We start from the raw sequence: 72,089 nt of genomic DNA, 5'->3' as shown, positions 1-72,089 counted from the left end.
ATTATTTATGACCCATTTAGGTAATATTTCATCAAAAATTAAATTGACATGTGCTTAATTCATCACTTAAGTTGTGCAAAACATCTCTACAAGCATATTTTAATTCAAAATATGTCAGTGCATTTAAAAGGTGAGATTTTGAATGAAAATGCATGTAAGTGCATAAAAAAGATGCAAATGCATATTGCTAAAACATACAATCACACCTAAAACATGAATATGCGTATTCCAAAAATATGCAAAGACACCAAGCATTTTGCTTAACAAACATGCATATGCATCTTGGAAACTCATTCTTGACCAAAATGCATATTTTTAAAGCATGTCAATGCACCCAAAGGTGTGTTTGGGTAAAAAGAAGCTCAATACATGTTTTTACAATATGTATAGGCATCTTTAAAGTGCATTTTTCTCATAACACGTGCATTTGCATTCCAAAAACCCATTTTTGAATATTCAAGGGCAAAGAACTTGATGTTTTCTTTCTCCAACAACATGTTTATCATAAAAAATGCTTAGATCTGCCCATATAATGGCTTGAAATCCATCGCAAGTGGGGCATTTTTGTTTTTTAATGCATATATGTGCATTTGGGGGTCATGATTTTGCATATCCAAGGTAAAAATGACTCTTTTTTTGCATTTTTGAGCCACATTTTTGTTAAAAACACCCAGATTGGGGCAGTTTTTATCACTTTTTGGCTCAACTAGAAGTTGTTTTGAGGTTTTCATCCATATTATACTATTAAAGAACACCTTTTTGCCATTAGATGTCAAAAAATCTTCATTTCATGTCTTTTATAAATCACGTTATTGTTAAAAATGCCTAGAAAATTGGGTTTTTGATTCGCTTTTATGCATTTTGTAGCCACATTTTTGCATTTGGATCCATGTATTAGCATTTCGAGAAGTCATTTTTGCATTCACGAGTAAAAAATGATCAATTTATATGCATTTGTGAGCCACGTTTTTGTAAAAGAGGCCCATATTTTTGCATGAAAAGGGCACGTTTTTGTTCAAAAAACTAAAAAAATGGCATTTCCAGCCAATACCTTTGCATCAATAGGGGTTTTTTTTGAGTTTTATTGCATGCCATTGCCATTGGAGACCACGCTTTTGGCATTCTCATTTCAAATTCGACCATTCATTGCTCATTAATATTTGTTCAATGCAAGTATGGAAGAAGTCAAAAAGTTGTTTGAAAATCCTGATTGGAGGGAGAATTGGTCTTTAAAATCTATAAATCTTGCTATTTTGGCTCATAACCTCTAAGTAAGAGGACATTTTCAAACTTGCTCATCAATTTATGCTTATTCTATTTTCATGCATATTTTAGCTTGAAGTTGCACACTTGTCCATAGATATGCCATGAAAAGTGCATTTTTCCTTTAAATATGATGGAGACTCTCGTCTTCATACTTTTGGATTTTCCCAAACTCCAAATTCGAATTTGCACACAAAAGCAACTTGCTTCTTGACATGTTTGAATCTAAAACTAAAAGCATGTGTTTGTTTTGTGCATGTTTTTGTTGTTTGGTTGCTTGCTTTTTCATTTTTCTTCTTTTGGAAGAAGTTGCAAGTTCTTTCCCAAGAACTTAAGTGCATTTCACTTCACTCCACCTTCTGCCATTTTACGCAAGTGCATTGATTCATTCCACATCCATCATTACATGCCATAGCACATATAATCTCATTCTTCGTCTACAATTACATGTAATATCATTCTCCATCTGCAATTACATGTAATCTCATTTTCCAAACTTGCTTACATGTAATCTCATTCTTTGAACTAATTACATGTTTTTATCAAGTCATGATTACATGTAAATCACTTTACATGTGATTGCATCTTGAGAACCTGATTTTGGTAAAGGTCACTCTTTTAAACACCAAAACCACCATTTGCACACATCCATATACATCCCAACTTGTATTCTTGGCCATACCCACGAAAGCCCATCATTGCCCATATGCAATCCATCTTTCCAAGTCTGACTTTGTCCCTTTCCATCCAAATACATACACTGTCCAGTTCATTTCCAACCATCATATGTGTTCCATAAGTGTGTAATCCATATTATCATTGCCCACCCCTCATGGGTTCCTCATTGTAACTAAAATCCCAAAGTTCTCAAAGATTCAATCTCATTGGAAGATGTTATCATCTTCATGTTGTGGCACACTCTTTAAGATATGTCAACACTTCTTCCAAGAACAAAGATATCCTATCAAGAAGACATGCAAGAAGTGCTTTGATTCTCAAGAAGCAGTAATTCATTTGATCTTCATTTTCCTAATGGTTGTCAGAGAACTCGTTCGTGTGGGAATGTGCCAAACACTTTGTTTCAAAAAAAAGAAAGTTAAAAGGTTCTGATGGAAAGTTGTTTCGAGTTTACATCCGAACACCATCAAGAAGTTCTTCAAAGTGTTGAAGACTTTAGAACGTGCCAATCTACAAAGGAGAATTCATGACAACTTGAACGAGAAAAAACTTGATCACATTAAGATTTCAAACGACAATGGACAATTCATCAAAGAGAGTTAGAGTTTATCAAAAGACATAACACCATGATTATCAAGGTGAATGCAGTGGCACAAAATATAGAAACTCCCTATCCTGTTATCATCTGAGATTGCATTTCCAAGTACAAGGCCCTTCAGAACAATCCCTAGGATTGTTTCAATTCTTTTCCATCTTTCTTTTTCTTCTTCTTCTTCTTTCAGGTTTGTAATTGAAGATGATGTATTGCATGAAAATGTGTAATTACATTGTTAGCTATATTGTGAGTTGCTATATTTTAAACTTTTCCTAAATTGCCCATCCGGTTATTGAAGCTTCCTATCATCACTTCGTGTTCTCTCGATCATCGAAAATATTGTACAAAGCCTTCCGAAGCTTCCCATCATTCCTTGTGTTTGTCTCAACCTCCTTGAACCACTTTGAACCTTAGTTCCAAGTAGTTCAGAGCAGTTCAATCAAAGGGTTCTGTGCTGACCATTTTTCCTATAGGTAATTCATGCAAGACTACAGAGTGTTCTTTTGAACTACTTCGAACCCCTTTGAATCTTGGTTTGAAGCAATTCGAAGTGGTTCTACCGCTAAGGTTCCTTGGCAGAAATTGATTGTGGGTTGTTAAAAGTTGCTGTTTTCCAATGACATTAATTATCACATCAGGAGGTAATAATTTAAAGGAGTGCCTTAATATCAAACATGGGAAATTGTCATCATGATTTAAAGTGGGAGGTCTTTTGTCGAAAAAGAAGGATTGGGTGTCAGACGAAGTTAATCATTGTTAGTACAGCTGTAGAGGGAAGTAATTAATAAAAATGTCATGTCAAAAGATTTCGAACATTTGAACCTAGTCGTAGTTGATTTGTTATGAATGCCTCATTATGAGGTTGTACTTTTGCATGTATGTTCTCTTTCCCTTAAAAAGGGCATAGATTTTCCTTTTTGTTTATCATGCGAAAAAAGGATTTGAAGGAGCTACTAAGGGACAAGAAAAGAGGTCATTTTTCTTAGCAAGTCGTAGGTGAGAACACAAAAAAACCTTCTTTTTGTTCTACCATCTGTGTGCATTTCAAGATAGAATAAGTTTGAGCCTTGCTTTCTTTGTTTAAGATGAAATCTATGTTACATTTCTTTGGGAATGCTTCGAGTTTGGAATGCAAGGGACCTATTATTTGTGATACCAATTTAGAAGGTGTCAGATTGGAAAAGTTGTAGTCAAATTTCCTTGAGCGAGTTGATGAATTGAATGGTTGTATGGAAATTTTGACTAGTGGTTTGATTGAAGCTGCAGCTTTCCCTCCTACCCTGTTAAGCCCTGAATTGCCCCAACTCTGTATTGATCATTATGATGTGAGGAGTAAAAGTATCCTAAACAAAGATGGGGAATTTGTGCTTTCAATCTCCAGGGAAACTATTGCCTCGGTGTTATGTCTACCAAAATGCACATTCGCTGCATTTTCTCCCATCCAATCCCTAGCTAAGTACCAAGAAACCCCAAGATAATACCATAACATCCTAGCCTAGAAGTGGACAGAAACTAATCTTGACAGAGGTTCAAGGCTACCTAAGATAGTCACAAAAGATCATCTAAAACCTCATATTCATGATCTTGTAGTATTGTTACATCGAGTTAAGGGTTCAGTCGATGTCTTCCTTTTTAAAGAATGGATGTTTCGTTATGTAGAGATCATTTTAAAGGGGGAACAATGGATGGATTGGGCTGAAATAATTGCATCTATCTCTAAAAAAGGCACCCATGCCAAAATTATCCTCAAAAGCCCATAAACTGATTCAAAACTATGGAAGCTATTACATACAGTTCCCTAAGTTCACCTATTTGAGAGTAGGTGGGTTCGAGGATGACCCAATGAAGTTACCACGTTATGCACTTGATTTTTTTGTTTTAGCTAAAGTCTATAGGCAGTTATTCAGTGTCATTAAAGATAATCTACCTCAAGAGAATTGGGAGTCAGTGTTTCCTATCAAACTCGGTTCTTTGACTTGTAGCAGCATGATCAATGCCTCAATCATAGGAAGTAATTTGCTTGGTTTTGGTTTTGGGTCTTACCAAGAAAGAAGAGATTTTGATAGTAAAGATTTGCGGCTCAAGTTCTTGGTCTGAAGGGTCATTCATCCACAATTCCACATTGGAAGACTTATGGAAGGATTGTAAAGATGAAGAAGTGTTAAAAAGAGACTACTCAAGATTAACACTTCAACAAATTAATTCCCTCAAATTGAAATTTCAACTAGGAGTAGTTGAAGATGGTTAGACCTTGTTGAACCAGGGTGGGAGGAGGCTAGTGAGTCAAGGAAAATGGAAGTGGATTGGAATTAGGAAGAAGAAGATGACATAAATCTAAGAACTAGATCCATTCTCACCCATACAAACAATTGGCTAAGGAGGCAGAGCATGAAAGTAGTTAATGAACCGTCTCCAAAGATGGTTTCTTTTTTTCAACCACTGACCTCTGACATCCAAGTTTTGTCTCTTGTTGCAGGTAGAATGCCGACTCTTGGTAAGCAGAAAATGATGCCAACTCATACACAAAACACGACTGCTTGAACCAGATCTAAAACCAAGTCTAAAGCTCTCATGCAACAAGAAGTTCAGAAGGAAAAGATGCTGACCCAAGGATAGGATTTAGGCAATGGTCTTGGTTTCTAAGACAATCCTGATGGTGGCATGCAACTCATTGAAGCTCCTAGACCAGATCAACCTAAATTCATGACTCCTACCTGGGATACTCAAACAATCTCTGCTAATCCCATTGTTCCATCCTGGTTATCTAACTCAGTCAATAAGAAAAGGAATTTGCAGCTAGTCTGTACACCTCTGAAAGATATTGTAACTAAATATGTAGCTCGTGGTTCCAAGGTTAAAAAGCTAAAAACTAATGCTCATTTGGTTAAAGATCCAGTAACTAGGAAAATCATAGCGAAATCGGCCACGTATAAACAAAAATTGAATATGGAGAAATTGACAGCGAAGGCTTCAAAGTTACTTGAGTTGAACTTGGGACCATCAATAGAAATACAGGTAATAACTTCTTCAAGTTTTCTATTGATCATTTGTTGATCCAGTCGAAGAAACATAGCAGAGAGAAGAAGGAACTCAAAGGCTTAGTGGTGACCATGGCTACTTATATAGATTCACTGATGAATCTCGGGGCTCTACCAGTTGTTCAAGCTCCTCAATCTTTCGATCCTAATTCTATAGACAACCAACAACTGGTTAAACATATGCAAAAGGGGAAGTTGCTTTCGAATGCAATGCAGGATTGGGTGAATTCCATCATCAAAGAAGTAAAAAGTTCATCCTAGATTTTACCACTGTGTATGTTGAAGGGGAAACACTCTTGGGTGAAATTCAAACCCTTATTCCAGGTGGGAAACGAAACAAAGTCGGTGTCAGGCTATTGTGTTCCAGGTGACTGAAGTTGAAAAGTATGGAGTTCTCAAATTCCTAAGTGAGAACCCTATGAAAACTATAGATTCTTGTATATTGTTCATTATGAAGAATAATATGGGCTGGAAAGAATCAATCTACAAAGAAGCTATTAAAGAAATGCAATCCACTAAAAACAAGATTTTTGGGATGCATGAGGAGCTTCTTAAGGGTATGAACATAGTGAATTCTACAGGAATTCTACAGTTTGATGATGACAACATGGATTCTGAAGCATTAACAAAAACCTTCAATGATGCTATTGCAAAGATTAAAGACAACAAATCGCCTACCGCTAGTGATTTCACCACACTAGAAAATATCGAATCCATGCTATGTTTAAACAAGAACCTCATGCCACGACAGTCTGAAGATCAAAGAATTCAAATGGCAAAAAGATGCCTGTAGGGCTAAGCTACTGAGTTTGGAAAACCCCCATTCTCATGCAATGCAGGAATTTATGAACACCTTCAGGAGTTGGTGAAACAAACTGTGGGCGAGGGGGAAAAGGCCGACGATGAAGTTTGGTCAAGATAGTTACTTTCGGTTGTGTCTTTTGCAACTGTTTTTACTTTACAATAACTATTTCAACCAAAATGGCTGGGTTTTAATGGAGGCCTTTCAGATATGTAAAAAAACTATAAATGATGGGGCATTGAATTGATTAAGGGTGAGAATTAGAAAGCTAAAAAATACTCTGATAAAATAGGCATTGAACATATTTTCCTTTTGAATGTGTGCAGGAAAGAAGTTTCTATATATATATATACATACATATAGATATATTTATATATATATGTATGTATGTATGTATGTATGTATGCATGTATATGTGTATATATATATATATATATATATATATCATCTTTGATCATGCTTTAAAACTTGGTGTTTGAAGTGATTAAATCATTGTTACTTTGTGAACATTTGATTTATTGTTCGAGCTATCTATTTCTATTTTTGCTGTAATTTATATTGATCTTGAATGGTTATTATGAAGTCGTTGTAGCATTCAATTTCTTTTGAATAAGTGTTTATCGTGAAAAGATTGTGAGCTTTTTATCCTTATTGTACGAATGAATTATCACCTCACTACCTAGGAGTATGTGAGAGTACCTTATGCACTTTCTGGAAAAGGTGTGAAATTGGTTTTTAATTCATTAACAAATCTCATAAAGGAAGCTGTACCTATAAATACAGAGAGAAAAAAAATAAAATGAAGTTTTCTCAACTATTGTGAACATTTTTGTGCTTTCCAAGTCTTGGGCATAGAGTAAATTATCATTGTATAATTAGAAAGAAAATATGTGCACTAACATACATATAATACGAATTGCATGTGTAATGACATGTAATCCAATAATTTCTCTTTTAGTTAGACTCGGTCAAAGTTGGTCGAGTTGCTTCCACTTTTTCATCCATATTTTTCTCAACACCTTTGCCTATATAAAGGAGTGCTCCCTCATTGTAAAAATCATCTTTTTTTGTATGCCAAAAAGCTTTGCCACATTTGTGCAAGCATAATTTTGATTATGTAGTACCAATTTGGGAGAAAAATGAATAAAAGAAGGAATTGGATTCGAAGCTTTGACTGGAAGAAATTTTGATAGAGAAAATTGGATACTTTTATTGCAATTTGTGCTTATTGTCTTTGATTCATGTTATTATTGTGTGTTCAATAATAGAGCATAGTGTGTTAAGAAGCAATCGGATCTGAAGCTTTGACTGTGAGCGGTTGTGGTAATACATAGACTAGAAGCTTTGTCTGTAGCTTGTGTTACCATCTCAAATTTATGAAAAATAGTTAGAATTTTCCTACTTTTGGAAGTTTTTGTGCCCAATGATAGAGGTTTTTCTTATAGAATAGAGATCATCTACTTCTAGAAGTCATTGTGCCCCAATGGTAGAGGTTATTCTTATAGAATAGGTTAAAACAAGACTTAGAGCCAAAGTGGTACGCTTTCACCTAGCCTTTGAGTTAGTGTTGGTTTATCGGTATCATCGTTTACAACTTTAGATAGAAGTGTAATTTGAGGTTTCATCTTGCCCATTATTTGCTCTGCAAGTAAATGGATTCTTTCTTGAAAGCTTAGAGGTACAAATATTTGTAACACCCCTTACAAAATCTCTCAACTTCTTTCTTACCTTGAGTTGATCCAAAGAACGGTGAGAAGGGGGTGCTTTCCCTTAAAGGTAGGAGAAACTCTATCTCACATGTTGTGGTTGGTCATCCTATTTTGCAACTGGATTTTACCCAAAATTGTTGGTTGCAAAATATCCACCCAATAAGATCGCCAAATCTGGTTTAGATGCCATTGTCACGTGTGATGTTCTTCCATCTTGCAAAATTTTCTACAAATGTCAAGGACTAATGGATTACAAGGAGACACTAAGAAAGCTCGTAACAAAGTTGCAGGCCAGTTTAGAAGATTGTCAGGCAATAGAAGTTGGGATCATGTGTGACTTGGAAAAAATGGAATGCCAAATTCTTGACGAACATAGTAATTTGGTTGCAGTTGAAGGGAAAACTTCAGATTATACAATCAGGATAAATGCTGATTTAGATTCTAAAGATTTTAGTTCTTATACAATGAACAAGTCTACTTTGTTTAAATATTTAGCAAAGCACTTTCAAGATTCTCTGGCTACAAATTCCAAGGTTTTGAAATCAGCATATGTCGATGCAGTTAGAATGGAAGCTATATCAAAGAAAATGGAGATTTTTGATCTTCCTATAGTGCATGATGTTATCATCAAATTCAAGGCACTAAAGAACAATCTTTAAGATTTTTATTTTGTTTGTAGATCAAAGAGGATGTATTGCATGCAATTATGTAATTATGTGTAATACAAATTCCATGTGTAATGACATGTAATCCAATAATCTCTTTCAGTTAGACTTGGTCAAAGTTTGTTGAAGTGCTCCACTTTTTCCTCCATCTTTTTCAGAACTCCTTTACCTATATAAAGGAGTGTTCTCTTACTGTAAAATCTATCTTTTATTCTATGCAAGAGAGCTCTAGAGAAATTTTGAAAGCATAACTTTGATTATGTAGCGCCATTTTGAAAGAAAAGTGAATACAAAGTCTCAATTGAGACTTAACTTTGATTGAGTGAAATTGTTACTTGTGCAAGTTAGAAGCTCTGATTGTGATTTGCATTTGTTATCTTTGATTCACATGTTGTTTTGCATTCTTGATAATTGAGTATAAAAGGAATTAAGAAGCAATTGGAGCCAAAGCTTTGACTGGGAGCGGTTGTAGAGATATATAGACTAGAAGTGTTATGTCCCAATTTTTAGTAGGTTCCTGCAGTTGGCTTGGTCAGTTCACCATTGCAACCCTTGTGAGCTGATAGTGGGATTTGAGGGTCTCAATTGTGGGGTTATAGGCTTTTCAGTAGCTTGTGTTGTGTTTTGGCTCCAATTGAGGGACTTACTATCTATAGTAAGTCAAATTGTTGGTTTTGATGAGCTTAGTTAAGTTAGAGGAGTTGGGTGATGCTCTCAGTTTTTATTTCAGGCTTCTGGTTTGGTCTCCAAGAATCTTGGAGGGAGCATCTATTTATAGTAAGTCACCCCATCAGGTTCATTCATCATCTTTCATCATGAAGATCACTTTGGTGTTGTCAGATTTTGGTATCATAGCTCGTTGGAACTAGGACAAAAAGTTTTAAATTGTGGGAACAAGAAACAATGGCCTTGCATGTCAGAATATTAAGTTATGGTGGAAAAGGTCATTTTTGGAGCCAAAAGCAATTAATAAATTATTTTTATGACACTTTATCATATTTTAATGTTGTGTAGAGAAAGCTTCTTAAGTGGAGTTCTTTTGGGAAATTAGTGCCATTTGGAGATTATAAATATGAGGAAATTTGATGAGAAAAACATTCGATTGAATATTATTTTTCTCTTGTTGTCTTTGTGACACTTCTGAAGTTCTAAAATTTTGTGTCATTGCTGAAGTATAAGGGTTTGGTATCTATAGTTGAAGTATTGTAGATTCAATTCTGAGTTTTCATTGTGAGGATTGCATTGGCAATTGTACCGAGGTTTATAATTACCTTTTTCTCCTACTGTATTAACTGTTGCTAAGGAGAAGTTTAATTTTTCTTGGTGCTGGAGATTGTTTAGAAATTTGTGAAGGCATTCGTTGGAATTGTTATATCAAATTGTGTGTTGGTTAATTTGGGGCTGGTTGGGTACCGTTAATATCTGTTGTTAGACATTATTTTCTATCTGCATTTTGGGAGCAACATATCTACAGTTGTATTTGTTTGTTGGAGAATTTTTTTGCTGCTGCTACTAGTCTTCATTTCAGAGGGTTTTCAAAGCATGTCTACATGTAAGTTCATGGATTGTAATTTCTAAATTTTTTGGGTATTGTTGATTTAAATAATAGACAATATTTTATCAATTGGGTTGATATTTTGTGAAAATTCTCAGTATCTAAATTGGTATTAAAATCTGAAAATTTTAGCTGTATATTCCCTATGCAATTTCCAAATATTTAAGTTCAAATTATTATCGCAATATCTTCTATTTTTCTGCTATATTGTTGTATCTTAAATTGCAAAACATCAAAAACAAAAAAAGAAATCAATTCTTCATCACAAACTTTTTGAGAGCCAGCAAGTCTCATTACAGTGGTATCAAAACTTGTTTGCAAAGTGTTTGGCGAAATGCCAAACAATTGAATTATAAAAGAATTTGGTGTTTTATGAAATTATAACTAGTTGGGGTTATTACAATGGTATCAGAGCAGTTTCTTGCCATCCTATGACCAACACTCTAGTTTTTCCAGTTATGGATAGATACAAGAGTTATAGTAGTTCTAGAAGCTGGCAGAATAGTGAGGAAGATAGTGAGAAATTAAATTCCTTGAGAGAGAGTATAGAGAAACTTAAGCTTCATCAATAGAGGATGGCAGAGAGCTCGTTGAAGTGAGAGACAATTGAGAGGGCAGCAAGGTATATGGTTTCTGCCTTTAGAAGGTCGGGGAGGAGGAGGCTTGAGTTTTCCCCGATAGGTGTCCATGATGCAGATGTACCTATATTTAGTGCGACAGCTGCCAGTCCTATCTGTAGTATTGATGGACTTATTTCATAGGGACATGTGGTTGTGTCAATGGTAGCATAGGATAGTGGCACTGAGCTTCAGCAAGTTGAGGCTCCCAGAGCTATTGCTACACTTAGCGTATAGATAGTTGATGCAGTTGTTACTATTGATAGTTTACCCTCTCTCCCAAGGAGGGGATCATTATTGGAGATTTGTATGTGAATTTTCATAGTGTTTCTCCAGTGTAGGAGGCAGTTGCTTCCTCAGTTGGGACCGATGCATGTATGGTGTCACCCAGCTATGATGTTGGTGATTTGGGTGATACAACAGAGTCAGTAGATGTGGGCTCATGCTACAACATTATTGATTCATAGGTTGACATTGATTCATGTGTGCAGAGTTGGGTGTCAACAGCTGAGGCTTTATTAGGAGATGTGGATGCAGATAGTATGGACACATCTAATGATACATTTGATGATGCTATGAGATGCACCAGGTATGATATCCCTTACTAGCTATCAATTGATGATTTCGAGGAGGTTTTGGATGGGTCCTAGGATAAGTGTTTACAAGATCTATCTTTTGATGTGGAAGTTGAGACATGCAGGAATATTGATATTTTGAGGGCTTCCATTTCTTCAGATGAGGCATTGATTGAGGTACATAGTAGTTGTATCTCATATTTAGAGTTGTCTAAGGTTGATAGCACACATGCAGTGGGTGATCTTGTGGTGGGTAGTTCTAATTCAGTTTTTTATCACAGTACAATTAGTGAGACAGAGAGCTTGTATAGGAGAAAAGGGTTACAAAGGCATCATGTGATCAGTCAGTTGAAGGTGAGTGAATGTGACATCTCTTCAACTTTTGAGTATTATGATGCGATCTGTCAGATGTTGGTTACATCTGGGTGGCATGCTCCTAAGTCTAATGAGCATGGTGATAGTACTCTTTCTGTAGCAGAGGTTCATGCACTTCGAGAGGCTGTCAGGATTTTGAAGCATAACTATTTGCAGCTAGTTACTGATAGGGATTACCTTTGGTAGTGGGATAGCACCTATTATGAGACATTGTTAGAGAAAGAGGAGGTGGTTGAGCTCTCCTAGGAGGTTGAGGTGACTATGGACTCTCTTTAGTGTACTTAGTTGGCTCTTTAGGAGTCACAGTCATAGTTGGATAGGTTTATTGTAGAGTTAGAGTGGGTACAGTCAACACCTATCGTAGACCTTGTATAGTTGCATATTGTGGTTTGGGGCAAGTTTGCTTCCACGGTTGGTGATGAGGGACATGATGATGTGGTTGAGACATCTATCTAGGATGAGTGCAGTAGGTACATATGAGGTAAGAGTCAGTTGAGTCGAGCTCTTATGTTGATTTGCTTCCTTCTGTTGGAAGTGAATCTATTTCTTGACCCTCTAACATTCGAGGTATCCTGCCACATATTGTAAGATTTCTTTCTTCATCCCTTTCCAAAAGTACAAAGATTTTACATCTGCCAGCATTTTGGTCACCTTTGGGTGTTCAGAATAAGTAGTTTAGATTTCTCCTAGGATCATCCTTAGAATTTCTAGATTCTTGGGTATATATATCCTACCCTTGTATCTCAAGAGTCCATCCTTTTCTAGGTGCTATCCTTCATATATGGAATCTTGAGGATCCCTTTGAACTGCTTGATTGACCTTGTTATAGAAGTTTTCCCTAGGTAGGCACTCTAGTACTTGCTCCTTGAGCCGAATATTTATTGCTACCATAGCTAATATATGCCTTCATTGGCTCATTGCTTTTGCTATCTTATTTTCTTTACCCTTGATATAGCTGATCTCAAATTCATAATCTGCTAGAAACTCTATCTCCTTTTTTGAGCATTGAGGTAAGGCTAGGTAAATATGTATTTCAGCCTATGATGATCTAACCGAAGTTTGAAAGCCTTCCCAATTAGATAGTGCCTCCACATTTGTGGAGCGTGAACAATGGTTTCTGATTCCAAGTCATGCGGTGCATAATTTTGTTTGTAATTTTTCAATTTCCTAGATTCATAGGCATTACCTTGGTCTTCTTGCATTAATACGCCTTCTAACCCTTCCCTTGATGCATTCGTTATAACTACAAATTGACCTTCTAGATTGGTTACTTTGAGTATGGGAGTGGTAGTGAACATTTCCTTTAGGTAATCAAAGGTTGTTTGACATTTTTTAGTCCATATACACTTCTTCCCTTTCCTCTCAAGTGAAGAACAAAAATTAAAATCAGATCAACTGTCCATAAAACCAACGGTCTGCAAATGTCCATAAGTAAAATCAAACTAATCCATCGCTCAAAAAAACCAAACCAAGCTAATATTCACAAGGGACCAAACAATAGCCCATCAGTGATAAAAGAATAATATGAACTCTCAAACAAGCAACCGAAATTCTCAATTTTCAAATAATTCAATACATCTCTTGGTTTACTCTTTACAAAAAAGTGCACAACATTTTCTATGTTTATATTTGTTTTATCAGCTTTCACCTTACAGGTTGTAAACAATAAACCTTACTAATCATAGATGTCATAGATGTTACTCCATCCATGTCTGTAATGATGTCATGGTCTCATTGAATCATTTTGCATGAAAATTGTTATGCATTTTTTCCTTTATGCTTTTACTTTATATATCCATAACCATGTTCTTTTTGAAACTTCTTAGTGTTAATACATATGTATTTTATCCTTGCTAATCCTCTATGCACCTGATAGTGAGATTTTTGACCAAACCAAAATCTTGTTCTTGTTTGTGTGTTTAGCCTTCCCAGTAGATTTTGTATTGGGAAAACCTTGTGATGGTTATATTGTACTATTTTACTTCAAAATTGTAGATTAATTCTTTTTCTATTTATTTGACAAAATTTTGATTTTTCTTTATGCAACAGTTATCTTTTTCTAAGCTAAGATTGGATATTCCTATTTGCAAATATGTGATTTTATATTTTTATTGAAATTTTGGAGAAGTCTTTGAAAAGCTTCTTGTAAAATCTGGCCAAGCCCATAAAGCTACCAACTTTCGACATATTTTTAGGCACTGGCCAATCTTTGATTGCCCTAATCTTGGCAGGATCTATGACTATTCCTTGAGCTGATATAATGTGCCTCAGATACTACATTTCTTTCTGGTAAAAGAGCACTTGGATAGTTTCCCATAAAACTTATCTTTTGAAGGACTATCTCTAGATGCCTTTGGCGTTCCTCATTTTGGGAGTAGATGAGAACATCATCAATAAAAAATAATACAAATTTGTCCCAACAATCTTGGAATATACTATTCATGTGGTTCATGAAGACTGCTAGAGCGTTTATTAGCCCAAAAGGTAATACTGAAAACTCGTAGTGACCATAGTGGGTTTTGAAGGCAGTTTTGTGAATGTCCTCTTTGATCCCAAGTTGATGATAGCCCAATTTTGGAAAACACCGTTGCTCCCCTCATTTGATCAAATGGATCATCAATCTTAGAAAGTGGGTACCTATTGTTGATGGTGACCTTATTAAGCATCCTATAATCTATGCACAGTCTCATAGTTCCATCCTTCTTGAAAAATAGTAGTGAGGCTTCCTAAGGTGAAACACTAGCTTGAATGAGTTTCTTGTCCAATAGGTTTTGCAATTGTAGTTGTGATTCCATCAATTCAGTAGTGGTCATTCTATAGGGCGCTCTTGATATGGGTTCTACCTCGGGCACCAAATCTATAGTGAAATCAAATACTTTAAGTGGAGGTAGGCTAGGGGGTTCTTCTGGAAATACGTCCTAAAAGTTTTTAAGGTAATGGATACTTTTCTTCAAAAGATTCCTTCAGTTTTTCTTTGATTTCCCCGTCGTCAAAGATGTAGTCATCTTGATAAGCACTTTCTAGGAGTTCTCTTAAGTCTTCTATCTTTATAATGAAGATTTCACACCCCTTTGTTCTACATCTTTTAAGCTGCATGAATGAGATTTGGCGAGGTTTCACCTCATGCATTATCTGTTGAATGCTTACAGGGTTTCCTTGGTCATCCAGACACTTGACTGTCTTGGCACGACAATCTACTTTAGCTTTGTGCTCACTGAGATAATTCATTCCCATGATGATATCATAAGACCCTAAAGTAGGTACATACAAATTTACCTCAGTACAGAAGTTCAAAAAATCTACTTAGGCCTCAAACAGACACTGCTTTGCCCTAGTCCCTTGTCTTGTTTGCATACTCAATAGTCCAAGGTTTTGCTATAAATCCAATTTTCTTAGGAAACCTACTCAATAATTTTGGGGAAATAAAACATTTTTTGGTTCATGTACTAATCAATATAGAGAAGGGATTATCATAAATCTTACCTGGAGTTTCTATAGGGCCCAATTGATGTTCAGCTTGGAGGTTATCCAATGTTGCATGAATCCTTTGCTAATAAATAGTTTGCTGAGGAGTAGTGGGGGTTGTGACTGTTGGTTGGTGATGAACTTGTTGGGACATTGATTGGCATAGTGGTCCCTGTCACATGTAAAATATCCTTTGCGTGGCCCCTTTTTCATTCCCTTTATTGCCGCCATTTTCACTGGGGTTTTCTTTAACCCCCTTTCCAATGTTTCCCTTGAATCCTAGTTTGTTGGGCTTGAAGTTCTTAAAACTCCTTTTATGGGTTCGTGAATCTAAATTATTAGTGTTCCAGCTGGTCTTCCTCTTATTATCTCATATGTAGTCATCCTTTTTGATTTTGTGCTCTTGTCCAATGACTCTCTCAAGAGCTTCCTCCATAATTCGTGGAGAGAGGACATCTACAGCTCCCTCAATTCTATTGTTTAAACCCATAATAAACTTCCTAACTTTCAAGTTTTTGTCTTGCTGATAAGGGGGAACGTATTTTAATAAACGAGTGAACTTCTCCTAGTAGTTATAAAATGTCAAATCTCCCTTCTTGAGATTCAGGAAGTCTAATTGTTTCTAATTGTAGAAGGTTTGGGAAAGCCATCGGTTTTTGAAAATGGAGACAAACCTCTCCCATGTGATCTCAGTGGTCTTGATGTTGAGCTCTATTTTGGTGTTTCCCCACTAAGTAGCCGCTTCTCTAGAGAGATGGTATATTCCTCATACTGCTTTAGATTTTTTAGAAAAGCTCTTAATTTCAAATTATTTCTCCATCTTAGTTAACCATGCCTCGGCATCTTCTCTAGACTCGAAGCTTGAAAACCTAGGAGGTTTGATCTTCTTAATATCGGTGGACAAGTCACTAACTATTTCCTGTTTCTCTTATTTTTCATATTGGGTTAATACAGGTTGTTTTTATTTTTCCTTGTGGCCAGAGTTATTAGGTTTTGTCTCTAGAGGAAGCAAGGAAGGGGTCTCCTCTTGACCTTGCCCAATTTGGGCTACTATTTCATTCATTATCTTTTTCATATTCTCTAGTTTTGTTTGCATATCTTGCAAAATCTAGATCAATGGATCTGAGGAGTTTTGGGGATTGGTCTTGCTAGTTAACTCGCTCTCTATAGTGTTTCTATTGTTGGCCATGTTTTGAAAGTTGAGTTTTCTTGAGATATACAGTTTCTTTCTTTAACCAATATCATGCTTGCATTTGTTTACAACATGTATATGATTGCTTAAAGAGATTAAATACAACACAAGAGAAAAAAATGCCAATTGCTCATTTCACTTTTTTAACTGAATTGGATTCTTGCAACTACAACTACATTATCTACAAAAGTTTCCTCTCCCGAGGAAAAATAAAAAAGAATAACTTAATAATAAATTGGACAACTTATTCTTGGCTATTTTTTCAATTTTCATCTCTAGGCTTGTCCTACCCCTTACATGGTTTATGATAAATCATAAGAGGATTAGTTTGCTTGGCATTCCATGCCTCAATAAGTTTTTTTCTCATTATCGCCTTCTTGGCCAGAGTCCACCTAACTCTTTCTTGATTTTCTGCAATGCTTGCGCTAATGTTTCATTATCCTTGGGCATGGAATAGTAGGAATAGTCATGTTTTGTCATGTCCCTAATCATATATAAAAGTATGGGATGTCGAGGTTTCTTGTGTAATATCCCTTGCAATTCTGATTTTAATTTTCTGAGTTCTTAACCTAAAAATTTTGTCTTACACTTTGCACACAAGGAATATATCAGTGATCTAAATTTTGTTTTTTGTCTAAATGCCAAATTTGAATTGATATGCTTGCAAAACTCCAAACAACCGACAATAAAGATGCAAGTATATTTTTGTATTATTTTTGAAATATATAAGCATTGACTACAAATTAGAAAATATGCATCTACAAGCAATAAGACATTAAGTCAACGCCTTCTATGATGTTCAATGATATCCTAATCCCTTATAACAAATCCTGATATAAATCAGATTACAATACCTCAATTGATTTCTAAATTCTTATACATGCCCTAAGATATTCAAATCTATCGTCCATGTAATGCAAAATGACATGGATAGGAACCTGTAAATTGCTCAAGAAATCTAGAATTTTCTATAGCGAGTCATTGTAGTAGCGGTGGTCCTGTAGAAAATCATTGTAGCAATATTCAACTTATTCCTTCAATCGTACTCCACAATCTAACCCTTGGCCACAAATTTGGCACAATGAAAAGACTGATTTGTCTTCTCTAATAGCTGTAATCCTTCGGAGGATCTTTCACCTATATGCTCGAATAGAACACCTATATGATGTCCTCCCAATGCCAAATTCACTAGGTATATTACCAGCTCAAATGGAGGCACACAATAGAACTTTGTTCTGTAGTGGCAAATGCTGAAACCCTTGCGTAGAGCTCAAAGAAATCAATAATCAACTAAGCAAAAAGTTGATGCCTAGAAATGAAGCTTTTGCCTCTATTTATTATTTTCCTTCACCCTTCCAAAAGGAAATAAAATATTATTTAATTGCACCCTATAGAAGCTTCCCCCTTTCCAATACAATAATTAGTTGTGCTTCTAGAAAATTTAATAAATTAAATATAAAGTTAGCTTTAGAGTTATTTATTTATTTATTGACTTTAATTTAATTTATTTCTCCTTATTTCTCCACTTAGTCTTTAGAGAATGAAAGGCTAAGAACTCCATTGAGGGCTTAAAAGATGGGGGACATTACATCTTGCGAGCTGTCATATGGGATACATCCTGTTTAACATTCAAATCTTCATTTTCAATTTTTTTTCTTCTGATTTGTCTTAAAAGTGTGATGAGCCCAAGGTTTGGAGTTGAACATGGCGCTCTGATACCATATGTAACATGCTAAAAATTTAAAATCCAATTAATTGATTAAATAAAAGAAAAAGTATCAAAATCTTAACGGAATGAAAGAGATACAGTTATATCAATTATTCTATTCTTTCACATGGAGGGAGAATACAAATTAACTATAAATTACATTTCCAATTAACTAGAAACTAACAACCATTTCAATTACTAGATTCACTTGACATTCATAAAATAACTACCATTCCACTTTCATTTCATAAACTAAAATATTGAACTACATGATAGCAATATACTCATCAAACAAAATACAAGAATCATGAAATAGATACCAGAGGATAAGCAGATGATGTCCTTGCATTGTGCAAGCCTTGGCATCTGAAAGATAGGAGAAGAATTGGCATGGGCTTAACCTCCCAACCACTGACCTTAAGTATCCCCACACAATCTCCTTTGAGAAAGGCCCTCCCTACCTTGGGAGTTGGCTTGGGACACCCTTGTCTAGCGACTGAGTGTCCTAGTGTTAGAGTTTCAACTAGTTAGCTGACGAGGCTATGGGCACTTTCCAATCAACCTATCTTACAATTGCTAGCACTCTGACCTTTGGTGACCACAATGAAAATCATGCCATCAATTACCTTGGCCAAGGATATCAGATGGGCAACTTAGAGGCCCAATCACCCACTGCTCAACTTGACAACAATAATTTATACAAAGGATTTCCATGAGCTAACTTGGTTAGTGATTTGAATGTTATTACTGATTATATTTACCTTTCAATGTAGAACTATTTCCACTCTCTCCCTTCAACTCAACCATGCCAGTAATCATGAATGATTACTAGGGAGTTTCCTTAAATGATATCTAGTTCACAGAATACTTATACATTTTCCTTCATTCATGCTAGTTTTGGCCTATGACATCATAAGTGAGTTAAGCCTTCTTTTTGATTATTATTTTATCATATGGAGCAACACTCTATAGATATATTGACCATATCTTTGTATGGGTTAGCACTCCTTGAAAAGAAACATATGTTGTTTCAAATTCAAAATATTATCACAGGTAAAGCCTCTTGGCTATCAGATACTTCCTTACTTAAAATCAGTTTTCTTTGATAGAAGAACTCTAAATAAATCATTACAAATCTGGACTTTCAAAGGAAAAATAAAGAGGCCTTCTCTAAGAGGCAAGCGACAAGTTTAGATTTCATGAAGTAAGCATGTTGATTAGTATATAAATATAATGCATGACTTGATTCAGTAGACACAATTTGAGAGGTATGAATGGAGATAGCCTCAAGTAGATGCCACTTGCCTATGCTATCAAGCTTTTAATTCCATCCATAAAAGAATGGTGGAATATCTCACGAGATCGGCATAATTAGAGACAATCACCAATTATATTCACCATCTTCTTGGGAATGAATAGAAAAAAAAAAAGAACAAAGAAGAAATTTTGAGGTAGTCAAATGTATGAATAAGTTGGTCAAGAGGGTGAGAGAAATATGAATAAAATGCATATATCGAGAGTGGCAAGATAAGCAATGGTCACCTACATGCATGCTCAGTTACGCAAAAGATTGAGGTGACAAAAATAAAACGTTCGCACAACCTTCCAATTTTGTATTTGAATAAAGGAGAAGACTATAGCCCAATGTCATAAAGGCGAAAAGAAATAAAGGGTGGCCACTCAAGGTAATTAAATAAATAACAAAAAATCCTAGCCAAGGTTCAAAATAAAAGAATAAGGGGTGGCAACAACAGCTTCATTAACGCCTTAGTATATTAATGAACTGCCCCTTTATATTCATGCTTGTTTGAGTAGCCTTTCCATTAATACACACACACACACACACACGCGCGCGCGCGTATGTATATATGTATATACATATATATAGATATATACGCTAAATTTTGAGATTCACATACATATATGTGTGTGTGTATAGATAAGTACACATTTTATACCCAATCAAGTATGAGTGTAAACATGATATTATTATACCGAGACATGATAACATTTGCAAGGTATACTAAGATTCATCCATATAATGAAGGTAATATTTCTTAGTTGAGATTTTATAATGTTTTTATTTTAATTGGTTAGCTCATGGGCATCCTTTGTACTTTCTTGCTTGTCTAGTCGTTTCATCCTTGATCCAGGTGGTTAGATTTCATTTCTAACAGTTTGACAGTGGATTTGGGCGTCCCATTCCTAACTTCTATTTTGGCAACACTCGCCCCCTTCATTGTGCTGCTGCAAAAAGGAAAGGGTTTTGGGTAGTAACATATTTCAACAATTTGAAATAATAATGAAATATCACATATATTAATGTCGCCCCTTTATATTCATGCTTGTTTGAGTAGTCTTACCATTTATATATATACGCTAAATTTTGAGATTCACATACATATATATGTGTGTGTGTGTGTGTGTTTGTATACATACATACAAATTTTATACCCACTCAAGTATGAGTATAGACACGATATTATTATACTAAGATATGAGAGCATTTGCAAGATATACTGAGATTTATCCATATAATAAAGATAATATTTCTTATTTGAGTTTTAAAAGTATTTTTAATTAACTGGTTAGCTCATGGGCATCCTTTGTACTTTCTTGCTTGTTTTGTTGTTTCATCCTTGATCCAAGTGGTTAGATTTCATAACAGATGGTTTGATAGTGGATTTGGGTGTCCCATTCCTAACTCCCATTTTGGCAACACTCCCCCCCTCCATCGTGCTCTTGCAAAAAGGAAAGGGTTTCAGGTAATAACATATTTCCATAATTTGAATAATAATGAAATAATACATGATCATTTTCAATTTCTAAGATATTCATTTCTCAATTCCCATTGCAACAGCTAACTAACATGTCACATGAAAAAATAACTAATAACAGAAATTCCATTTTACAAGTATCAAATATCTCAACAACTTTACTGATAGATCAACTTCACACAAATTAATTATTTTCAACAAATTTACCGAACAACTAATTTCACATGAATTTCCAACGGCTAGAAAATTGTTTTTTTAGATGTAGCAAAATTTGGGATGTAACATATGTAACATGTTATTCATTTATTCTTTTTCCTGTTAATTCTCCATGCCGTTATTATACTACTTTTCCTTTATACGGGTTTCGAGTATGTTTAATCGTTTTCTATAGACATCTCTCTTGTTGAGGTTTTTACATCTTCTTTTGTAAAAACGACATTGGAATCTAATGCTTCGGTTTGAACATGAGAAATTTCTCCACTTTGCTGACCCATGTAAGAACACAGACTTCTTTCAAATTTCTTTATCAGCTCTTGGTAGAAAGTATTTGCAGAGAAAAAGGGTTGTAAATCTACCCTTTGTTGTTGATGTTTTTTTATCTTATTGTTTTGATATTTGATTTGATTTTTCCTTTTCCTTCCTTGCTCTTCAGAAATCCGTCCTCTCCGAGGCTTTTCACATGAATACTTCACAGGAACTCATTTTGGGTGCAATATATGCTCTTTCCCTTGCATATTCATTGACATAGCATTTTCCCTTGTAACAATGATGTTGACTTTCCAAACAGGCTGGAAGGTATATCTTGTAGCTAACATTCTTTTAGAAAAAGTCTGAATCACTGCTGTGCATATCTGAATCTGTCCTCTCCTTGTGACTCAACCCTCTTCTCACAGGTTAAATCCACAGCTCCAATAGCATTTTTGAGTGCAGCTGGTAGGCTTTTGGTTAATGAAGTAAGCTTTTATTTGAGATCTTTTCATGACATCAACAATATTTCTCTTAAAGGGTTAATTTTGTTCATCATTTTTTTAAATAACTACTTCCCACTGCTATAGTTAAAACATAAATTCTGACTTGCACTTAACAGTGATAGACGTCTGCTTTCTTAGAGAATATTTGATGCAAATCTTGAGGTTCTTTTGTATCTTGCTGTTACTTCATGCTTAATTTGGACAGGTAACTGTATATTCACACAAGGAGTCACTTCATAGATTGGCTGGCAGATTTAACTCACTTTACTGCTAATGAATTAGAAAGCGTTAAGTGTTAAATGTATATGTACTATTTCTTGCATAGAGCATGTCTCCACATAGTATCAAACTTGTTGATAGATTATCATTTGTCCCATAGCACTAAAAATGCTACATAAATTGTTCATGGCAATATAGTTTGTAACTGCTTCATTGATGAATATTGATGTTCTTCATTCTTGTTATTATGTTGTGCAATAAAATGATAGATCATTGGCATAGGATACCTTTCTGTTGTCGCCTTAATAATTGTCCTTTCCCTAGTTACACTTCTGCACTGTTGCAACTTTGATTATTGTTCAACTGGAAGGTTTCAAATTAATAATAATTTGTCCCTTAAATAGTTAGCGGATTTATTTTCATCATAATCTGCAATATGAATAATAAAAGGTTTCATGCATAATAACATGTCCCTTTGATATTATATGCTTCTTTCTTGCTTTCATCTAGTATCTTTTGATTAATGACATGCTAGGCTCGAACCCTTGTGGGAGCCACATATTATGTAGACGTGTCATTAATTCATTTGCTGCGCATGACACAAATAGGTAGAACATATATTAGGGCTTAGGATTTTGGATATGAATGCATGTGTGGGACATGGGGGTGAGTTAGTTGGCCATTGCTTAGATCATTTTGATCTAATTATTTTCTGTTTTCACTTGCAGGATATGGCGAGGGACCATGGAAAAGTGGGACAATGGGAGCAAGTGTGCAAGCAATCGGCAGTAGGCCAGTCATTCCAGGCAATGGCTGGCACCTATGAATCCCTTTACTTTCATGTTTTCTTTTTTTGCATTTGTATTTATGTTCATAGATCAGACTGTAGTTTATTTTCTTTGGTTAGTTTTACGGCCTGTCTGAAATGTAATGAGAACTTGATAAATAAAGTTTACATTTTTCAGAAAAAGATAGATGATATCTGTTTTTGCTGTGTGATGGCTTTACCTTTTTGTCAGAAATGTAACCTATATGTATGGAGAAACAAGTATTTGCATTACCAAATGCACTGAACATAAACATTTAAATCAGCAACCATTCTAGTAATCATGGCTTTGCCTATTTGGGCCAGTAGGTGAAAATGGGTAACACTCCTTAACAAAATATAACCTTACAAATACCTCAAACCTACTACATTTGGTTGGTTTGCTTCCGAATATCATGTGGTCAACATTGAAGTTGTCAATGTGACAACTTACATTGCTTTTACATTTTATCATTTATGGATTGCCTTCTTACATTAAAATGGTCTTTCATAGACCTTATAAATTCAACATAAACAAAACCTTTAATCTACCCTTAACCCTAATATTAGCTCTTTTAGGCCATATTTGCCCTTCTTGGCAACACTAGATAATTTGATTGCAAAGAATCATTACATAAGCATTAATGGCTTTAATGCCTTAGTTACATATCCAAATGGTCATTATTGACCTCACAACACTTAATATCTCCTTGATCTTTACCGTGGCCTAAAGAAGGTCATCCTTGCCTTGGGTGTTCATGCACCAGACTTGACTGAGACAAGTCTTCAAAGCAGGTCCAACATGTTTTCTTCGTTCTTGTGTGTGCAATATTTTGTAGAAATAGAGAGGAGTTCTTGGGATCTTCTACCACCTTTGGTTGTGACTTTTCCCTATCCTTTATTTATATTCTCCATTTTGATAGTATAATCATCCTTGTTGTTATATTTTATTAGCTTACGCTTGTTTCAATCCATCTAGCATTTTTGCATTATTTTTTGTACTTTGTCAGTACGGGAGGAAAGCGCATCACATAGATGTCTCTCAACTGTGCTGACATTCTTGACTTGTCCTCAACTATTGCCTAGCATTCAAGCTGTTAGTACTCATATAGATTCTAGTAATTAAATTTTCTGTTCAGAGTCTTGAACCTCTTTGAGTTAAGTTTGAAGAGGTTCGAAGTGGTTCAATTTGGTCATGCAAGTTCAATGGCTTATTCTGATTCATCTTGGTTCAACAATTCAGAATTCAAGTCACAGTTTATTATTTCAAAGGAACACTTCAAATTGGGTTCGAAATGGCTTGATAAACTCCTCCCAAGTTCAAATTAGTTTGGATATTTGCATTGAAGTTAATAATGGTTCCCGATGGATTTAGAACAATTTAGATGGTTTGAACCGGTCCATAATAATTTACCTTGATTCAGAACGCTCTTGCTAGTTTCAGCATGGTTCCCAGAGGTTCAAACCGATTCAAAGAGTAGGTTCACTAATTCAAAAGTTAGGGCCCTTTTTAAAGGATCACGTTCAAAAGCTCAAATTTCCTTGTTATCTATATAATCTATAATTCATCTAAAGATCAAGTAATGCTAAGAACTATCAGTGATAATAACATTGCCAATATTAGTTTTGAGGGAAGTCTTCAAAGTTTTGATTCGGGTTCAAAGTAGTTGTAATGGTTCAGATAAACCAGGCAGATGCTTCTAGGTGGACATAGGTTCACCTATCAAATTCTGCGGCCACTTAATCTCTATCATACCCACAAGACTACTGCATTCAAAGCGAAACTGAGTCTAAAGGATCGCCACTTCATTGGTCAAATTCATAATGAATTTGGATATAAATACATTGTGAGTATTAAAAAAGAAATGACATGGGTCGACTGCTTCATAGAATGCTTCAAGGGAGGGAACCCAATTTATTCTGCAAAGAAACCAAGAGACACAAAATTGATTCACCTTTCGATGGTATCTTGACTTGTCATAAAGGCAATTTTTGACTCAACTGCAAGCAATCGAGCTTATATACTTGAAAGCCAACATGTAGCCATGACGAGTGTCTCCAGCATAATAACTTGTTCATTCATATAATATACACTGTTTGAGGTAAATGAGAAGAGATCAATGGGTATAATGGGAATAGTTACAAGGTCTCAAAGAGTAGAAACAGTGAGTATCACAAAAGTTGAACCAGTAATTAGAATATAGATAGAGCATCGAATTTGAGTGTTTGGCTCGCAGTTCAGAGTTCGAGAGACAAGGACATCTACGGGACCCGATTCATCTCAATGTTCACAAATCGCGTTTGATAGAGTAATATGGATTGTCATCTGGGTCGAAGGAAATGTTGCATAAGGAAATTTGGGGTACGAAGGTGATCATCTGACCATGTGGATATAGGTGCTAGCTGCAGCATATGTCAGCTCGAACACTCTTCTTATCAGATATGAAGAGAAAACTTAGTTGCGATGCCAGTCTATCAAGGAAATCGTTGATCATGATCCAAGGAAAAATGGGTGATCATAGGTGCTTGAAGTTGATGGTAGCGCAGTCAGGTCTTTAGATCGAGTGTCGATTATCTGATGAAGCATTGAGTCTTGTATGTGGATGATATGTTATTTATTCAGAATGGTAAAAGAATGATTTCAGATTTGAAGTTTTAGTTAGCAGCACCATTTGAAATGAAATATCTAGTTGCAGTTAGATATATTCTTGGGATTGAGATCATTAGAGATAGCGATAGTAGAAAGCTTTGGATGAGCTAGAGGAAGTATGTTAACTCTATATTGGAGAAATTTAGTATGACAACTTGCAGGTAGTTAGTTGTTCCAATGTTACGTGGAACAAAGCTTTCTAAGGAGGATTTTTAAAAATCTCCTATTGAGATGAAGGATATGTTAGAGTACCCTATGCAAGTTTTGTTAGCAGCTTGGTATATGCTATGGTTTGTATAAGGCCAAACATTGCCCAATTAGTGGGAGTCCTTAGTATATGACTAATCTTGGAAGGGTGCACTAAGATGCAGTTAAGAGAGTTTTCAGATATTTGAGGGTCACATCTAAGTATTTTCTTATGTGTTCATGGTAATCCTACTGTACCTCAACATTTTGTCCATATTCATGGATATGTGGATTTAGATTGGGCAGGTGATGTTGACAACAGAAGGTCCACCAGTGATATGTTTTCATAATGTTTGGCCGTGCACTTAATTGGATGAGTAAGTGATAGGTCGTAGTTGCTTTGTCCACTACAAAAGAAAAATACATGGCAGCAACTCATACTTTTAAAGAGGCAATTTGTCTTTAGATATTGTGTTTTGCTATTAATTTTGATCCAAGACAGATTACTATTTGTGTGGCAGCCAAAGTGCTATCCGTTTAGCAAAAAATGCTACTTTCCATGCCATAAAAAGCATATTGATGTACAATATCATTTTGTTCAGTGGAAATGGTTGCTACTTTGGAGAATGTTGCAGTTGCATTGACAAAGCCAGTGAGGACTGAGAATTTTAGATGGTGTGTTGGTTGTATGGGCCTTGGGGCATATGTTGTGATACAATATCTCTTGTAAGGTCTTCATCAAGTGATAGATTTTTGTGATAAGGTAACTCAACCTTATCATGTTTTATTGGTTTTATTTATGCATTTTTTGGAAAGATGGTAAATGAAGACAAAATCTTCCACAAGGATAGACTTGAAGCAAAAAAGAAAATGCCGATCCTTTTGTTGATTTATTTCCTTTGCTTTTTTTTTTATACAAGAGTTGTACACAAAGGAGGTTTCTAAAATAAGTTGTAAATGGATTGAATGAAGACACTTTAGAAATTGTTTCCTTTTGCAATGAAACTCTATAAATATAAGATATTGTAGAGAATTATGTGACAAATAGAAGTGTTTGAAAAGCGTTGTTATGTAGATGGTATTATCGTGGATTTAGATGTCACAACTGATCACTCTTGAAGAGCTTTGGCTCTAGAGATTGTATTGTAACTATTGTTGCTGATAATACAGTTGGGTTTGGCTTTGGAGTGGTTGGTCTTTTCTCATTAGGGTTTTCCCATGTATATCTGGTGTTATGTGTTTAATCTATTTTTTTGTGTTTATTTAGTTTGCAATAGCTTAGTTGTTTGTGAGAAATTTCAGCACTGTCTCTCCTATTAGATTTAACATTTGGAAGCATTTCTGCACTTTGGCTTCCTTTCATGGACTTTTTAGGAGTTATCTAGAGGAGATCCCATCAGGCTTATTAAATTTATATGACCCATACCCCAAAGGTTTCTACATTTGTGTGGAATTCACTCATTCCTTGTCAATAAATACAAAACAAACAACATAACTAATGATTACAATGGGTTTTTTATCCCAAGATTTCAACTAAATTCTAAGAGAAGCAACAAAACTATACAAATTGGTTCTTGGGAGTGTGAACACAAATAAATGATGGAAAAGGTGGTGAAGAGTTGGTGGAGAAAGAGCTGGGGCACATTGAATAATCATGGAGGACAATGTGACCACTTTTCTATGAGAGCTGCAAACAATTTAGTCTCTAGATGATGTTCCATCATTGGCAAATAGGTGTTGACAATTGATAATAGTGCCCACTTCACTAGTTCGGTCATCAACAATTGCTTGCTTGTAAGTTTCTAGAGCCTTTTTATCAAATTTCCTTTCTACAAGATTTCTTAATCATGAAGCTCAATGAATTTACATCTCTTTGAGGCCTTATGTCAAACAATTTATGCCCATTATTTATAATTTTGCATTTCTTTTACCTGTGTTACCAACTATAATATATGACAGAAAGTCTCCCTACCTGCAATGCCTTGCCAAGGGATCCAAAAGAATTAACCTAAAGTTTACTCAACATTAAAAATAAAAATAAAAAAATAAGAAAGATAAATCATTCACATTAATCACAAAGTAGCGAAAGCAATAACATATAATCAACTGAAAACATACATAATAGGTTACATTCCTTAAGGATCCCAAGACGTTGAGTCACATTTAAATTTAATTAATTCTAAGTCTAACAACTATCACATCCACATGAAAGAATAATTATAAAGTTCAAAGTCCTTTTAATATACATTTGTTTCCGAATGTCCTTGGCAAATTAATTTAGAATGCTCATTCATCCACTATACATGTCATAGGGTATGAAAGGCTTAAAAGAATATACATATGTAAAAATAGATATACATCATCCTCTTCGGATCCATGATACACGTGCAATAAAATAAATGAAATCATCCACCATACATGATACATCCATACATCAATAAGGATATAATTTACATCATAAAGTATATCCATCCATCAATGATACATAGAAATAATGAAAGTAAATGCGGATAAGGAATGCTCCAGCCACGGTGACTACAGACGGATCTCAATGGTAAGAGTGAAAAGCACTACCACCTGACCACGTGGAACCTAAATGGCCCACTCCCACCGTGCTAAGGAGATAGTCTCAAGTCCCAAATCACATAAGACAAATACTCTCTAAGTCCAGGAAATCCTAAAAGTATACTAACTCAAAGGTTCCAACACATAGATCGACATCTAGATCTAGAGGCACACAAAGACACGTAGGAATCTACTATATAAGCGGGCAACTATCATCGAATGAATCATGTTCGGAGTTACCCGAAAAATCCCTTAGGAATCTCGGGTCCCTAGTGATCCCTGCGGCCATTAGTATCCTCTCATACTGACGAGGCATACTACGGAATGCAAGGTCGTAACCAAGCTTTCTCTCTACCCCATCCTAGTCTATACTAGCACTCAAGGCATGGGAGAGAACATACAATTATCTTATTAGGTTCATTTTTCTCTCATTTAGTGTAAATATTTTCACTTATTAAAACAATTTACAATGAGTTACCCTGGCAACCTCTTAGGGCCCCGACCCCCATTGCAAACTACTTCCTGACACTGCATATAGATAACCTACCCTAAACTCATGAAATCACAAATCATAGAAAAATCACCTCAGTCCTATACAAGTGACTGTAAAGCATCATAAGTATAATCCACAATAATCACATCAGTTCTCCATGAGCAACTGAATAGCATCAAATGATAAATCACAATATCCATTGGTTCTCCAAAGAGCAACCAAAAAGTATCCCAAAATAAATCACAATATCCATGGGTTCTCAACGAGCAACCATAAAGTATTCCCAAAATAATACTGATCAAAGACTCCAAAATGGTCAAGTCAAACATGTCACAACAGAACATCATCAAAAACAAATCAAACACTTCAGTCCCATCAAGGCAGCTGGAAGTAAGCCAAGTATAACTGATCGATGACTCAAAAATGGTTAAGTCAGATAACCCATAACATAAATCTCGCCATCCTGCAAGACACTAAAAAACAATAATCAACAATATAAACATACTCAACATAGAGCATACCATCACATACCGTGGTTAAGTAAAAGTAATCAAGATCAGTTCAGCATAATACCACATTCACAAAGCTCTCCAAGCCTTTGGTAGACGTCCTAAAAGTGGTCAACAATTTAGTCAACCCCAAACCCCAAACACAGATAGCATATAGAAGCAAGGTGTAAGTTTCATGTTCTGGTTTGATTTTGAAAACACATGATTGAGTTAAAAGTAGGGTTTTAGTTTTCATTTTAGTGTATGTTTTAAGTAACGAAGATTCTCTGATTACCCTATAGTTTAACTCATTCTTTTAATCATTTTAAATATAGAATTACCCCATTTTATTTTAAGTCAATTACCTAAAATATTCTAAGGATAGTTATATATATTTTTAAAAGAATCATTTAAAATATTTTACATCGAATTTTTCAATATTTGACATAAACTAAATACACCTCTAACCTTATAACTTATTTTCCATTATTAAATAATCAAATATAATTTAATTTAATTAAACTAAAATATCATTTAATTAATTATTAAAAAACTTAATTGGTTAATAAATTTTATTAATAAATTATAATATTAAAAATTATAATTAAATAATAATTAAACTTTTTAAATAAATTAATTTTAATAGATAATTTAAAAAATAAAAAATGTTTTAAGCCCACTGGCTATAATCAAAGGCCCGTGGCCTACCACAGTACCTTGTTGTCTCAGGCCCTATGGCGACAGTGGGTACAATGTACCCCTATCATCGCAGTACCTGCAATGGCAAGTACCCTATGTGCGGCCGACGACAGGGGGTGGGGTACGGGGTAATTCCCTCCCCCCTCCCCTTTTTATTAATATATATATATTTTTTATAAAATGTTTTCCATTTTAAAAAAGGTATTATTTTATTTTATTTTAATTTTGTAATTAACAAAATTTTAATAAAACAAATTTATTTAAACGTATATATTTTTTAAAAATTAAAACCAAGAATTAATTTGATGGTCAATTTGTTACGAACCCCCCCATTAAAATATAAATATTTTCTTTCTTTTAATAAGAAAAATTTTCGTATTCATTCAAACCCTTCCTAATTAGTTTGTTATTTCTTTAATCTACCAAAGAGGGTTATACAGATCATTTGGTTTTCCAATAAACAAAAGATTTAATATTCATAACAGGAATGCATATTACTAAAACATTCATCACAACAACTCTTCAGAAAAACATTCAATAGACACGATGAAGACAGGAAAGAAAAGAGTATATTTAATATATACAAAAATCACGAGCGTCTACTTGGGCATTGACGCTAAATCACAAACACCCAAAAAGATTTGTGAGAGAAATTTCTTCTCTCAAAACCTTCTCTCTTCAGAAATTCCTTCTCCAAAATTCGCAATCCCTTTCCAAAACTTTTGTCCCTTGAAAATGAACCTTCTATTATTGATAAGGAATTCTCTCCTAAAATCGGGGCACTAATTGTGCATTCACCCGAGAGAACTCTTTGCTCACCCAACTTCAACTCTTCACTAACATTTCTTAATCTTTCTTTTATCTTTTCTTTTTCTTTTCATGCACATTTATTAAATTATTAAATTACTTTATTTAATTTCACTTGGCTTTGTTTAGATTAAATTTAATCTCATGCACGTATCATGCGATAAATTTTTTTTAATAAATTAATTTCTTTTCCACTTCTAAATTTATTTTCGAACATTAAATGATAAAATATTTATTAACTTAAATATTAATAATATTTAGCATTTATTTAAAAATGAACTCTAAATATATTATCATTGAATTTAATAAATATTTTCACGTTCTAAATTTATCCTTATAACTTTTATCTCCAAATTTGATTCTTTTTATTTAATTAATTTCTCAATTAATTAAATATAATTAAATATTAAAATATCATAATAATTTTTCATTAAATTAAATCATTAATTAATCTTTTAATTAGACTTAATTAATAGAAAATACACCAAAGACTCATAAAACAACATATGAAAACCCATCATAGCAAAACACATAATAACTCAAAAAAAAGGGTTATAATCATGAATTAACGTCATTCGACGCATTCGAAGGTTACTTGACTCAGATACTTGTCTTAATTATCAATTATGACAAATGGTTTAAGGGTTTAGGATTTGGACTTAAGAATTTATCTCCCCTCTCTTACCATTGAGATAATGCAATAGGGTACGCTCATCTTGGAAATTCAAGGAAGTCAATACCCGGTACCTGCAACCTGCATAAAATCCACACATGTACATACACAATATTCTAAGCTAAATAGGCAATGGTAGGAAGTGGTGCATCGTGTAGATCCCGACTAGCAGGTGACTACAACTCCCTTTCTTAACCACATCAGAAATGTCATACATAAAAAAAACAAACACGCACACCATACACATGCAGTATGGGGTAAGTATCCATAAGAAACACATCTTATAGTCCATCTAACTTAAACATCATCAATAACTAAAATTACTGAATAATCATCATGCATACATGAAATGTAGAGTACCAAGTAATCTCATCATATAATCAATTAAATCCGAAACAATATCTGAAAGTAATGCTATTAAACATTAAGTATAAAACCAGCCTAAAAGAACTAGGGGCAGGCACTACACTACCAATATTCTTCAATGCGTATGCATACCCTAGTATAAGTTGCCAATCTTGGGGTAGACACAAAAGCAATAAGCAAACGTTAAAGAGTTGGATTAATACCTTTATATTGTGTTGGTTTAATGCTTCCCAAGTCTTTAAAAAAAGTGCATGCTACAATCATGGTAGCTATGTAATGTCCCCATTTTTGGCAAGTGTCTTGCAGTTGATTAAATCAGTTCATCACAACGACCCTCTTGAGACGACAGGAATATTTGAGGGTTTTATTTGTGAACTTGCTATGTTTAGTAAGCCTAATTTGGGCAGTTGTCATTTTTTGCAGTGTAGTGGGTGATGTTGGCAATTGGTTGTCGCCTACAGTGGATGGAGCTATTTATTGCGTGGGTTCATATTTATTGTTTAATTATTAAGTTTACATTGTTATATAGCACTTTAGTATATTTAAATGTTATAAAATGATGTGTTGAAGAAGCTTCTTAAGTAGAGGTATGTTTGGGAAATTTGTGTCATCTGGAGATTATAAATATGAGCTAATTTGATGAGAAAAGCATCCGATTGTGTAATTTTCCATTCTTGTCTTGAAAGTATTTCCTGTGGTTGATTTTATGCCATTTCTAAAGAATAAGTGTTAGGAATAAACCACAGACAGAAATAAGAATTACATGCAAATATAACCAATATTACAAAATAATATATCACATAGAAAAAAAAAACACAAGACACCAAGATTTAACGTGGTTCACCCAATCCTTGGGCTATGTCCACCAAACAACAAGTCTGATATTATTACAATCCAGTGATTACAACTTAATTACAATCCGTAATCTCTTACAACTCAATACCACCGCAAGAACCAATTTTCGCATCACCTTATGAAACAATCCCTAACCCTAAGCCCTTTTATACAAGTATTTTTACCGCTTTAGGGTTATAATTAATAATTACATGTCGGCCCAAAATCTTGATAAAATAGGGCCCCAAATTTTTTTTAAAGAATTTATGAAGTATGTACAATACTTTCTTGATCAGTCACCACAATCTAACAATCTCCCACTCGGGGATTGTTAGTGAAATAGGATCTGTAACTTGTAATAGCACTCGTGAATATTTATGTGTTTTCCAAGTTACTATTCCAATGAATATATATATATGATATAAAGAGGCATGCCTCTTCAAGAGACATGCCTATTTAATATATTAACTTACATTATATATATATATATATATATATATAAAACTCTTAATATAAGTTAATTATTCCATATATAACATTGGCATATATTATATATCTTATATATATATAATATAATTTATCCAACAGAATTATAACATTAACACTCCCTCTTAATCTAGAAGGATAAAACATATAGATATTACACCATAGGTAATATTTCAAAAATAATACACATAGGAAATCTTTGATCAGAAGATTTCTAGAATATGATATTATGTAAGTATTGGCCTATTAGAATATCAACACATGATATTCACCAATTACTATTTAATATCATATTTGGTAACATGAGCATTGGCCTATCAGAATATCAATCAAATGATATTCACCAAATACTCTGAGTAATGGCCTATCAGAATATCAACTAAATGATATCCACCAAGTACTCAATGTGGTAATGGCCTATTAGAATATCAAGGCAAGATATACACCAAGTACCGAAAATATATCTATACAAGCAACTTGTAGATAATCAAATTAATGATACCAACCACCTAGTTGTTGATTTATAAGATAAAGCCTTTACATGAATCAATTTCGCAAAAATGAATGATGCTACAAGTTATTGTAAGTATGTCACTTTATAACAACATCTCCTAATACAAGTGATAATCATTTAGAAGTCATCACTTCTTCATGATGTACACAGGGGACAGTCTCATACATGTATGACATCAAAAGTTCACATGAAGTCTCCATGAATACTGTCATGTGGTGTTGTCACAACATTCACCATAAAATATATCAGAGAATAAGGTTTCTCCCTCTTAGTTTGGTATCAACTTTTCTGACCTCTTAGCACAATGTTGTCACTGATGAAGTGTCAGACTTCCTCTGAATCTGTTTTCATCCTTCTAATCTCTTGGTAGCAAGTCATGTCATGCTTCCCTAGTTAAATGGGTATTCTAATAGCATAAGGTCTTCTGACCTATCTGCTCCCTCTCTTTGTCCAAGATTGTCTCTAATGAACTGCCAAAACTACCTCTTGATATAGAAGATTACTCATAATCTCAATAATCAAATATATTCACTTCAAGAAGCCTTACTTTATCTAGCATGATCATCAAGTGACTAATGAATTCTAGATCAGAAACTTCTTTAGAGCTATTGTCATAAGATTGATTCCTGCACAATATTCGGTAAAATACCTAATGTACCAATCTTCTTTTCCTGCAAGAACATCCTTAGAGATAAAGAAAAAAAACAAGGCAAATAATTCTTTATAGTAATTATAGAAATACAAAATAAGAGACATAATATAGAGATTAGTAAATGTAATACTAAAACATAATGAGTACTTATCTGCACATCCTTGATATGCGTTGTTCCAATGTAAGACCATAAGCATCAAATCTGAAAATGCCTCCACATGAGTATTTTGTCAAACAATGGGAATGGAACATTGATTATTATTCACCCCCACAATGTAAAATTCCCACTTACTCTATTTTATAGAGTTCTCAGTCACTATCAGGTCTAAGGATATCAACTTCTAATTTTTTTAGCCATCACCTCTATATTTAAAGTGACCATCATGTGTCTTGAAACACCAAATGTATTTCATAATGGTTGTGTGAGACAGTGAACAAGAGCTCCTATTTTTGTAAAACTTCAGAGCAGAATCTATGCCTTAGATCATTACAATAACATAGGGCCATCATAATGCATGGAACAATGACATTATCTTTCTTCATGTTTTGGTTGCATCTTAAATCCTTCAAATATTTGACATTATAGTATGCTTGGGAAAATGTTACAGTAGAACATAGTCCAAATGCGTGTTCATCTTTATTATTTTTAACTTAATATCTATCTCATCAATATGATGAATTTTTCCCAAAGGGTATTCTTAAAAAATGTCACTTAGCCTCTTTCTTGATCCATATTTTTGCAAGATAGATTACTTTGACAAATTCCAAGAGCCAAATATGGAGAATGTGAAAGTACTGGTTGGAGCCCAACTTAATTGTCTAAGTTTCTTATCCTTGACTTGGTGGTGGTACTAATGAAAAATGATACATATGTTGCAATATAATCATGATCTTGACATATTCAATAGAACACAATGTCATTCCATCAACATATGAGATAAAGCTCTTCACTCACAAAACCAACAACTCTCTCCACTTGTAATCTCTTGAGAATAATTCATAGATCTGACCATTAGATCTCCTTTCTCCTTAGTTGATTGCAGATCCTTGATCATGGATTTTACTTGCATTTAGACTCATTATGATGATGATTTCTAGATTGGTGTTTAACTATCTCTATATCACGGGTGTAATCTGTCATCCCAATATACACAATCAATTTTTCAGTATTACAAGATGTCCAAGTTCCATATCTTTTCATCTTATACACCACATCATTCCCTATGTGATGGGGTAGCTCTCGATATCAAAAGTTCACGAATATTATCTAATGAATCTCATATCCCTTCATTTATTTTTGATGATCTTAGGAACATTTGGTGATATTACTAGATTTACAGCCTTATCATGGACATAGCTTTAATAGATTTGTGTACAGTGCGTAGGTAACCATATAGGCGTTAAAGACATTTCTATAAAACCATCTCTGTCCTCTTTCGCTCCTTGTCCTAAGTGTGTTTCAAATCATAAGCTCTTTGTTGAGTTGCATTGTTAATATAATGAGTAGACTATTGCTTACTGAGTCATTGTTTCTAATCACCAAACGTATGATGGGTTGATGATGATTTTCTTCCTTCCTAGCTACTTTTAGCACCTATTCACATTACATTTGGCTCATACTTATCTATTGCCTTAGAAACTACCAAGTCTATCTTCCTACATACTATTTCTTTCATCCCATGCACTTTGACTTCATATGAAGAATGGGTCACTCCCTTTTAAGAAGTTTCTTTTTTTTTGTTGTCTAGCGAGCCATAGAAACTTCTCCCTGCTTTGTCTTAGTATCCGAACAGGCCTTAGAAAATTCTCTCAGTTAAATCTTTCATAATAGACAGATTATATGATCACTATAATCACTATGCCATTGGGTTTCAGACTGGTCATAACCAATACCAATCATGACTATACCTCTGGATGGGATAATAATTCAGAATACATATGAATGAGCATTATCCTTGGGTGTTCTTTTATTTGTGTATCCTTATGTAGTTGAGGGTTTCAAGTATCTCTTCGCAACCTTCACAATTTGTTGGTTGCTTCTAGCATATGGCGAATTTCCTTGTTCCTCATGTATAGCTATCGATTTCCTTCAGATACGATGCTAGATGGCTTCTTACTATGGTCTATCAAGTTCTGGAACACATACCCAATGGGAGAGGAGATATCAGGTAGTCATGAGAGTCTTTGTTCAAGCCAGTCTCATCGGGTTAGGATGACACCCCAAATACCACCAGCGTACTTCCTCTTTCACGAGCCCAATTATATCATTTGATTGAGGACATAGCTTACATTGATTCATCAACCATGCATTGAAATTTTTGTGGTGAGGCAACAACGAGAAGAATATTTGAAATAACTTGATCATTTCCAAGTGTCTCGAGATGGGTGTTCAAGTCTTGTAGTAATAACTTGTTTTCACAACTTTTGGATTTACTTTGTTGTTGGTTTCCTTTCCTTTTTTGATTATCATTACAAATAATTGTTGGATTATATGCGTTCGATTGGGGCTACGTCCATTCTTTCTGCTCATAGGGATTTTCCTCCCACATTTTCCCAGTGACCAATTTGCTTCTGCTCCAGAACTTTGGTTATTCATTTGATTAGGTCTTTCACTATTTGTGGAAGAACATCCATATGCTAGAAATGGAGGTGAGACCCTCCAGTCATGATTAAATACTAACAATAATGTTCATTATAAAGTCATCTAGAAAATTTGCAACAAGATCAGTCGGGCTTGTGAATTACATCGTGAGCAGGCAAACTATGTTCTACATCGTGAGCAGCCAGTAAGGTAAACCATAAAATAAGTTCTACAAATTCTTAGTGTAAATATTTTCTATTGTTGATTTAACAAGTTCTAAAATCAAATATCTGATCTAGCATCTCAACAAGTTCCAAAATCAAATATCTGATCTAGCATCCCAGTCGTAACACTGCTCTGATACCATGTTAGTGAAATAGGATCTATAACTTGTAATAGCACTTGTGAATATTTATGTGTTTTCCAAGTTACTATTCCAATGAATATATATATGATATAAAGAGGCATGCCTCTTGAAGAGACATGTCTACTTAATATATTAACTTATATTAGTTATAGTTATAACACAATTAATATACTCTCAATATATTATAATGATATATATATATATATATATATATATATATATATATATATATATATATATATATATATATATATATATATATATATATATATATATCACTCTTAATATAAGTTAATTATTCCATATATAACATTTTCATATATTATATATCTCATATATATAATATAATTTATCCGACAGAATTATAACATTAACAGGGACTGATCAGGCTCCACACTAAACAACAATCTCCCACTTGGAGACTGATCTTGTAGCTATGCCGCTACTCCATGAGGCTCCCACTAGATCAAACCACCCTAGACTCTGTTGTTCTTTTAATCATGTTCAGTCTAGAAGACCAACCAAAGCTGAAGAGGAATTCAGCTTCTCACTTGTTACTACCTTTGTAAACATATCTGTTGGATTTTCATTTGTATGTATCTTGTCCAACTTTAACTGTCCATCATCCAAAACTGACCGAATGAAATGGTATCGTAACTGAATGTGTTTGGCCTTTGAATGTAGAGCTGAATTCTCGGCAAGATGAATGACACTCTAACTATCTATAAACAAATAATTATCCTTTTGAGGATGTCCCAATTCTTCCAAGAAGAACTGAAGCCATATCATCTCCTTGGTTGCCTTTGTAGCAGCAACATACTCTGCCTCTGTAGTGGATAAAGCATTAACCTTTTGTAACCTAGAAACCCAGCTCACAGCTGCGCCACCAATAGTAAATACATAACTTGTAGTACTCTACTTAGTATCAATATCCCTTGCCAAATCGTAGTCAACATAGCCTTGTAAATCAGTAGTGGAGCCCCCAAAAGTGTAAACACTTATTGGATGTTCCTCTCAAATATCTGAGAATCCATTTGACTGCATTCCAATGCTCAATTCCTGGATGACTCATATACCTGCTAACAACTCTTATTGCTTATGAAATATCTGGCTTGGTACATACCATAGTATACATCAAGCTTCCTACAGCTGAAGCATAGGGTATCATGGACATCTTATCCTCCTCTTTTTGTGTCTTGAGACACATCTCTTTAGTCAACTTCAAATGACCAGGTAAAGGTGTGCTGACAGCTTTAGCATTCTCCATAGAGAAACGTTGCAACACCTTCTCAACATAATCAGCTTGAGATAGCGTCAATTTTCTATTCTATCTTTGCAAATCTTCATACCAAGGATTTGTTTTGCTGCCCGAAATCCTTCATAGAAAATGTATGTGCTAACTAGCGTTTCAGCCCCTTAATATGATCCATGTTAGACCCAGCTACAAGCATATCAACATATAAACATAAAATTATGTAGCTATCATCATCCAATCTCTTAAAATAAACCTCAATGATCTAAATGACACCTGCTATAGCCATGCTCATGCATAAAACTTTCAAATTTCAGATACCATTGTCGAGGTGCTTGCTTCAAGCCATATAAACTTTTTTTTAATTTGCACACTAAGTTCTCCTAACCTTTGACTTCAAATCCCCGTGGCTGAGCCATATATATTTCTTCATCCAAATCACCATGAAGGAAGGCTATTTTAACATCAAGCTGCTCCAAATGCAAATCTTTAGTAGCCACAATTTTAAAAACAGTACGAATAGAAGTCATCTGAACAACAAGAGAAAATATCTCATCAAAATCAATACCTTTTTTCTACGCAAATCCTTTTACAACTAACCTGACTTTAAACTTTTTCTTACCTTCTTCCTCTTTTTTTAACCTGTAAACCTACTTATTTTGTAAAGCTCTTTTACTTGTAGGCAACTTGCATAAATCCCATGTCTTATTCTTTAGGAAAGAGTCCATTTCATCTTTTATTGCAGACTCCCACTGAATCTTAGTATCCACTTGCATAGTTTCATCATAACATTTAGGTTCACCAACATCAGTAAGTAAAATAGAATACAAAGAGGGAGAACATCTTTCTGGAGGTCTAATTTGCCTTGTTGACCATCTAACATTCACTAGTGTGTGTGGTATTTGTTGTTGCAATTCTTGCACATCATGAGGAATTGCTGCAACATCATATTTTGGAGTATCATCCATCACTACATAATCATCTTCTTTTTCTCATGTTGCTGCAACAAATCTTTGTACAACACTTTCTTATTGAATATGACATCCTTGCTTCTTACAATTTTATGATTTTCAAAATCCCAAAGCCTATAATCAAATTCATTAATGCCATATCCAACAAATACACATTTCTTTGACTTAGCTTCCAACTTGGTTTTAGTTTCAAAATCTATGTGAGGAAATGCTTCACAACTAAAAGTTTTGAGAAAAGAATAACTCACCTTCTTACCAGTCTGTTGCCCCACTTTCCACCCTGTAACCATTTTGCAAAAGTGAAAAATTTTGCATTTAAGTTAAGCCTAAGTATGTTTGGGTCTAGTTTTAATTTTTCTTAGGTGAAAAGAGTCTCCATTAAATTTTCCATCTTTCCCTTCTCCCACATTTCATGGTTGGGTGGTTTTCCTGGACGTTGTGAGTTTATGGGTAGCTTAGTACCTAATTCGATGGGGATTCTCGCAACATGTGAAGGTTATTCACAAAGTTGGGCTTGTTTGTTGCTTATCATGTTTTCAATGAAAGAAAGAAGCTTTCAGAAAATCGAGCATCGCCTTCTCCTCAGCGAGTTTTCTACCCATGAAGGCGATTTTCCATGAAGAACAATAAATGATGTTTACGGGCCTATATAAGAAGATGATGAGCTATTTAATGGAAAATTCCTATTTTCATTAGAATATTCTATCTTGGGAAATATTTAGGATTCAACACAATGCTCAGAATCATCTTAAGTGGAAAACTGAGAAATGACTTCTCCTTGGCAGGCTTTGGACCCATGAAGTCTGTTTTCCGCCAAAGGCAATTGTAAAGGAAAGAAACAAAGAAGTGGGCCCCTTTTCGAATTTCGTAGTCCTTTCAAGATTTTCCAAACTCAAAGGAAATATTAACTCAAAGGATAAAGTTAAAAGGAAAGCGTTGGGTGGAAAAATGAGAATCGTCTTCTCCTCAACAGGTTTTCAACCAATGAGGACAATTCTCCACATTCAAGAGAAAATTAACTTTGTAAGTGGATTGGGCCCACAAATTACACACAAAACATCTTAAGATGATAATGGAAACAATCTAACCATTGTGGGAAAGATATTCTGAACAGAATTCAATTAGGTGGATATTTCCTTATGGGTTACTCTGTTCATAATTCTCCGAAACTTAATCAGAAACGAAAAAGTATGAAAGAAAAGTTACTGTTGGGCCAACGGAAATAGTAAAAAGACACCACAATATTCGTTAGAAGCTCCTACATTTACTATTTCAACGGATTTATCCTTTAATTCATTTGTGTGGTGCAAATACTGAAGATCAACGGATGAATTGAGACTCCTATATAGATGGAAACGTAACAGTTATTCAAATTATCGCTTTTTCTTGAACTGTTATTTTGTTAAATATTACAACGCTTTCAAATACTCTGTATTTGCAAATTCAATATCCTGTTATTCATCTAGATTCAAAATTTCAATTTATTTCATTCTTAGACAGAATGGCAACCAGATTTGCGAGGTTTGATGGGCTAAATGGAATCAAGTCCACATTGTAGAATTTCATAGATACTTCACTCCATTTTTATGATATGCAAGATTTCCAAAGGAGGTTGAAGTCGAAGCCAATTCATCCCATAACTGAGAAGCTTTGAGAAAGTGGACTAGTGGAGGCAATTGGTTTCTCGGTGGTAGTCCAAGCTCCATAATTGATTTATGAATGCATAAATCACTACAATCTAGATACTAGACAGATTGTGTTACTTGATCATATAGTATTAATCTCCATTGATAGGCAAACTGTGGTGAATTGCCTCCGACTTCTAGAATGGGAGGAGTTTCCAGACTTGACAGTAGGAGGAGCAATCTCTGAGTTCTCTGTGAAGAAGATGGTGTGGAGGAAGGAAATTATACAATCTTGGTTTCAAAAGCCGTGGAGCTCCAAGAGTAAGGTGCCCAAAACTCTATTTGGTACTAACCATAAACCCGAGATTGTAGACATTCTAGTTCTCCTGCAAAGACTGAAAGGTGAGGTAGAGGCTCTAAATTTCATTGAACAATATTTCTTTCTGGTATAAGTTATTTGTTTAGAGACACAATATATTGATTGGGCTCATGAGGTAAGTGAAAATATTTTCAGATCTCTCAGTGCCGCGAAGTTCTACAACACTTTCTATATGTCTTCCTTTCTGATTTACATGCTAGCATCTCTACAGTAATGGCCGGGCCTTCCAAGAATAGAAAACTTTCCTGATGATGTGAAGTGTTATGAGTTTTATCCATGTTTGCAATTGCAAAATAGTTATGCGGAGTATGTCAAAGTTAATGACACATTCACAATGAGAATTTGTAGGGAACTCCAAGGATGCCCAGAGGAGATTTAGCCCCGAGGCAATGGCAGCTATTAGTCAGTTCAGAAGCTATTTTATCTAGTTCTCATCTTTCTCATATTTGCGTCTTGCAGCTTTTGATGGATTCCCCTTGAAGCTGCCTAGGTATCCGAGCAACATGATCATGTTGATAGAGATTGTGAGGCAGGCGGTCCATGTGAATGTGCTAAGTAGAAGCTTGAAGAAGAAGGGACATGGGTTCCTTATGAAAGTAGGAGCTTATAGTTGCGAGTCCCACTTTGATGCAAAGAATATGTTACAAAGTGTTCGAGATGAAATACAATTTGGAGATGTATGAAGTCTTGAGACCTATGCTTGATCCAAATGGATATGCTAGGGATGTGTTGCAGATTGGGAGTGTGATCAAACACATTACCACTGTTGAAGACTATTGGGTGGATTGTAAAGATGAATTTGAAAGTTGAGATCGTGCTTTTGCCAGGCTCACAATGGAGCAAATAAAAACATATAATAGCAATCTTAATGTTGAAGGATTGGAGGATGATGGGCAATATATGTATAGTAATACATATTTGACTAAGTTAAGGAACACTCCTATCATTTTGGAGCCTTATGAGAATGTTGAGGAAGATTTAGACACTATGATGTCCCAAATCATCAAAATAACTAGGAAGTGGGTCGAATGGACTGCCAAAAGAAGTCGAAGTAAAGGCACCATTGAAGCTTCTCCAGTAGCTACAACTCCCTCTTCCTCCCAGAGTGCTACACTAGGCATAACACTAGCTATCACTCAAGGACCAACTCAACCTTTGGGAGGAGGTGACCAACCTCCAGACAAGAGCATTCCCATAGCTAAGACTTGTCATGATGGTTGCCTCCCAGTTATTGAAACCCAAAATGGTGTTGAAGAGAAGAAGATGGAGGAGCCAAAGGATAGTGTTGTTACCTTAGTTCCCTCTCCTCATGTTACACCAGTTCCCTCTCCTCATGTTACACCAGTCCCCTCTCCTCATTATCGCCTAGTTCCACCAGGAAGTGCTACACTTTTGCAACCAAGTGGCTCCCCAATACAGATAGTAGATTTGGGAGATGGAAGGAGCAGTAGTAGTGAATCTACTGAATTTGATGAGGCAATGAAGAAAACCTCAGACCTGGAGAAAGGCTAGAGCTCTTCCAAACTCATTTCTCAAGCCCCAAAGAATCACTTCTCTTCAATTGCGATGACAATCACTCCAGTTAAGAAGAAGATTTTTAGCATAGAATCACTTGGGATGTTCTCCAAAGTGATAGGCACTGATTCCTGGTTAGAGGATACTCTGGAGAGAAAGAGAAAAAGGAAAGATGAAAGTACCCCCACCAAGGATACCATATCCCTTGCAGTTCGTTTTGGATCTGCATTAACCAAGGTAAAGAAGTAGAAAACTTAGTCTATACTTGGGCAAGATCCAAAAACAGGGCACCTAACAATGGAAATAGCTAAGCCCAACAAAGAAGGAAGAATTGAAGATATGATTGCTGATGATTTTACTTTGCACTCGGTGGACCTTGGAGAGGCTAGATATGACACCAAGGTTGGCTTGTGGAAGTCAACCAATGAAGTAATTGAGGGACAATTGGAAAACTTGAAGTTATCAAAAGCTAGGGTGAAGGCTGAGATAGAAGAATTGAACAGATTCATCAGACAATTGGTCACTCCATTGGCAACTATCTCCGGAGTATCAGTAACAAGAAATCCTACTGCTGCCGAAGTTCAAGCTCTTATCTCTCAACTTCAAGAAGATAGGCACTTTGGTCAAATTGGTAAAGACTAGATTGGGAAGCTCAAATTAGAGGGAGTCGCTATTATAGAACAAATCGGCAATGTTATCTTAAGATTAGAAATAGAGAAGGATAACATCTTAGCAAATAGCAGTACTCTAGCCGGAGAAAGAGTGAAGTGCGAAGATTGTATCTCTTTTGAAGATGATCATTCAAATGAAGGCAAAGAAAGCGTTGAAGCAAAAATCTTGCCAAAGGGAGACGAACCTCTATTTGAATGGCTTTAGAGCAGTTCAAGTTAGAAATGATCTTATTAGCAAAAAAAGGACTTAAGGAAACAAAGGATAAAGTGAAGAAGACCCAAGAAAGAGGATTTGAACTTATGAAGAGGCTACATACAAATTCACAGAATAGTGGCCAAGGGAAAGCACTCATTGGAATAAACATCATGAAGGAGAATTTCTCAAAATTCTTAGATAGTTTGACTGATGTATCTTCCAGTAATCAAAACAGAGTTGTGGAACTCCAAAAACTTAGGGGAGGCATACATGTGGCCATGGAGGAATTGCCAAATCAATTAAATGCTACGAAGTAGTTGTCTAGGGAACATTCTAAGTGGCTCTTGAGATACACCAACATACACGTGCCTAGGCATGAAGAGCTAATTCCAATCATAGTTGATGCTAAGGCCTATAGAAAAAAAGCAGAAAAGGGGAAGAAGACTAAGTGATTCACATCCCTCCCCTTTTCATTTTCTTATGTAATTATTGCAATTCGACAAACTGGTTTCTTACCATTTGTCATTCTTTGAGAAGATGAACCGATTGAACTTCTATTGCAATGGTCATCTCGGAATCCTATATGTATGAAATTGAAAGATTAATAAAAAGTTGGCAAATTTTTGGTGTGAAGTACTTGATGTTGCAGAGTCAATTGAATGGTATTTTGTATCAACTATTTTCTATTCCATTTCTGTTAGTTGTAGTTATATGTTTTCTCTTTTGTCTGGATTGAAGCAAGGAAAGAACAAAGTTTCATTCCCCTGTTTCAAGGCAGTGAACAAAAGTGATAAATATTGTCATTGCATGTTCAATGAGGAATCCCGTAAATGTTTTTCCCTTAACTTCTCCTTTGCATTTTAGATCCTAGTTAATTCAATTAAATAGTAGTTGTTATGATATTAAGCTTTGTGAGTTCATAAGATGTGTGGGTTCATAAACTTAATCAATTTTTCAAAAATCTTTTTTTTGCCTAAGTTAGATCCTGTTTAGGTCTGGCTTGGTTTTACCTCTTCTATTCTCGGGTCAAGAACACACCCCCATATTAGTTTTAGAAATAAAACATAATTCATTGTAAATCTACCATAGGGAGTTGTACCTATCAATTCAGAGAGAAGCCAGTCTATCCATAAGTGGCTTTTCAATTGTTTGTAATCAGATTTTGTTCATAATTTGGGCGTTCAAGAGTCATAGTCAAAGAGGAACAAATCTGTTTACCAACACAGTCCATGCTTCCTTTGGTTTCTTTGGAATACCACAACCCAAAGGAGTAGAGGGACCTCTATTAATCAAATATACAACAGTATTGATAGCCTCCGCCCACATGTGTAAGGGCAACCCAACATGCAACCTCATGCTCCTTGCATGCTCCATTACAGTCTTGTTCATGCGTTCAACCACTCCATTTTCCCGTGGAGTCCTTGGAATAGTTTTCTATCCATAAATACCATTAGTGGAGCAATAATCTTCAAATTCATGATTGCAATACTCATTGCCATTATCAAATCTGAGACATTTTAATTTCTTACCAGTCTCATTTTCAACTAAGCATTTCCATTTCTTAAAAGTTTGAAATACATTAGATTTTTGTCTAAGAAAATAAACCCATACCTTTCTTGTTGCATCATCAATAAATGTAACATAATAATGAGAGCCGCCAAGGGAAGATACCTGAGCCGTCCCCATACATCGGTATGCACAAGCTTTAATTTCTTCTTTTTGTTTTGCTTCCCAATCTTCACAAAACTCACTCTCATTTGTTTTCCATACACACAACTTTCACAGAAATCCATATTAACACATTTTAGATCTAGTAAAACTTTCTTTGAATGAATTACTTTCATGCCTTTCTCACTCATGTGCCCAAGTCTGTTGTGCCACAGCGCTGTATCAGAATTTACAACAGCTATTTGTTCTCCCTGCTCAACTGTAGCAACTGTTCTTGAACATTTATTTTTCTCTGAAACAATTAAAGTAGAAGGAACAATATGACCTGTACAAAGATATAAGGTGCCTACTTTCACGTTTTTTGCTACTACAAGGGAACCTTTTGAAACCTTCCAATTTTTATCATTAAAAGTAACTACACAACCCTCATCACCGAGTTGCCCTGCTGAAATTAAATTTCCACTCAGCCTTGGAACATGTCTTACCTCATGTAGTAGCCAATGATTCCTATTCTGCAACTTAATCTTAACTTTTCCCTTTCCAACAATCTGGCAGAGTTCATAATCTCCCAAATAAACAAGTCCAAAATCCCCTTGGACATAATCAATGAAATAACCTCTATAAGGTGTAGCATAAAATGAAGCACTAGAATCTAAAACCCATGAATTGTCAACACTTTCTAAGGATAGAAGCAAAACATCCTCTTCGAATTTGTTACTTACCACATTTGCCTCCTTGTCTCCATTTGGTTTATCTCCTTCATTTTCCTTACGATTTCAACAATCTTTCCTTTGATGCTCTAGTTTCCCATAGTACCAGCAATCGTTCGGTCCTCTCGATTGAAACCTCCTCCCCTTTGACTTTCCTCTTGATTTCTCACGATTTTTAAAATTATTTCCTCTCTTTGTTATTCTGCCTCGACTTTGTGCGTTCAAAACACTTCTTGATGTAGATTTACCTGAGGTTTTCCTACTAGTTTCCTCAGTCAAAATAACACCGATCACATCATCATATTTTAGGATACTAGATCTAGAAATAGAATTACTCACAGCCATTACCAAGCCATTCCAGCTTTCAGGCAAAGAACACAAAATCAAGAGAGCCCTAATTTCTTCATCAAAATGGATACTTACAGAAGATAACTGACTAGTAATAGTATTCAACTCATTTAAATGATCCACAACAGATCCACCTTCTGCTATTTTTATATTAAATAAATGCTTCATGAAAAATACCTTATTTGAAGCGGAGGGCTTTTCATACAATTTTGCTAGGGTTTGCATCAATTCTTCTGTTGTCTTTGCTTTTGTAATATTAAATGCCACCGATGGTGCCAGACATAATCGAATGCTTCCAAGTGTCTTTCTGTCTAAAAGATCTCATTCATCATTTGACATAGATCCCTAATTCTTGGTTTTGCCTTTCAACGGCTTCCATAAATCCTTCTGATAAAGATAGACTTCCATTTGCATCTTCCATAACTGGAAGTTCTGCCCATTAAACCTGTCAACCCTCAGCTTACCCTTGTCTGCCATCGCACCCACTCAAATGTGAAACCTTCCTGCAAAAGATAATTGAAAAAAACCTTGTTTTGATACCACTTGTTAGGAATAAACCACAGACATAAATAACAATTACATGCAAATATAACCAATATCAGAAAATAATAGATCAAACAGGAAAAAAAACACAAGACACCAGGATTTAACCTGATTCACCCAATCCCTGGGCTACGTCCACCAAACAACAAGTCCAATATTATTACAATCAACCTAATTACAATCCGTAATCCCTTACAGCTCAATACCGTCGCAAGAACCAATTTTTGCATCACCTTATGAAACAATCCCTAACCCTAAGCCCTTTTATAAAAGTATTTTTATCGCTCTAGGGTTATAATTAATAATTACATGTTGGCCCAAAATCTTGATATAATAGAGCCCCAAAATTTTTTTCAAAAAATTTATGAAGTATGTACAGTACTTTCCTGATCAGTCACCACAATCTAACAATAAGGATTTGAAGCTGAGAGGTATTTTGAATCACTGCTGAGGTATAGTGATTTAATTCTGAGTTTGGTTGATTCTCCTTACTGTATTTGTCTGTTGCCGGGAGAGAATATTGTAGCTAAGAAATCAAGAACTATCATTAATTCTATTCACCACTGCTGAAAGGTTCGGTTTGGCTGAGGCATTGTATTTGGATTGAATTAATAAATACATTCTGGCTGAAGCTCTCCAATTCTATATATTCAGTTACTGGGGAGGCATCATTACTGAAGCTTGATTACAATATATCTGCGATCACTACTGGGGGTTATTTATTAATTATATCTGAGATCATTGCTTGGAATTTGTGGTACAAACAAGGCTGCAATTACCAATTGCAGCAGAGTTTTCGTCTAATTCATACCTGCGATCAACCTTACAGGGTCTCCATCCAATATCTGTGGCTACGGTTAAGCATTGTCAGGTAGCATTTGGGTTTTACCAAACCTGTGATTGAATATACAGGGGCTGCATTTGGATATTCTGGCCTGTGTTTCACGTCTAGAGCCCTGCAATTTGAAATATAGGGCAGTGTTTGATTTTAAGGGACCTGCGATCTCTATGTTGGATGCTGCACTCATTATCAGGGGCCTGCAATTCATTGGCAGGGGCTGTCATTAGCGACGAGGGGACTTGCAAATTGATTTGAAGGGCTGTGAGAGGGCCGCGGGCATAACTTGGAGCCCTGCGTATGGTCTGGAAGGAGTCTAGGGTATGCTCACTCAGTTTTGGAGCTGCACGTTGAGAATGGTCAAGTCTTAATGCATATCATCTGTAAACAGGTTCCTTGTATGCAATTTAATTTGGAATAAGTTCATTTCAGTACTGTATTTACTTTCCATCAAATAATTTTGCAGAATTAAGAATTGCCTTGGCTTTGCATTTCTTTTACTATTATTATTATCAAAGAAGAATTAAACATAAGCAATACTTACGATCGACTACATCAAAAGAGAATATTAAAATATATTTGCATTTTCAATCACATTGCTGGAGAGTTCATTTGCCAAGTGTTTGACAAAATACCCAACTATCTGATGGGTGTGAAAAATTGGTGAAATCGGAGTTGTCCAAGTGGTAACCAGGTCAGGGTTATTACAATCTATGAGACAATAAAAAATTTAAGCCAGTTTGTTATACATTTGGTATTGTGATTATGACTGGACACTTTTGTTTCCCTTAGATGCCAGTTGAATTCTGAGATAAGCAACATAACTGTATATATTTTTAGAGACTATACATTTAGTTTCAGATAATAGTATTCATGAGAAAAATTGGAATTGGCAGAAACCCTACATTTAAAAAATGCGACCCAGCAAGAGCAGTTTTTGAAGTAGAGGATTTTGCAGGTCACTATTGTGATGTTGATGCAGTGCTTTGTAATGTTCAGATTATTAATCTTATAGTAATTCTCGTATTCATTTTCCTATAATTTATTTAATTTTATAGGAAAATACTCTAGGTGTTCAATTTAAAACCATTGGCATGCAAGCAAACAGGTAATAATCAAATTAGTTGAAAGAGTCAAACTAAGAAAAAATAAAAAATGATTTAAATCTGAAGTATAACGTTGCAGGTTTGTTCCTATTTAGGGACAATATTAGTAAGAGAATAGTGAATACTAAATATTATCGACTATTATTTTGATTAAGTCAAAGAATATGGAGCAAAATTAAGTCTAGCACAAATGCTAGATGATCCACAAACACTCAAATTTTTTATCACATTTAATCATATCTATTTGATAATTGAGAATCCACTATTCAATCCTTCAATGTTACATTTAATTGCTAAGTTACCATATTCGCTACAGAAAGCTGAAAGTTGAAATTTGATTCGCCCAAATTCGTAGTCGGTTTGCATTCGTGTCAAATTCACCATTTTCCTGGTGAATTCTCTACGGCTTCATAAGTTCAAACCCTGGTCGACTTTGTGGGAATTTAAATCAAATTTGGTTTAGGTAAAACGAGCCTGGGCAGAATTTCAACGACTTCATTGTGAATTTGGGAAATGACAACTTTTTTGTGGACTTTTCAACAGTTCAATAAAGCACTTTTTTTCTTCGTTTTACCTAAAATGACATCGTTTTGGGCTTTTATGCTACAGCAGACCTAAAATGACATTGTATTCTAAGTTATTAGCATAGTGGTGTATGAACTTATTTGCTGCAGCATATGTGTACATATTTAAATAAAAATAAAAAATAAAAAATCTTGTAATCCGAACCCAGCCCAAATTTTTTAAGTGAATTTCGAACCCACATCTGAACCAGAATCCGAATTGGCAACATAGTTTAATTGTCAATTCAAATTTGAATTATAATTCAGGACACTCACCAATACACCTGTTGATTTTTAACCACGACATACACAAATTACAGAATATCGTCACACTTCCTCAAATTTTTGGCAAAATTACATATCTATGCATTCTGGAGGATGTGGGACCAATGAGTCTTTAAATTGCAAATGGCCCTTGGGGAAAAAATATTGTAGAAGTGAAAGTAGAAATCACATAAAAAGGAGCCCTGTGATGCTCATTGCCAAATAGAATTTAAAGTGACAAAGTCCAACCAACAATATAGAAAAGTTCCAGATGAAGATGCAAGTACCAGATCAAGTTCTGTGTCAGGAATATCATATTCAGTAGGATGCATGCACCATGGTGGTGTAACTAAAAATTATAGTACAGTTACAGTTCAATCTTCTGTATGGGACTCTCCAGTACCCTCCAAGAAATGTATTTCTAGGTTCCGCCAGTGACCATTATCTCTTGAAAAGCTTACCAAAAGCATGCAAAACATTTCACAAGAGCAGGAGTCATCTTCCTTATAAAGTTTTTCAGAAGAGAATGTGCTTTTTGAGTGTGAAGCTTCATGGGATGTCCGGAAATAGGTCTTGGCAGTGTGTTTTTGCGACAGCAACATTCAGTTGTGATAGAGGAAGAATCAGAAGCAAGTTCTCTTCTAATAGAAAATAAAGATTATAGTCCATATAATGTTCCAACTGATAACATAGTTTTACCTGAATGATGGAAGGAAATCTCAGATTTGTCACCAGAAAAGTCAGCAAACTCTATCATACATGATGAAGTACTGAAAAGATTCCTTCAAGGTTTTCATTTACAAATCAAATTTATTGAACTGGAGTTTTTCAATTTTATGATTATTATTGGAGTTTTTCAGCCGTTCAATAAATTTGATTTGATTAAAAACTATTCTGAAAAACTTTGCTGAAAATTTACAAAACGAATCTATTTTCTTCACCTCTACATAAATGCTCACCTTTTGGATTAGAGTCTATAGAAGCCTTTGCAGACAAAGTTTCAGATTCAATTTTGTTTTTCAATGTTCCTTCAAATTTGTCCTTTTCACAGGCCGAGATTTTGCAGTCCTTTCAAATGTAAAACCCAAAAGGATATCATGCCAACTGACAGCAAATTTGAGAATAAAAGGACTGGTGGGCCCACTACAAATAAATTAATAATAATGCTTGGATTTATGAGGAAAGTCTAGAATGGGATAGCCTCTTCTGGAATGATTTGTTTATTGGATTTAGTGAAACAATGCCTGGTGGATCTGTTCTTTTTCCAGGGAAGACACGTTAATGAATTGTTTGAGTCGATATTTCAAGTGCTTGCTATTTTAAATTGTTTTTTAATCAAGAGTCCTCAAACCCTGTTTTGTCTAAATGAGGGGGATGCATGTTTTATAGATCTTTGGTCAAGAGTGTATGATAGTTTGGTTCCTTGTTCAATAGTGTTTGAGTAAAACTGGAGAAGATACCTGTGGGGTTCCTCAACAGAGCAGCTTTTCTTTGACATGTCTTTTAGAAATTAGAGTATTGGAAAAGTCATTTTGTATTATCAGATAACTGCTACATAGAAGTCCCTTGTGAGCTACATTTTTCACTTAAGTTTTTACCTTTCATTGTGAAAAAAAAAATTGTGAATATTCTTGGAGAATAAAGAATAATAGACTCGTGAATATAGAACCATGGGACCAAGGTGACGATCATGGAAAAATGTCATTGAAGTCTACTTTTACTTAACTCATGACAGTTGATAAAGAGGCAGTAATGGATTGAGTTACCAAGAAACTATCCCATAAATATTTAAAAGCCTCACTCTTTATCAAACAATCAATATTATTGTCTTAGGCATTGGGGTGGCATTTTTGGGTTTTTGGTGAAAGACAAAAGTCAAATTAGAAGATACGGTAAAATTCACCGGTTGGGCATGACTTTGACTTACTGTGCAAATGTAACATACACAACATACAAAATAAACATAATGATCTTTCTTCCAAATAACACATCCTCAATCCTCTTGACAGTAGCTTGATAAAACCTCTCTTTCATCTGGCCCTCTGTAAATGGGTAGTACGATGTGAGATTTAGATGAGTAGGAGTTGCCAATATCATTTTTGATTGTAAAATGTGCAAAGCTATATAGTTTCTATCTGATGTGTAGTAACTATAGGTAAGATACCACTAATTTACAGTACCTAAAAGTAAAATACCACTGATTTTACTTCCAAGTAGAATTGAACTCCAAATTTCCAAGAAACTAAATCATTTTAAGAATCAGTATAAAATTTGTGCATAACAGATGATGTTAATGGACAATGCTAAGAGTTCATAAAACATACCTGAACAGGGGGAAGTTGTATATGTCCTTATTTTAGAGTTGAGTGCTTCACATTGTGGAATCAATGTTTTAGACATAGGAGGTGACACATCAGGGATTTATGACAAGGGAAAAAGATACTTATTTTCAAATGATCAAATTGTGACAATATATGAGATTTGTTATCTTGATCATATCTGTAGTGGGGTCGCTCATTTTAGTCATGAAATGCTATACTTCTAGCAACAAAAAATGGAGAACTTATACTTGGGAAACGCTTATTTATCAGAAAATGTAAACAAGCATCACATTGTATAAGTTTTTTATAGTGCTTGTTGAGCAATTCTTGAGGACAATGTAGAAATTGCATCCTGCAATGCATAGAAATAGATTTGAAACTGTGGATATTGAGGAAGGAAATAACTTTTCTTGCTTTTAAAATTAGCTTTTCAAAGAAATACTTGAAAAGATAAATTAAATCATGGGTTAGGCTAAGCAACACTTTTTTAGAGCATGCCTAGTCACTATAACCCAAATTATATAATTGCATTCAATAAGCAAAACATATTAAAAAAATCTATTAATAAAATTTATCAAAATATAGAATTCTAGTGAAATAATTTGACATTTTATTATGAAAGCTAGAATTTGACTGCAAAAAATTAAAAAAAACCTTCCTCTGTTTTACTTTTCAGCCAAAAGAATTGTTAAGGACTTGAAAATTGGCACTATGCTTAGGCCTTGAAAATCAGAATGAAGGAACATTTGGAAACAAAACCACACAAATAAAGAATTCAAATAAGTGTAGCAATACAGAACATGGCACTTTCAAGAATTAGTGAGCTCTCAAATTTGAAACATGTGATTGTAAAGTATGTGGAGATTTGGTCATCATAAAACTCCCCGACTTTGATTTCCTAGCTACCAACAATCAATAAGAAGTCAATTTGACAATTGTCAAGTTGAGGAGACAAGAAAAAAATGTTTAAGGACTCCAATCAACCCAATCTTTGTTTTCAGACTCCAATCAGCAAAACAAAGGTTCCACTGGCAGGTGTAAAGGTAGTCTCTGAAACTCGTCAGAGCACCCTCCCCGTCTATGAAAAAATGAGAGTTGTGGAATAGGGTATGGGCCAGTGGAGCGAAAATCTCCGATTGAGAGTAATTGCGATTAATCAGCAATCGGGCATGACACTGATTTATTCTGGATAAATTCTGCAAAAATATCGATGACCGGTCAACGATTAAAATACATGACAAATTGCGATTAATTGGAAGAAAAATCATGGGTTAATCATGATTAATCGCTCTTAGAAAAAATGATGCAAAATAAAACCCTAAACTGGGCCAAAAAACAACGTTCTTTTCCTATTTAGATGTCGCTTTGTGAGCCATTCTTCATTGAGAACCGTGTTTGCTGCATCACGGATTTCGGAGAGTGGGTGTTTGTTGCGTACATGAGTTGTAGAGAAGGATCCAGAGCCGTGTTGTAGAGATGTGTTGCATACACAAGTTGTAGAGTTGTTTTTCACCATATTTGTGATGTAACAAAGGTATTTTTCTACCAGCTTTTTTGTTCCAAATAAACTTTTGTGGAATATGCAATTTTTGTCTTTCCAACCTCAGTTCTCGACTGCCAACCTCACAATCTCTATTCTTGTGGATGTAAGTTACAAGATATTTTCTTACTAGCAGTTTCAGAGAAGCCACAGATAATGATAAGTATCAAATAGTTGAAATTTCAAGTTTCAAATCTTACGTTAAGTACAACCTAGACAAACAAAACTACCTTAAAGAAATAAAAATTGTTTTGAGACTTGCAAAGAAAAGATACTAAATCAACTAATTATATGGCAACATATTAAACAGAACATCTACCCATCCCAAAAAAATCCCTACTGTCTGCTACTATTAAACAAAACCTTTTTCCCATTGTCCTGTCTGGTTCTTTAAAAAGGAGGATACTACAGTTTCCTTTATTCTATAATCAAACAACATATATGAAACAACTGCAATCCTACCAGCTTGGAGAGAGATAAAATTTGAATGATATTAGAAAACTGTTTTATAATGTATGTAATTTTCCAATGATCGATTGGCACATTGTTTATTATGTGGAAAGCTCCTCTTTCTGATGATGTTTTTCGTTGAGTCTAATTTCTTTTTGATGATATTTTATGTTGAGTCTGGTTCAAAATGTTAACTCCAAATATGATTTCAAAGAGTCTTTAAGAGTTCTAAAACAAATATAAAACATAAATTTCATTAACAATATTTATAATAAAAATAACAATAATTCTAATTGTAATAATTCAATGTTTAACTTTTTTCTTAATAATAGATTATCAAATATGATGCAAAATGAAACTCTTAACATTAAATGATGAACTACTAAGTATAATATGAATAAATACAAAATTATAGATATTTGATTTTAGATATAATATTTAATTTTTAAAAATCTTTTATGCTATTGTGGTATGTTTTTGCAATGAAATCAGTGGCATCTATATGCAATTATAAATGATGAAAATTTATTCTCTACAATCTACTAGTTAAACTCTATATTTTATTCACTCATTATATCTATGATGTATAAATGCCCCTTAATTTTTTAAAGTGACTATTCTTTATTGATTTACATCCAAGTTTTTACATCTTTTTGAAAATCCAATTTTTTTGTGATTAATTCTTGATTAAAAAATAAAATCCTACTCTTGATTTGTCAAAATTTTCCCAAAACAATTTATGCTTCTATGGTATCAAAGCGAGTGAACTATTTGACATAATGTCTTGAAAATATGTCAAGAAGATCATCAAGATTACCTAAAATGGAAATGGATGTTGGTTTTACTGGGGTGAATCTATGTTCTTATTTTTGGCTATGCATTGTCATACACATAATGGTTGTCACTTAAAATCAAAATCACATCACAGTTATATTTAAGGTTGACTAAATAGAGCCAACTGTTCATCTCACACCCTGGATTTCGTTGTCTATAGGATGGCTCATGATATATTTTTTTATCTTTTTTAGAAAGCATAACATCATTGTAGTGAAGTTTTCCAACAACCCCACATCTCACTTTGCCCTCCTGCAAGTTATCAAATCTCTTGGTCATTTCTACACATTGTTTGCAAAAGGAAGAAAATCAAATAACCAATAATAACATATAGACTTTCATATTTCTAAATTTATCTATATTCAATTACCTACATCTTATTGATGAATGCTCCAACTTTAGGATAAAGTAATCTTGCTAGATTGGGAGGCCCATCTAATTCTAGAAAGTCATATATCTTGACCTTTTGTTAATGATTATATGTCTTTTAAACTTGTTAAAGTTTCTAGTGATTTTTATGTTTACTCTAGATATTATTTTATTAAAATTTTATACCATTTAAATTTGTGTTGAATGCAAGGTGTTTTTTTTGTCGGCAAGTACAATACCGCATTTATACAAAAGTGGGATATTTGGCCTTGCTAGAAGAGGTGATTTAGGCAACTGGAAACATTTATAATGATATTTATATCAATGTTTTCTCTCTATCGCTTGAAATTTGCTTTCTGTTCTTGAAAGTTTATATGGTATCAAAAGAATTAGGGTAGTTCACCATTGTATGTTTTGTGCTCCAAACTAAGCTCTAATTGGTAGAGAATTTTTGAGTTTTGATTTGCATAACTTTTCCCAGGAAAATGGTCTGCAAAACATTGCTTAGGAAAATAGTTTGAGTTGTGATTTCTCATTGTATCTTTCACTACTTGAAGGGTGACACCTATCTTAGGATTTTGTGATCACAGACTATGACACTTGCCCATATTCCCTAACGTAAGCACCTATTAAACTTGGTGTTCATAGTTTTTTGCTTGATAATTTCTTGGTTTGGACTTAATATTGTTGCTTGAAGAATCAATAGATTTCAACACAATTGTTCAACCTAAGGATTAAATAGGTTATTTTAAAATTTTAGTGTTAATCACTAAAGTATAAATAAGAACACATCGTTGCATCAAGGAGACTAGCATTCAATTTGCATTTATTTTATTTAGTTTCTTTTGTCTAATCATGATATGGTTCTTATTTAATGCTTTTGAGTTGTTGAAAGCATAGTTTGATGTACACAGGTATAAGTGTAAATCATGGGCCCCACTATGAATGCTAGGGTGTAGGGCCTGTAAAGTATATGACATAACCAATATTCATGGTTAGTTGTGTAATGAGTCCATTAAATATGACCTTGTTGGTTGTGAACATGGAATCCTAGTTACCAATTAGTGAATTGTTATGCCATTATTGTGTACAAATTTTTATGGTCTTAGAAAGTGCTTAATGTATCAGTAGCCATCTAATGTATATTTTTTCAATAATTTTGTGTGTAATAATATGTCTAGTAATGTTTTACCTGAAGATGGTTTCAATTACATGGTTATGAGTTGACGTTGGTTAAGTAAATTAACTTGCAAATAAATATATGCATTTTTCATTCAACCATTTTAGCTCATCATGAAAATTCAAGTCATTTCATTGATGGTATTAACCATTGCTTTCTTGATTCTATTTGTAGGATTATGGGTAGGGAATCGATATGAGATTGACATGTACATTCTCTTGCAACTGAAGAGTTGATGTTTTCCTTCTGGGATTCACCCATTCTATTATTGGGAAGAATGTAGCGCTTAAATCATTTTTCTGACATAAATTCTTGAGCACTTGACTGATCATTACATATCTGTTTAAAGCAAGTGCAATCCTCTCATAGTTTCTCTTCTAGGTTATTACTTATTTGAGTGACATTTTTTTAATATGACAAATGCATTTGACTGACTTTTTAATTTGGCACCAAGAATATTTTTGAGGGGAATCCAAGTGATTTTTTTTTTATAGTTGTTATTTACTGACAACAACATTCTCATAGTTGTTGAGGTTGTCTTTTATGCTTTGAATATTGTTCAAATCCTCAAAATGATATTTTGATTCATTATTGTGTAGCTTATACATGATTGGTTGGTGTTATTTTACTTCTCAATAAAGGTTCTCCATAGTAGAATTTAGTAATTAAGAAAACTATTGTTCATTTCCATAAAAACATTGTGTGTATGATTTCTTATATCAGGCTTAATGGATTGCAGAGGAAAGAATTATATTTCATATTTTTCTTTAGTCTACAATAAAGTGCTTCATCTCCTTTGTGTTATTTTGTCATGATATTAGTCTAGATCTTTTCTCTTTTATTGTGTGCTAGAATTTCTCTTTAGGTTATTGGATCACAGAAATGCTAGGTGTCATTTGCTTTTGTTGGATCTAGGAATTAGTCCCAATTTACCAATTAATGTTGTGCAGAGGCTATTAGGTGTTTAGGTTTGGCTATGTACCAATCTATTCGTGGAAATAGGAAAGTTGTTGATGGTTACAAAACACTGCAAGGTAATTCAATGTTTGAACTGGGTATAGGATAATGTTATAACCTAATCTTTTGAGGCTAGAAATGCTTGATTGTGAACTAGTTTAAGAATTATCATTTCTATGATTATATGCTTATATGTTGTCAAAACTACAAGTTTATTGGTTGATGTATATAGGCATTCATTGCAAGAGCTGAATGGTCCATTTGTGAATATCTAGCTCTATGGTGCTCAGATTTTGAAAAAATCTACTTATTTGTTTTAGTTAGGGATCTTTTATTGAAATTCAATAATATTATTTTTTACAAGAGATTGGTTAAATATACGAGTATGAAGAAAATTTAGAATTGGCTCTAGAATATTTTGAGTAACCTACACAACTCTTTTGAGGTGAAAAAGTTAATAGTACCACCAATTAGTGCCAACTTAAAGTTGCATAGTTTGCGTCCCAACTTGAGCAACAAGTTAGTATGAAGGAAAATATTTATAAAGTTTTTTGGGATTACATATTTTCGTTGTTGATCTATCAAACAACCACAAGGCAGAGGCTATAGATATTTGGTTATTTTTGTGGGTTTTGAACAAAGTTGCTTTATAATTAATTTAAAAATAGCTAATTTTAAGTTTTGAAATCAAGCTGTTTGTAGAAATATGCACAACTAAATTTAAATTTGATGTTTTGTGTGTCACTATTGAACCCATCATTAGGGAAAAGCATAAAATCGCTATTTGAAGCAAGAAAAGAATCCACACGGTCACAACCACAAGAGTAGGGCCAAAGGGGATAACGATTAGTGAAAACTTATCATACAATAGTAATCAAGTTAGAATAGCCTGTATATTCCATGGAACTCAAATGTTACCTGCCAAATTTGTGCAACATGCAATTATCATCGACACTTCAAATCCAAAAATAAATATAATTGTTACTTCAACCCCTTTTATAATTCCTATGAGTTCAACACAAAGTTGACTTGAGAATCCCCAAGGCTTATTGGACCAAAACCTATTGGCCACAAGACATAAGCGACTAGAGAAACTACACCCCTAGGGACCTATTTGATTTAATCAAATAGGTCAAAAGGGGTAATAGGATAACCTATGACCCCTTTCGACGCATTTCATGACAACATATGTCCCTAGGGGTCCTAGGACCTTTAGGGACCTATTTGATTTGATCAAATGGGTTTCGATGGACTTCTTGACAACATATGTCCCTAAGGGTCCTAGGATCCTGAGGGACCTATTTGATTTGATCGAATGGGTTGAAAAGAGTTATAAGATAACCTATGACCCCTTTCGACACATTTAATGACAACATATGTCCTTAGGGGCCCTAGGACTCCTAGGAACCTATTTGGTTTGTTCAAATGGGTTGAAAGGGGTCATAGGTTATATGGGTCGAAAGGGGTCACAGGATAACCCATGACCCATTTTCGATGCATTTCATGAAAACATATGTCCGTCCTAGCTAAGGGTCCTAGGACCCCTAGGGGCCTATTTGGTTTGTTCGAATGGCTCAAAAGGGGTCATAGGATTACCTGTGACCTCTTTCGACACATTTCATGACAACATATGTCCCTAGGAATCCTAGAACCCGTAGGGGCCTATTTGGTGTCTTTGAATGGGTCAAAAGGGTTCATATGATAACCTGTGACCCCTTTGGATGCATTTCATGACAACATATGTCCTTAGGGGTCCCTAGATTCCTAGAGACCTATTTGGTTTGTTCGAATGGGTTGAAAGGGATCATAGGATAACCTATGACTCCTTTCAACGCATTTCATGACAATATGTGTCCTTAGGGGTCCTAGGATCCCCAAGGACCTATTTGGTTTGTTTGAATGTGTCGAAAGGGATCATAGGATAACCTATGATCTTTTTTGACGCAATTCATGACAACATATGTCCCTAAGGGTCTTAGGACCCCTTGGAACCTACTTAGTTTGTTCGAATGGGTCGAAAGGGGTCATAAGATAACCTTTGACCCCTTTCGATGCATTACATGACAACATATGTCCCTAGGATTTGATTTGATCGAATGGGTCAAAAGGGTTCATAGGATAACCTATGACTCCTTTCGATGCATTCAACTATATTATATTTAATAATAATAATAACACATTACTATATTATATGATAATATTAATATATGATTTTTTTAATATAATAATAATATGTTACTAGATTATATAATATTAATAATCACATATATTACTATAATAATAACCATATAATAATATTATTACTATATTATATTTAATAATAACAATAATAATAATAATCATATTTATTACTATATTATATTTAATAATAATAATCATAATATATATATATATATATATATATTGCTTGGTAAATGACCCAAGCCTTGATTAATTTTATTGATAAAATAGAGATACAAATAATTTCCCTATTCTGGCAGGCACAGGTAGGAAAGAACGGGGAAAGAAAACCTCCTGTCTTGCTTGGGACCTCAGTCCTATATTATACATTAGTAAAAGGGGCATACCCTAGTGATTACATCAAAATGATATTCAGAGCAATACAAATGTCTTCCAAAGAGGTATCAGATTGGAGGGAAGATAATCACCATTTGTCTAAATTCACCATCATCAACAAATGTTATGGGTTAATGAAAACTTAAAAACAAAATATAATATGGAGCCAAGGGGAACTTCACCAATGATAAATTTCATGATGAAATTAATTAAGAATATTAATAAACTAAATCGATTATAATTTTTAATTAATCTTTACAATAATTGATTAATCTGTCTTAAACATTATTTTATTGATATGCAGTTAATTTCAATTATGTTAGAGATTTTGAAATGATGATGAAAGTACAAATGAGAAATGAAATTCGTTAATCTTCTAAAGATTAATTTTCTTGCATAATTAAAAGAAGGTTATGTCACCAGTTAAGTTAATAAGCTAAAACCCAGGGGAGAGCATACCAAAAATCCATCAATAGTATCAAAAGAGTTTCTCCAAATCTCTCAAAAAACACTAACGCATTAATTATGATCTGGATTGACATCCCATTAGCTTAATACCCTGAATAGAAGGAGGGATTCATTTAAAATTTATTCTGAGTTTAAACCAAAGAACCGAAATGTGAACACCATAACCACATACAAGAGGCTGAATTATAGCTAAATACGATTTCTATTAATATATGATTATATGTACGGTAACCACCATATCCCATCTAATATTGAAAAGATACATAAGTGAAAGGTGTTAAGAAACAGATTCGCTCAATATTATAGCAGGAACGACTTATCTACAGAGGCACCTTGATTTAAAACCGAGTATTACAAGCCAAAATATGAGTCATGATAGTATACAAAATGACCCGAGAGATTATTTAGTCATACTTTTTGAAAACCATTATGACTTCTGACGCTTCATGTAGAGAGCTAGCCTTAATTTGATCCTGGGGGAAATTCATAGGTAGACCTACCCCCACTGGTTTTGTCATAGTTTGGAAGACAAAATTCCACATCCTCCATGTTGTTGAAATCCACATTCGAATGGATATAGGCATCATATGCCCTCAGGTAGCCAGTTAGCCATTCCCTTCCTGGGTCTTCAATAATGCCCCTCCATCTCAACAGAAAATTGATGCTCATCTCCACACGCGGCCATTCATTGAAAAATTTGATATTATCCCTAATAACCATGCAAGGGTGTCTCAGGCTCCTTTCCAATTCCTGACTGTTGACCTCAAATTCCATGTATGCCTTTGGTAGAGGAATGCATAGTCGAGCATCAATGTTTGCGATAGCAATTTCCAAACCCACTAACTAGCAAGGATTGAAAATATTGTGGATAATCCTGATAATATCCCATTTTTCAGTCCCTACCCGAGCCAAACAACCTATCCAAAGCCCAACTATGTCACTGTTAGTCCTCCATGAGTAGTCATAATTGAAAATTCCTTCCCCTAAAGCCTGACTGACTGCTATACGGCTCATATCATTTATGGGCCTCAAAATCCTATTCCATTGCTCTTGCATAATTGGCCCACAGAAAGCCATGGTGCGATTTTCATAAGCATGAAGCAGACTAATGTTGGAATCCATCTTACCCAGCCTATACGACTAACTAATTTATAGCTGAACTCAAACTCTACAAGAATGTATTGCAAAAACCCCAAAGTAACTGATAAATAGGATGAGTCAAAATTTCTAGATGCCTAATAATGGAGAGGCATGCGAATAATTAATAAAACTCCTCTCAAAATCATCATATCAAAAGGATTACAAGGCTAAAGTGAGGGATTTCCCATAAAATGGTACTCTATCCGATACGTGTGAGATCATACTACAATATCGAAGTTGGAAAGAGAATGATTAGTCCAACTTTGTTTTGTGGATCTATTAATGGTTGAAAGTTAAGGAATTAATACCATCAGTACCAAGATTGGCTAATGTATCGGCCTCTTTGTTGCCTTCTCTGAAGATGTGAGCATATCTTATGTCTTTAAATGCCGAAAGATAATTTATAATTGCTTCTAGTTTAGAGTTTAACACCCAATTTGGTGTGGCTCGTTTTTGGAGAGCATTAATAATGATTTGGGAATCCCCTTCTATTTTTAATATTTGATTCAATACATAGATTAATTCCTTCTTCTACAACTTCCAGTTCAGCAATATTATTGGAAGCCATATCTAATGATTTTGATCTTTTAATAATCTAGTTACTTGATTCATCTCTAATGATACATCCTATTCCTGCTTTACCAAGATTTCCTCTTGATGCCCCATCAAAATTCAGTTTCTTCCAACCAGGAGGGGGAGGCTCCCATTTGCATGAAAGTCTAGCAAGGTCATTCTTCTGTTTATAGGTTAAGGGGGGATTCATTAATAATGGCGATAGCTTTTTAATTTCTGCATCCCAATCAGAGAAGGATCCCTCTTCTCTAGGTCTCTTTCTGAGATCACTGTTCATTACTTTCAAAATTGCTACTTCTATTTTCAAGAATAGGGCTATTTCTGAGAGATATTGATCTGAGAAGATTTGATGGTTGCGTTCTTTCCAAATTTCCCACATGGCTATTGCCAAAGATATGTTCCAGAGTTTACCATATATTTTCTTGGGATCCTCTTTTGGCCATCCCATCAAATGACCTTCCCAATGACCTGCTAATGGGGAGGACCAATTGAGTTTCCTTTGAAGCCATCTCTAGCATTCCTGAAAAAATTTGCATGCGAATAAGAGGTGATCTACATTTCCTTCTTCCTCTCTACAAAGGGGACATCTAGATGGCCCTTCAAATCCCATTTTTTTAATCCTATCCTCTGTTAATATTTTCTTTTGGATAGCTATCCAAAGAAACATTCCCTCTTTAGGAAGATTTGCTGGATCCAAACATAGGTTCAAAGGAAGGGTATTGACTTCCCATTGTTGGGAGTTGGTTATCATCCTATAACCATCTCTGACTTTATAGGCTCCATCCTTTGATGCTGCCCAGATAACTTTATCCTCCCTATCTTTAAATGCAATAGTCCGGGTTTTTAATAACAGTTCCAATTTATTCCTTTCCTCTAGATTAATGTCAAATTTCGAGACTGATTTCCATTTCCATGCCTTTCCCAAGTCTGATTCAAATTCCTCTAGGTAATCTTTGACTTTTGTGCCCCATAGGGTTTTCAGATGTGATATAGTTTCAGGAGAGAAGTTTGAATTAATCAATTGAGGAATTCCATTCCAGGAATCTTCCCAAAACAAAGCTTCCTCTCAATTCCCTAAATCCCATGTAAGATATTTTGAAATCAAACTGCGATTATTCAGCAGAAAGTTCCAGCCGACAGATCCTTTGGGAGGAGAATTGATTCTAAATAGCGAGGTTTTATCTGAAGGATTAAGATATTTATTATATAAAATTTTTGCCCATTTCCTGTTGCTTTCTTGATAGAGTCTCCAAACTTGTTTTGCTCCTAATGCTTCATTCTGCCATTCAAGGTTTTTGATGCCTAATCCTCCATATGCTTTTGGTCTACAGATCTTGTTCCAACTAATTAACGCTACTTTTATCTTGTCTTCTAGTCCTTTCTAGAAGAAATTTCGTAGTTTACTTTCCAATTTAGAGTTGATGTATTTTGGAAGATAAGAACATGACATTTGATAGGAAGGGATAGCTGCCAATACTGCCTTGATTTTAGTTGCTCTTCCCACCTTTGTTAACCATCTACCTTTCCAAGATTCAATTTGGTGGTAATTTTGCTAAGAATATGCTCCCAACCCAGATTACTTTGCTTATTTTTATCAAGGTAAATCCCCAAATATCTGAATGGGAATTTGCCTTTTTTAAATCCTAGTTTTTGACATTAGGTTTTCAACTTCAATATCAGTATTTAGAAAGAATTTTTTTGATTTTTTGGCATTTATCATTTGCCCAGATGCATTTGGGTAAGTGTTCAAGATGTGCTGCATGTGATCCGCCTCTTCCATGGTGCTCATTCCATCAAGGATTGTGTCATCCATAAATTGTTGATGGGTGGTATTTTCAACTCCATTTGTGACTTTTACCTCGATAATTTTCCTTTCTCCTTGCACTACTTTAATAGCCCTTCCAAATGCTTCTGCCATGATGATAAATAGGAAAGGAGATATAGGATCTCCTTGTCTGATGCCTCTTGAAATATTAAAGAAAACTTCCGGGGTGTCATTGATAAGAATAGAGATTTTGGGGATTGAAATACATTGATAAATAATGTTAATCCATTGTTTGGAGAAGCCAAAGGCCTCTAAAGTTTTACAAAGAAATCTCCAATCTACCTTGTCGTATGCTTTCTGAATATCAAGTTTGAGTAGCATACAAGCTTCTTTATTTTTTAATGGGGTAAGTGCACAAAGTTGTGGTGCCAAAAGGGGGGTATAAGTGGACACCTTTTTCCTGAAATCAGCAAATTCTGGACTTCAACAAGAATTCGAAGATAATTACGCTCAAAATTTTAAGATATGACAAAAACAAAAGTCGTAGTCCTTTGAATCTAGTTTCTAAACTACTAATTTTTTTTCAAAATGGTTTAGTTTTTGGTCCTCAAAAAAGGGGGCCACAGAAAGTGGTACTGTTTATTTCAAAAAAACACAACATAGTACAAAGTGTGGCCCCCCTAAAATTTTAACTTTTTTTTTGAAATTCTATAATCGCTCTGGTCAAAAGTTACCTAACACTATGTAGTTTATCCCATATTTTTCGGGTAATTTTATAATGTGTATTTTTTTTTAATGAATTTTTAAATTAGACCCGTCCCAAAAATGTGAAATATCTGTGTGCTCCCCCTAGAAATGATTGAAAACTAATCTAAAATCAAAACTTCTTTTTTTCAAAGTGTGTAGAATGGAGTCTAGTTTCTAAAAAACTAAGTTGTTACAAAATTTGATGAATGAGCTAAAATCTACAGCCCAATTAGTACATGGTGGTTTTTGACAAAAAATGAACATACATTCAAAAGAAATTATAGATGAAAGACTTAAAATAGTTCAAATTAAAAATAAATTATATGGTTAGATAGCTAACACAGAGACCTATAATGTTATGTAACCTGATCTTATCGATACCCAACCACGAAGAATCTTGAAGGGGAGCACACAAGAAAAATCAATCATTTTTTGTATGTTTGCTGGAAAACACGTCTCAGACCTGTTTATAAACTCCAAACCTTTGGGTTGGATCTCCAAGGAAAAACCAAGCCTTAGGCTTAGTTTTAATGCAAAGCTTTGAATAGCGCGTGCGCCCTATAGCGCATGCGCCCTATAGCGCATGCGCCCTATTAAAACGCTATTGAATTCGAGGTAGTGCGCACGCACTATTGAGACCTAAATTGCAAACCAAAACCAAGAGAGATCTGGGGGGGTGGGGTGAGGGCATGACTATTTGTGTGTGTGAGAGAGATAGAGAGAAAGTAGGGGATGGGAGAGGGGAGAGAGGAAGTGAGAAAGAGTAGGGGTGGCAGAGAGAGTATAGGATAGGAGATAGAGGAAATGTGAGAGAGTAGGGGTGGCAAAGAGAGTACAAGATGCAAGAGAGAGGAAGTGTGAGAGAGAGAGTAGAGGTGGCAAAGAGAGAGTATGGGATTGGGGAGAGAGATTGAAAGTAGGGGATGGGAGAGAGAGGAAGTGTGAGAGAGAGAGAGTAGAGGTGGCAAAGAGAGAGTATGGGATGGGGGAGGGAGATTGAAAGTAGGGGATGGGAGAGAGAGGAAGTGTGAGAGAGAGTACAAGTTGGGAGAGAGAGATTGAGAGTAGGGGATGGGGGAGAGAGAGAGTAGGTGGTGGGAGATGAAGTGGGAGAGGAAGAGCGAGAGAGAGGAGGATGGGAGTGCATGTGTGTGAAAGAGAGAGAGTAGGGAATGGGAGAGGGGGAAGATAGAGTAGCTTGAGAGAGAGTAGGGGATGGAAGAGAGAGTAGGCGATGGGAGAGGGAGTGGGAGAGGGAGAGAGAGAGGGGGGATCGAAATGTGTGTAAGAGAGAAAGAGAGAGAGAGTGTGAAAATGTGAGAGAGGGTAGGGGGTAGTAGAGAGAGAGTAGAGAGGGAGAGAGTGAGAGAGAGAGAGTGAGAGAGAGTGAGAGTAGGTAGTGGGAGAGGGAGAGCGAGTGAGAGAAAAATTAGAGGATGGGAGAGGAGAGAGGGGGGATGGGTGTGTGTGAAAGAGAGAGAGTAGGGAATGAGAGAGGGGAGAGAGAGATAGAGAGAGTAGGGGATGGGATAGAAAGAGAGTAGGCAATGGCAGAGGGAGTGGGAGAGGGAGAGAGAGGGTGGATGGAGGAGAAATAGATTAGGCAATGGTAGAGGGAGTGGGAGAGGGAGAGAGAGGGGGGATGGAAGTGTGTGTAAGAGAGAAAGTAGGGGATGGGAGAGAGTGTGAGAGAGAGTAGGGGTGGAAAAGAGAGAGAGTGAGAGTAGGGGATGGGAGAGAGAGTGAGAGAGAGAGAGAGATAGTAGGCGATGGGAGAGGGAGTGGGAGGGAGAGGGAGAGGGGGAATGGAAGTGTGTAAGAGAGATAGAGTTGGGGATGGGAGAGAGTAGGCAATGGGAGAGGGAGTGAGAGAGAGAGGGGGGGGGGGAATGGGAATGCATATAAGAGAGATAGAATAGGGGATGGGAGAGAGTGTGAGAGTTTGAGAGAGAGTAGGGGGTGGTAGAGAGAGCTTGTACAGGATGGGGGTGAGAGAGAGAGAGAAATAGAGTATGAGAGAGAGTAGGGGATGGAAGAGAGAGAGTGAGAGTAGGGGATGGGAGAGAGAAAGTAAAGAGGGAAAGAGAGTACTTGAGAGAGAGAGAGAGGTAGTAGGTGGTGCAAGAGGGAGTGGGAGAGGGAGAGAGAGGGGGGATGGGAGTGTGTGTGACAAATCTAGAGAGTAGGGGATGAGAGAGGAGAGAGAGAGGGGGGGATGGGAGTGCGTGTCTATGAAAGAGAGAGAGTAGGGGATGGGAGAGGGGAGAGAGAGAGTAGGGGATGAGGGAGAGGGAGTGGGAGAGGGAGAGAGAGAGAGGGGGAATGGGTATGTGTGTAAGAGAGACAGAGTAGGGGATGGGAGAGAGTGTGAGAGTGTGAGAGAGAGTAGGTGGTGGCAGAGAGAGCTCGTATGGGATGGGAGAGAGAGAGTGAGATTAGGGGATGGGAGTGTGAGAGAGAGTGAGAGTAAGGGATGGGATGGGAGAGAGAGAGAGTAGAGAGGGAGAGAGAGAACTTGAGAGAGAGATCTAGTAGGCGGTAGGAGAGGGAGAGGGAGAGAGATAGGGGGGATGGGAGTGTGCGTGACAGATGTAGAGAGTAGGGGATGGGAGAGAAGAGAGTGGGGGGATAAGAGTGTGTGTGTCTGTGAAAGAGAGAGAGTAGGGGATGGGAGAGAGTGTGAGAGTGTGAGAGAGAGTAGGGGGTGGCAGAGAGAGAGTACGAGATGGGAGAGACAGAGTGAAAGGATGGGAGAGAGAGTAGGGGGCGGCAGAGAAAGAGAGAGTACAGGATGGGAGAGACAGAGTGAAAGGATGGGAGAGAGTGTGAGAGAGAGTAGGGGATGGGAGAGAGTGTGAGAGAGAGTTGGGAATGGGAGAGAGAGAGAGTAAGAGTAGGGGATGGGAGAGAGAGAGTAGAGAGGGAGAGAGAGAACTTGAGAGAGAGAAATAGTAGGTGACCTGGGAGAGGGAGTGGGAGAGGAGGAGAGAGAGGGATGGGAGTGTTTGTGACAAATCTAGAGAGTAGGGGATGGGAGAGAAGAGAGAGGGGGGATGGGAGTGTGAGTGTGTGTGTGTGTGTCTGTGAAAGAGAGAGAGTAGGGGATAGGAGAGAGTGTGAGAGTGTGAGAGAGAGTAGGGGGTGGAAAAGAGAGAGTACGAGATGGGAGAGACAGAGTGAAAGGATGGGAGAGAGTGTGAGAGAGAGTAGGGGATGGGAGAGAGTGTGAGAGAGAGTTGGGAATGGGAGAGAGAGAGAGAGTAAGAGTAGGGGATGGGAGAGAGAGAGTAGAGAGGGAGAGAGAGAAATAGTAGGTGACCTGGGAGAGGGAGTGGGAGAGGAGGAGAGAGAGGGATGGGAGTGCGTGTGACAAATCTAGAGAGTAGGGGATGGGAGAGAAGACAGAGGGGGGATGGGAGTGTGAGTGTGTGTGTGTGTGTCTATGAAAGAGAGAGAGTAGGGGATAGGAGAGAGTGTGAGATTGTGAGAGAGAGTAGGGGGTGGCAAAGAGAGAGTATGAGATGGGAGAGACAGAGTGAAAGGATGGGAGAGAGTGTGATAGAGAGTAGGGGATGGGAGAGAGTGTGAGAGAGAGTTGGGAATGGGAGAGAGTGTGAGAGAGAGTTGGGAATGGGAGAGAGAGAGAGTAAGAGTAGGGGATGGGAGAGAGAGAGTAGAGAGGGAGAGAGAGAACTTGAGAGAGAGAAATAGTAGGTGACTTGGGAGAGGGAGTGGGAGAGGAGGAGAGAGAGGGATGGGAGTGTGTGTGACAAATCTAGAGAGTAGGGGATGGGAGAGAAGAGAGAGGGGGGATGGGAGTGTGAGTAAGAGAGAGTAGGGGATGGGAGAGAGTGTGAGAGAGAGTAGGAGGTGGCAGAGAGAGAGAGAGTAAGAAGTGGGAGAGGGAGGATGGGAGTGTGTGTGAGAGATCTAAAGAGTAAAGGATGGGAGAGGGGAGAGAGAGAGAGTGTAGGGGATGGGAGAGGGGAGAGAGAGTAGGAAGAGAGAGAGAGTAGGGAGAGAGAGAGTACGGAGGGTGGAGAGTGATGTGTTCTAATATAGTGCGTACACGCTATAGCGCGTACGCACTATGTGAAATCACCTAAAAATGGTCAAAAAGCAACTTTGGGGCCCGTTTCATTCATTCTTTGCTTTTGTTCTGTTCTGCACTCTGTTATCCCGATAGAAATCGCGGGTTTCAACACAACAAACATTCTTTCAAAGTGGCAAACACTATTTCAAGCTAACAAACACTATTTAAAGGCGGCGAACACTTTTGGAAGCTAACAAACACCAAATTCAATCATTGGATACACGATTTGAAGACTTTTTGAATATTCTTTGTATAGAAAAGGTTAGTGCAATCTATTTTAAATATTGTTTGTTGATATATAGATACAAATTTGATTATAATTTGACATGTTGTTTAATATATAGTGAATTCATTGAAATTTGTATGTTTCAATGAAATGTTATTTCGAAATGGTTAGAAATTTGACAAGTCGTTATATATATATATATATATATTGTGTATTCATTCAAATAATTATAATTTTTATATGTATTTGAATAATTTGTAATTTACACATTTTAAGTAATTCAAATGTTTGAATAATTTGACATGTAGAAATCATCATCATGCCAAGGAAGAAACCAAAAAATCAAATAAATGAAGATAGGGAGAGAGATTTGGCAATTAAAAGAGATAAAATGAAATTACTACGTGAGCAAAGAAAATTGCAAAGCAATAATGAAGAATTGACTTTCGAAGAGGATCAAGAACCACCGGTACCAAGAAACAAAGAGGAAGAATTGGAAAGACAAAGAGAACGAATGAGACTGTTACACTCAAGAAGACAATTGAATTGTGAAGCTACACCATCTTCTAATGTTGGAGTCATATCGTCCGCTACACCATCTTCCAATGTTGAAGTCATATCGTCCTCTCATGTTGAAGAGACACCGATTTGTAGATCCGACGATATACACACTCCATCATGTCATGTTGAAGGCACAACATCAACACATCAAGTAGGTGATATTCCATCTTTTGCATCTTATTGCCAAGGCACATCATTTTCGGTTCAAGGTACGCAATACACTCAACCTTATGTTGATGTTCAAAATGTTGAGAGAATTGAAAAGATTATAACACCTTCTAGAATTCGTTTTAGAAGACCAAAATATTTGATTGATATTGATAGTAACATTTTGAAATCAATGCCTGACAAGATTAGCAAGTGTACTTGTCAAAGAAAAGTTAATCGTATGTGGAGATTATTTTTTGATGAATTAAATATTACAGGTCAATGCCAATTATTTGTTGAAATGATGAGAAATTTAAAATTTAGGCCTATCATGAAGATTCTTGGGCTAAGAATGATGGATGATTCAAATGAAAAAAATATTGTAAAGAATCTAATGAATGCTTATGACAAAGTGGGTTCTAAGTCACGCACCAAAGATAGTAATATCGCAAGACGAGTACTTACATCGACAATAGTAAGTAGCCAAATGAAGAAAGCTCGACTCATGAGAAAGACAAGCAAAACATTAAAAATTGGTAGAGGTACTCTAAGGAGAGCCATGCTAAGGGGTGAGAGATTGGAAGATCCAACAAAAAATGAGTTATGGACATTTAGCGGTAGACTACCGCGAAAGGATAAATAAATTAGTGAAGCCTTGAAATCATTGATCGAAGATTTTTGGAAAAATAACACACCTGTTTCCCCTAATCACAGAGATGTTGCAAGAAGGAGGATTGGTAGCCAAAATCGCGAGCCACATGCAAAACATTTTTTGGACACAACTTAGACACAATTTTTTGCAAAATTTATTGGTATGTATCCTCAAATTCGAATAAGTCAAAGATTTTTTGAGATGGGTAAACTTTTTTATGTGAAGATAAATCACACATGCACAACTTGTTGTTGTAGGATACATATTGAATTTTCTAACCATTTTGATGTTTTTAGGCATATATGCATAATTTTGCATTCTCAGTTTGTTTTGCAGGATTGTGACATAAATGAGCCACCAAGATCTTCAAGGGAATTCATATCCAACATTTTATGTGAAATAAGAGACGGCCAACAATTTTACAAGACATCATGCTTGGATGGTATGTGCTTATTTTGTGGTTCTTTGCAACTTTTATCAACTTGTCAACATATGGATAGTACACATGCAATTGGAAATGAAATAGTAGATTATGGAAAATTTAAGACAGTGACATATGCTCTAAAAGATGGAAAACATGGTAAAAGATGTGATTTAGTCATTGAAAAGATTCCAGTGTATGAGTTCATGAAGATTTTTCGTGAAAACATTATTTACGAGTATGCAAGGCATACCCATAGAGCTCGATGGCTGGATTTGCAATTCAAGTTGTGCAAAGATACGTTTCCACTGGATAACATTGTTTTGATTGTAGATTTCGCAGAGAACTACACACTACAACCACAAAATGAGGTGCAAGCAAAGTATTATACTTCTCAACAGGTTTCCATATTTGTTCACATAACATTCATGCATTCACCTACAAGTACAGAGGATGACAGGAAGATTTTGAGGGAGTACCATTTTTACATCAGCGATGATCGATCACATTCTACGGAGTTTGTACATGGTTGTTTTCAACTATTTTATGGAGATTTGGCTAACAGGGGCATCACATATTGTCAGCGCATTATTTGGTCAGACAATTGTGCATCTCAATTCAAGAATGCACGGATGTTCTATTGGTTGAGCAGGATACACAAGTTGTGTAGAATTAAATACATGTGGAATTTCACAGAGGCTGGTCATGGAAAGGGAGAGCACGATGGTGCAGGCGCATGCATCAAAAGAGCCTTAGCTCGTGAAGAACTAAAGTACAAAGATGGAGCAATATTGACAGATGCAAAATCCATCGTCCAGTGGTGTAACGCTACAATGGGTCCAGGTAAGGAAGGTGAGTCTACAGTTCATAAATTTTTTTGGTTGATAGATAATACTAACATTGCACCATATTAGGATTGTTGCACACTAACATGATCCAGTGAGTTGCACTCTTTTAGAAGCTCTGATGCAGGTTCATGGAGTATCCACACATGAAAAATGGCATGCTATTGTCCATCATGTGCAAAGGAAAATTGGGATGACTGTGAGTCGACTAAATGGGTGGACAAA

The 72,089-nt window shown here is 35.4% G+C and overlaps 1 long non-coding RNA gene and 1 pseudogene across 5 annotated transcripts; both read left to right on the top strand.

The window, feature by feature from the left end:
* The first annotated feature begins 21,325 nt into the window (after positions 1–21,325).
* Positions 21,326–57,301, top strand: LOC149539828 (uncharacterized). Of its 5 annotated transcripts, none has more exons than XR_016356309.1 (5): positions 21,326–21,508; positions 21,667–21,809; positions 21,908–22,020; positions 22,933–23,010; positions 56,888–56,938. It is a non-coding gene; the product is annotated as an uncharacterized LOC149539828 (long non-coding RNA). The 5 variants fall into 5 exon arrangements; XR_016356307.1 differs by having other exon boundaries at positions 21,332–21,508; positions 21,908–21,947; positions 56,888–57,301; XR_016356310.1 differs by having other exon boundaries at positions 21,332–21,508; positions 21,908–21,967; positions 56,888–57,301.
* LOC149539829 (uncharacterized) lies at positions 48,960–50,930 on the top strand (annotated as a pseudogene).
* Positions 57,302–72,089: the final 14,788 nt, after the last annotated feature.

The sequence above is a fragment of the Cupressus sempervirens genome, chromosome 9 (genome assembly GCF_028749045.1).
Source record: "Cupressus sempervirens isolate cs-2001-9-10 chromosome 9, ASM2874904v1, whole genome shotgun sequence".
Taxonomy (NCBI): Eukaryota; Viridiplantae; Streptophyta; class Pinopsida; order Cupressales; family Cupressaceae; genus Cupressus; species Cupressus sempervirens.
This window is presented reverse-complemented; position numbering and strand designations above follow the sequence as displayed.